The 62,596-nt window shown below is 43.8% G+C and overlaps 1 protein-coding gene and 1 pseudogene across 1 annotated transcript; both read left to right on the top strand.

Moving 5' to 3' along the window:
- Nucleotides 1-2,261: 2,261 nt before the first annotated feature.
- Nucleotides 2,262-37,497, top strand: TRIM36 (tripartite motif containing 36). The gene is made up of 10 exons (XM_045891028.2): nt 2,262-2,573; nt 4,857-5,091; nt 13,382-13,707; nt 16,774-16,920; nt 22,761-22,856; nt 25,742-25,995; nt 26,232-26,356; nt 30,167-30,457; nt 33,211-33,508; nt 36,139-37,497. The coding sequence occupies exons 1-10, from the start codon at nt 2,547-2,549 to the stop codon at nt 36,491-36,493; spliced, it is 2,154 nt and encodes a 717-aa protein (XP_045746984.1). The 5' UTR covers nt 2,262-2,546; the 3' UTR covers nt 36,494-37,497.
- Nucleotides 37,498-50,670: 13,173 nt separating this feature from the next.
- On the top strand, nt 50,671-51,162 carry LOC123852302 (adenosine 5'-monophosphoramidase HINT1-like; annotated as a pseudogene).
- The last annotated feature ends 11,434 nt before the right edge of the window (nt 51,163-62,596 follow it).

The following is a 62,596-nucleotide window of genomic DNA, read 5'->3' as shown; positions in this document are numbered from 1 at the left end:
GTTTCTATAAATAAGGTCCCAACAAGATCTTTGTACACGTTTTTGTGCACACATGCAAGTCTTTCAGTAGGAAAATTCTTTTAAGTGGAATTGCTTAGTCAAAGGTATACGCATTTAAAATTATTGATAGGATTTGCAAAAATTCCCTTCCAATAAGCTGTACCAATCTACAGTGTCACCTAAAAGCTTGAATGTGCCTAGTTCCCCACATTCTGGCCAAGTGAGTTAAGATAATTTTTGAACCTTGAGAATCAGGTGGAAAATGCTATCTCATTGAAGTCTGATTTGCATAATGGAAGGAGGGCTTTCAAATTTATTTTCAGCCAAATATTGTCTGTACAAGTTTAATCTTTAGCTCATGTTAATGAAACCTTCTAATCTCTCTTACTCAGATAACTAGTTTTGGACCAAAGTGCTATTCAGGTGGGCTGATGTGAAATTACAGCCAGAGGGGAATAATTTAACTCACAGGCCAGTATTAAAAACAAACATTGATATATAATGCTTATTTCATGGTTGAGTCTTTTTTTTTTTTTTAATATTTTATTTATTTGGCAGAGAGAGAGACAGCGAGAGAGGGAACACGAGCAGGGGGAGTGGGAGAGGGAGAAGCAGGCTTCCCGCCGAGCAGGGAGCCTGATGTGGGGCTTGATCCCAGGACCCTGGGATCATGACCTGAGTGGAAGGCAGAGGCTTAATGACTGAGCCACCCGGGTGCCCCTCATGGTTTGAGTCTTTTAAAAAAACTCTATGGGAACATGGTGCCCTATGCGATACAGGTAACCAAATTATGCAGGCATTTGTTATCTTCCTCATTTCCCTCCAGATTAGGATGTTTCACAACCTGTGGAAGGAAGCAGCCTCAGCTCCAGCACGTGGGGCCGCAGAACCGGCATTAATCCGGATTAGAATAGTCCAGTCACTGCTCCGCAAGGCGCTCACCCTCTCTCCACCTCATCTGTAAACTGAGGGCATGGCATTAAAGACAACTGCTACTCCCTTGCCGCTCTGAAGTCCACACTGCTACACCATTATTTAACCGCCGGCTTGGAGAAGAGGCCACCACTGCTGACCGTGCTGCAGGAAGACGGTGGGAACTTTTCACAGCGACAGACGTCCCCCCAGATGGAAAATAAAAGTGGGCAGCATTTCACAGCCTGAACGGGATTCCTGTGCTGCAGCTGAGGTCCCTTCACGCAGCTGTTTAGAGCTCCCGTTTTCTCTGTCTCTACGGAAGGATGGAGTCAGCCAGCCGGGAAGGCAGTGGCCTGATCCCCTAATAGAAATTCCAACCATCCCAGGTTATTTGTTTTCGGTTCGCGGTGAAGCGAGACACGAGAAAGGCGCTTGGGAGCCGTGGCAGGGGATGTGGCGCAGCCGGCCCCTGAGCCGGCCAAGCGCCGCGTGGCTGCGCGGGTGTCGCCGGAGCAGCCCAGGACCCGCGGCGCCCGTTTGCCCCGCGCCCTCCGTCCCCAAGGGGGCACCGCAGGGCGGCTGTCCGGGCTGGGGAGGGGGCGGCGCTCCCGCGTCGCCGGCTCGGGACCCCAAGCCCGCGCCACTTGGCGAGAACGTGTCGTGCGTGACAGCGCCGCGCCCTGGGGTGTCGAAGCAGAAGTCGAATACGAGTGGTTGGCGCCAGTCGGGGATGTGAAGTTCACCCGACGAACTGGGCTGGAGGAGAAGGAGGAAGAGCCGGGCGGAGACCGGGACCCACTAGGGGAACCCCCCGGCCCGGGAAGGGGTGGGGCGGGCGGCGTCTCGCAGCGGTCAGCGCCTCCCCTGCGCGCGCGGCTCTGCAGCGCTCGGTGCGACGGCTCCGGTAACGCGCCCGCCCCCGCCGGCCGTCTAGAGTCAGGACACGGGGCCTGGAGGTGACGATGCCTCGCCCCGCGCTTCACCAAAGCGCAGGGAAAGCAAACTGAAGGGCAGAGGGGCTGCGCCGGGCCGGCAGCCCGGGCTGCAGTCGGCCGCAGCCCCGCCCACCGCCCCGGCCCGGCCCCGCCCCTCGCTTCCGCCCCAACGAGGCTTCCTACCGCGGCGGGCGGCGACGGCGGCGGCCGCCCGGGAGGGGGCGAGCGGCCGGGACCCAGGCGGCGGCGGCGCCGGCGCCGAGAGCCCAGACCCCAGCGCGCGCTGCAGCCCCGCCCGGCCGCCGGCCGCCGCCCCGCCCCCTTTGTGCGGTGGGCGCTGTTGCCCGGGCGACGGCGCCGCCCCGCCCCGGCCCCGCCCCTGCGCGGCGTCTGCGCCCAGGTCTCCGCGCGGCCGCCCGCCCCGCCGCAGTCCGCAGGAGCCGCCGCCGCAGCTGGCCGCGGGGCGGGATCCCGGGGCCGTCGCAGGGAGCGCAGCTCGGCCCTCCGCGCCCGTGCTTTCGCCCGCCCCGCTCCTCGCGCGTCGGTCCGCTGGCCGGGTCCGGCTGACCAGCTCGCCCTCCGGCTCCGAACCCAGGCTCCCACGGCCGCCGCAGGGACCCGCCCACCAGACCCTGCCCGGGCCGCCCGGCTGCCTGTTTGGACCCTGCCGTTGATGACACCTGGCAGAAGGCTACCATGGAAGGGGATGGTTCCGACTCGCTGGTGAGTGGGCGACAGGGGCCGCCGCCTCACGCTTCCATGGCGGCTCCCCGGGGCTCCCCGCGGCTCTCTCTCCCCTCCTCCCTGAGCCGGAGGGAGCCTCTCCTCTCGAGGAGCGAGGGCTGACGTGGGGTGGCCCCGCTTCCTCTTCGCCTTCCGCGCCCCGGGTTCCGCAGTCCGGGGCGCCCCCTTTCTGCCCCTCGGGGGGTTGGACCCCGGGTCACCTGAGCCCGCGAGAGGGCGCCGATCGAGTGCGGCGATCGCCCACCTGAGCACCTTGAGGAGTCCGGGCGGGGCTCTTTCATGGGGTCCGGGCTGTAGCATTCATTCGCCTCGGGGAGTCGGGTGCCCGTCGCGGCTCGGGGCGCGCGTGCCCCGCGCGTGCCCGCCCGTCCCTTTGTCCCGGAGCGTCGTGGGCCGGCGCTCGGGCCCCGCTCGGACCCCCGCGGGCGCGGCCCAGCCCGGGCGAGGCTCCTCCCCGGCTTCGCCAGCTCGTGCGCGGGAGGCGGGCTGGCCCTGGCAGCTGTCGGGGTACAAGTGTTTTTGTTTGAAAGGGTCTGATCTGCAGTTCTTTCCGACTTGTTAGTTTCCCGTCGAACCCCATTGATTTTGAGACAGCTTAATTGTGGGAGCCGCCGCTTCACCTTTCTCTTAATCAGGTGGTTTCCCTCAGTGGCTCTAAAAGGAAAACTCCTTTTTCTTTTGGGTAAGAATTACTTTATATCTGCCGTGCTTAAAAAGCTTATGTCCTGCTTTTTATGTACCAGAAAGATGGAAATAATTTGAGATCTTCCGCTGGGAAGTAAACCTTCCATGAAATGGGAATCTATCTTGGACCTTCAGAACAGTATTTTTCTTTGAATCTATTTTGGACATTCGGAACAGTATTTTCCTTTGAATTAGGTGTCAAATTCTTTGTGAAATGAGATGGGATGTGAATATTCTGTTTTCTTTGCTGTGAGTTGTGAAGTGTGGTGATCTTCCAAATTTAATAAAATCCTGAGAGGACGTGGGCTTCCATGAAATATTTATTGAATGATGCAGCAAGAAACACATCAAAGACCATGGACAGTGATAAAGCCAGTTGGATGTAGTGCTATTGTCAGGGGTTATTAAAGCACTTAGTGTCACTGTAGGGGGAATAGAAGAGCATACATTTTTATTTAATTAAAATAAGTGAATTAATTCAGTTTTAATTTTCTATGGAGCTCCAGTAATTGAAATGATTGTACGAGGTTAGGAGGACTGTAAAGCTACAAGAAGGCTGAATATAGATTCATAGCACCTGCGGTTTGGGGGGGGAAACTACATATGGGAAGGATGGGAAAATGAGTATGAGGTCATCAAACCTTTTTGGTTGTGATAAGAGACTGAATGTTTCTCATGGAAAATAATGCAAGCCTGTAGTACTGAGAGCGCTTACAATGGTGCTTTCTAGTCCTCTCCACCCTTTCAATATTCATCAAGTGCTTTTAAGATAACCACTTTGCTAGGCAGCAAGAGAACCTCAAGCATTTTAGCTACATTACAGTTGCAGCATATGAAAATTGGTCACATTTAATGTAGAAAATTTCTGATGATTTAGCTTGTAAATAGATTTCAAGGAGGCTTCCACGAACATGCGGCTAACCCAGTTTTTGCCAGCTCTTTTCTGGCCGTAAGAGTTAGTGTGCTCAGGAGGAACATGGTCTTATTCTTAGTGTGCTGTCTTTCATTGAAGTCATCTACTTTTAGGATTTCTCAGATGTCCTAAATCAGTGAATTCATGATGATTTGAATAATTTCATAATTGATGGAATATTACGGTCCCCTCATATCTTGTGCTGATTTTTCTCCGACTTCAGTGTTTTCCATGTCTGTGTCCCTTCAGTTCTAGGCTGTGGGTGTTGGGGTGGGGGGCGATGGTATGGGAATTTCATTGCCAGAAAGGAATTTCAGATTATACACTGTTTCTTAATTCCTTTTGGCATGGTAAACACACGTACTCATCCATGAGGTATAAGGATGTTAATATATTTACCCACTAACCATGCGAGACTGTGGACTCCGAGAAACAAACTGAGGGTTCTAGAGGGGAGGGGGTGGGGGGATGGGTTAGCCCAGCGATGGGTATTAAAGAGGGCACGTATTGAATGGAGCATCGGGTGTTATATGCAAACAATGAATCATGGAACACTACATCAAAAACTAATGATGTAATGTATGGTAATTAACATAACATAAACTAAAATTAAAAAAATATATTTATCCACTAAGAGCTTTTGATTCTGATTTCTTTTCCTCAAGGTTACCATTAAGAATATCGAAAGAGAGCTCATTTGCCCAGCATGCAAGGAGCTGTTCACCCACCCGCTGATTCTCCCTTGTCAACACAGTATCTGTCATAAGTGTGTAAAAGAGCTCTTACTGACCCATGATGACTCATTCAATGACGTGGGATCGGACAACTCCAATCAGAGCAGTCCTCGACTTCGGCTCCCGTCCCCTAGCATGGACAAAATTGACAGAATTAGCAGACCAGGTATGTGGTGGAAGCTTGGGGCCTGGGAGTTTCAGCGATAATCTGTGGAGGGGAAATTATTTGTGCCCTTTTGTGGGTTGGTCTTTCTGGGTGAATAAATTAAAACTAGTTGTAAAGGAACCCTTCCCTCTTTTCAAATGTCAGAATGAACTGTTACGCACTTAAAGTTGGATATTGAACACCAGCTTTGTGTTAGACCCCTTAATAACCGTCTGTATCTTAGGGGGTGTTCTGACCCTGTGGGGTCCTTTATATGAGGGATGAAATAATGGACCACGGAAGTACTTACTAGGGAATCCTCTGTCTATGGTAGTATGTAAATAAATATGCCAAATTAAGGACAAGACTCCATAATGACTCTTCCTAGAAGGTTTTTTAGATGAATTATTTGCTGTCATTTTGTTCTTCCTGGGGATTTTATCTTCTCCAGCCATTTTAAACCCATTTTTTGAAATCAGGATTTTTGAATATCAGCCAACTAGGGGTAGAATTCTGTAGTAATGATAGAAGTAGATCCAGATGTTACAGGGCACATTATTATATGGCCATTGGTTCCCATGGGGATGGTGTCACTTAGTTTCTTCTGGACATCCACTGCAGGAGTAAGGTAGAGCAAAATTAATTTGAAATCCCAGGGAACAGGGCCACTGGGGATTTCAGGCCCAACATCAGCAGTGAGGACCAAGGGGAGGCAGAGGTTTGGGTAGAAATATCTCAATACCACGTTAGGCACATGCTTCGTTTGGAGGAGAGGACGTGAGTGGCTGGAAGCACCAGACTTCCAGGCCTTCAGTTCTGCCCAATTTGGTCCTTTAGGCCACTCTGTTTATTTCTCCCCCTTGGAGCATAGGAATAATTTTTTAATCTTATTAAAAAAACAGCAGAAGAGAATCTCCTTCCCCTCATTTGCATTTAGTGAATGCTGTCTTTTTTGGTCCGCACTGTGATATGGAATCTCATCTTTGTGCTCCATCAGACAGTGGGTAAGAGTGGATTTGATCTAAGAGCAGTATTATGCTATTTTAAAAACACGTATTTTTCTTTAAATGGTAATCACGAATTACTTGGAAGCTATTTTGCACATATAAAAAATTATAAGAATATATTAAAAAAGGGACATTAAGTGATTGGGTATGCAGGGAGTATGAGGTCAGAGAGGGTCATGCTTATTGTGAAGTCATCACTTGTATGTTTCCCTCCCTGCTAGGAACTAGCTGGCACGGCGGATGGGTGGGGGGGGGAGATGGGGTAGGGGGACAGATCTCAATAGCTTGAAATTACCTACCAGAGAAAACAGAGATTCTGTTGGTAGATCCTCATTAGCTAGTTAGGGACAGACCCCCTGATTGACCAAGGAAATTCACTTTTTGTATATTAATATTTAGCATAGACCATTCAAAGGAATTTTAGTTATGTACTAATATTTCTATAATTAGTTTGTGCTTCTATACATATTATATGAAATCCTGTATCTTAATGTGGGCTTCTAGTCTTAACATTTGGTTGGCATGTGATTCATATGGAGTTTGAGTGAAATACAGATGAATATTCTTAAAAAATATAAATTATATATAATTAAAAATATATAATTTAGGAGCTCACCTAGATGGTACTTGGTGGATGTTTAATAAATATTTGTGGAGTGGTTGTTGAATGACAAACCTCTGCTAAAAGATTTCTACAAAGCATGCCATGGTGGCTTTTATTCAATAATAGTGGCCTTTTTTTTTCCCCCCAGAACAAGAGATCCATTCCACCATACTTTACACCTTCTAGATCAGAAAAAGAATTACTGAGAAGTTCCTCCCTGTCCTTTTTAGGAAGACCCCTGTCAAATTGGATCATGTCCTGAGAGGGCGGGGAGTTAGAAAACTTCGAAAGGGCAGTTAGGGGAAATAAAAGAGTATTTAACTTGGAGAGGGAGACACTGCAGACCATGATGGTGTCTTGTGAAAGAGAAAGTAAACTGGGTATCTTCACAGCAGAGATTCCAGATCAGTGAGTGAACTAGGAATGCAGATTTCAGGCTCAGCGGGAAAGAAAACCAATAGGACAGGCTTTCCAAAGATGAGACTGTCATCTCCCTGTCCGTGGAAGTGTTCAAATGTGGGGTCAGATTAAGGTGCTGCACGGACCAGATACATTAGGGAAGCAGGTCCCAGGCATAGTAAATACAGGAACCTCTTTGCTTTTACTTCTTTGATACAGAGACAGTAAAGAGTTCATTTTCCCATCAACTCAGCTGCCGTAAGAAAACCAGCAGCCTAGGTATCAGCGGCCAGCTGACTCCAGGCCTCGCCTGTTAGGAGACAGCGGTGCATGGTTCTGTAGACTAGACTGGATGCCTTGTCTAAGGAGGCCACAGCCCCTGGGCACTTGGCACGCGTGCATTATCATATGGGTTTGGGGGTGCCAGATTGTCAGATTTACTGTCCCCCCCCCCCCCAACAAAAACCTGATAGTGGTTTTGATGTGTCATCTGTCTTTTGAACATTGTCAGTTAATTCAGATCATTTAAAAACTCCATGCCAGCTCAGCATAGGATAGGGTAGCCAAAACACATCTTGGACTATGACCCATCCAGCATTTGGGCCATCAGTATTTGAAGTCTTTGTTTTAAGCAATGGATGAGGGACCACCATTTGCAGACATTGTAGAGGGGATTTCTGCCTTGGGTGGTAGGTCGAGTCAGTTGTATGTCAACTGCTTTATCTTCAACACTGAAGTTCAATACCTTGCATTCATTTGCATTCATTCAGTCAACAAATATTTCATTTACCTGCTGGTTGCCAGACATGGCTAAATGCTTGAAGAGAGGTGAACAAGATAGATCCGTCCCTCCTTTTTAAGAAGCATATAGCCTGCACTGTACAGAGCTTCATAGTTAGAACCCAGTCATTCATTAAGAAGAGCATACAGAGCAAATTAATGAATACAAATAAAGCCCTCAGAGGGTGGGAAGGCCCCAAGTGTAGTAATCATTCCTGGAGGCTTTTATCAAATGAATGTGGATTTTAGGATTGCCCTCCTCCTCATGATGGGAGTTTTAAATTAGTAGAGGTGATTATATTACAAATATAATGCCACCCTCCATTTATGGGGCATTTGCCTCTAATTTTTCTTTGGAGAGATTCAAAGAGAAATTCATAGGGAAGTAACATTTCCCCCCTCCCTTTTTTTTTCTTGGCAGGTTTCTTTTTCTATTTTTCCTCATTTAGACATACTTGGGAAGGAAATCCTATTCTGAGCAATTGGTGTGGGAGGAGTAGAATTCTAAAAATTAGTTTCGCCACTGGCTTAATAAAGGGATTAATTAGACCAGGACTGCTCAGAACAGTAGCCCCTAGCCCCGTGTGGCTATTGAGCACTTGAAATGTGCTAGTCTGAGCTGAGATGTGCTGGAAGCATAAAATATAACTCCGAATTTTGAACACTCAGAATGAAAAAAATATGAAACACCTCTAGTAGTTTTTATCTCTTACATTTTTGAGGGAATGGTATTTTGGATATATTGGGTTAAATAAATAACAGGTGTTATTAAAATTAATTTCACTTGTTTCTTTTTCATCAATCTGGCTCCTGGAAAATTGAAAATGGCAGATGTGGCCGACGCTGTTGGCTCACTTGGCCCCTTTTGGATATCATTGCCTTGGAGACTTGACAGATTTTTACAATAAAAGGGTGCCTCGAAAGGCGGGTAGGGTTTGTGTGTACGATACTGTAACACATTCGATTAGGTAAAAATAGCCACATTACTGTACATTTTAGGTCACATGTGTGCAAGCTTTCCCCACATTTTGTATTTCTTTTTCTCCGGAAGATACAGTCCACTTTAGCAACGTTTATGTACAGGGTTGATACACATCAGTAAAAAAAAAAAAAAACCCAACAAAAATGCTTGCTATTACTGTGTCTTTTCAGCAGTTACCAGAAATACGATCCTTTACAAATGCGAACCTACAGGTCGGGTTTGGGCCTTTTGAGGGCTGTCCCAACAATGGGTAATTCTGAACTCCAAGGTCAGCTTGATGAACGCTCTTTTAGAGGCTGGTTCCATTAATACCACGTGTGCCAGGGGAAAAAGCACATTTTCTTACTGTTAACTCAAGAATTGTGTTGTATACGGGACACAGTTGCTGCTTTATCTTTTGTCAACAAGTTGTGAATCTGCTCTTTGAAATTAAATTCTAAACCCAGCTTTCTGTTCATTGTTCACAGCGGCGCAGCGGAGCTCTTTGGGGTGGAGAGGTAGAAAATGCTTTCTTGCTTGTGCGGCCTCAGGCAGTGTAGTGTGAGAGTTCAACTTAATGACCTTGTATATCATAAAGTTCTGAAACATCAGTGGTCAAGTGTTGTAAATTTTCTCGAAAGGGGACAAATTGGGCCGAATGACTTAAAGGTCAACAGGACTAAATTTCCACGGGAGGCATCTGGGGTTTTTAAAGGGAGCTCCAATCCCGCATGCTTCCTTTTTGCCCATCTGCGTGACAAGATGTTTTTGAAGAAAATGACATACCCGTGTAGTGAGCTTTTTTTTTAATAACCTTAAAAATCCTCTCCATTTACTTCGTGGACCAAAGCTCATATTCATGGCCATCTTGCTACCTTGGGGAGGTTAAATGAGCCAGTACTTTCTTCTGCATTTAAAAATTTGCTGAAAAAAAAAATTTGCTGAAAAGCACTGGCAATTTTTTTGTACTTAAGAATATAATCTTGTTTTGTGCATACGGTGTCTTTCCTCTGTTAATGGTCTAAAGTGTTTTGAGTTTTAACATTGAGCTCTCACCCATTTGTGGGTAAATAATGTACACACACTGCTTTTTTAGGCTTTCCGAAGTATTTGACTATGGGCTAGGCGAACGATGGGCCAACCCTATCTTATTAAAAGGAATTTTTTTTTTTTAAACTCCAGTTGACCTTTAAAGTAACATTGGCTACTTTTTTTTTGTAGAATGCTGGTGATACCTTATATTTTATTGGAGAAAATAAACACCTGAAATGTTATCCCTTTTCTGTCTTCCTTACCTTCCTCTCTGCGTGCCTCAATTTACAGATCTTTACAGTTCCAAAAGCCACATGTCATCCTTTCTCTTACAGGCTTTAGTGAGTCCCTGAGATTTTTTAGTGTTGAGATTTAGTAAATAGGAGGAAAGGTAGAAGTTTGCTTTAAAAAAGTTCATTGCTTGTTCCAATTTTTTTTATTCAGACAGTAGTTGAGAAAAAGGCTTTTGCAGGTTGAAAATGCTCACAGTACTCAAAAGGTAATTGTAACTCATAAGCATCAGATGGTCAGAATGTGCTGAAAGAGGCATCAGCCCATTGCCAAGCACCTGGAAGCCCAACCTGAATGTCCAGCATAGAGGGAGATACCCACTCCCTGCCTGGGAGGTAACAGAGGGGGGAAGTAGCTGGTAGTCAGAATATGGGAGAGGATGCAGCTAGCAGAGGTTTTGAACCTGTTCTGAATTGACTCGGTTTTGAAATACTTGATTTTCTCTTTGATATTTAAATGACAAAACTTAATGGCTGAAAGCTCATTTTGGGGGGAAATTTGCTACAAACCAATTTGAAGATTTTCTGGAGTCCTCATTTTAAAATTGTGTCATGTTAAACAAATTTGTTTAATCTGTCTTTGAGGTCAAGGGATATGGGGGAAAAGAATTGATTCCGCAAGGTGACAGTATTCAGATAATCTGCATATATTGGCCCTGTAAATGCAGTTTGACATATACAGTTGCATTGCTTGGCATGCATTGCTTCTTTACCTTTCAGAGTCATCATTACTTTCCTTTTCATTATGTCATGCTGTCGAGGAGTCTTACCCAATGGAACATTCTGTGGTCACGGGAATGTTTGTTTGACCCTGCACTATAGAGTGTGGGAGTCACTGGTCAAATGTGGCTCTTGAGAATTTGAAATGTGGCTAGTGCAACCAAGGAACCGAATCTTTGAATTAAATTTAGGTAGTGAAGTTTGGCTAATGTTTACTCTAGTAGACAGCACAGCTATAGCGAGTAAAAAGTTGACTCTATTACATTTCGTTTTTAGTTCCACTTTCTTGATTTTTTTTTTTTCCACTAGACTTACTTCCCAGAATATCCTTAGATCTGCTCTGTTTCCTTATTGCCCAGAGCATATATTCTGTCGTTTGTTTTTGAAAACAATGGTGGAAGTCCAAGGCAGATGAAATAAAACATAAATGCTTTGGAATTCATGGAAAAATGGGAGACTTTTTTAAAGATCTGTTTAGGAAAACAGCTGAGATATGTTGACTTAATATTTTGTCTGATTAGGCTAGTGTGATGCTTTACACCTTATTTTTGTTATAAAAATAAAAGAGGTTTACAGAAAAGGGACAAAACATCTCATTTGAAGTTTCTGAACATGAAGGCCATAATCTGGGTGTCACCAGTATATAGTTCAAAGCATGACATGACTTTGTTGTCATGATTTAATTTGGTTTGATCCTGTTCCTTAAACTGATCGCCACTTTCAATGAGTAAAACCAGTAATAACCCATTTTTTTTTCTTTTTAACAATCTCCATTTTGATTTCTATCTCCTGGGTCATGTGGGGAGGCATGCAGTTAAATGTGATTTTCCATTTGTTTCAACTTGACCACTGCACTCTTACCACTTCCAGAATTCTTTGGCTTGTCTTTTCACTGAATGAAATTTTCATTAGCATGTGCCTTAAAAGTGGCTTTGCTGCTTATTTCGTTATATGCATGCTGTGTTGTGAACTATCTTGGACTTGTGTTGCATGTTTTAAGAATTATTATAAGAATATATTTTATGTAGAGTTTTCTAATTTTTATGGGGCAAGCATTTTTGGTCATGCTTTTTTTCTTTTTTATAGGTTTAGAAATGTAAAGGTAAATGAAGATCTTAAAAATACTCTGCATGTTTTCGCATTAAGTAGTTTTGGGTACCCAGTACCACTTGGCATGCTGTAGAATCACTTCAAATGAATACTATTGTGGGCTGATTGCTAAATTTTACCTTTAGTGATACCATGGCCAGACCTATTTGAAGACAGTGTTTTCAGTGATGATGGTAATATGCCAAGGCAATATTAACATAGCTGTTGAAAGACCTTTGCTAAATGTGGTATACTAAGTTTAGCCATTCGTTTTTGGTACTGGATCCATGGCAGAATAAAGGAAGGCTTTAGGTTAAGAAGTTTGTGTTTATAATTAGGTAGTTACTTTGTGGCCAACCAAGACTGTGTCCTCTCGGGGTAGATTTCTAAATGAGAGCAGGGAATATGATATGCATGCGCTTAGGCTAAAGGGACAACCCCAGATTCTCGTGAACCTGTGGGTAAGGACGGTCATGCCTTGGTCTCTTGATCTGTTAAAATCAGGATACTATTGAACAAAAGTGGGCTACTTATGGTCATTCACTGTATATTATATATATATATATTAGAAAATTATAATACTTTTTGGGTTAACTTGTGGCTTACTGAATTAAGTAATTTTAATGATTCTTTTTTTCAGGTCATAAGAAGATACTAAATGGTTGGTCCCTCATAAAGTCACTAGATTCTAGGTCTATGGATGAGCTTTTCACTCTTTGATAGATTGCACTCAGTTAACTAATGATTTAGCCTACCCAGATAAAACAATACTACTGTGGGAAACTCTCTTTTGCAGTGGTTCTTAACCGTTTTGTGATCACATATTCTTTGAGAATCTGACCAAAGCTATGGATTGTTGAACCAGAAAATAAGCATCGGTATATAGATGCAAAATTTGCATACAGTTTCAAATAGTGTACAGAACTGTTTGGATCTTTCTGGAGCCTATCCATGGGGCACTGGGTAGGGACTCCTGTCATTCAATGAACTCATTTCCTATCCATCAGCCAAGGCTGTGTTCATTTAAATGGAAACCAAATTACTGAGGATATGATATATAGAAATAACAGTAAATGTTAATTATATAATTCAAAAAAATCCTGACCCTGTGTAGTATTGTATTCTGTGTTTTGTCCATATATCTGGTTTGATAAGGCTTTTGTATGGGGTTTACTGTGGATTTTCCTTTCCTCTTTATACCTATTTAATAAGTTGGGCTTGTCTTTCGTATACCAAGGAAAAACAAGCATTAAGCCTTTTCAGCATACAGACTGATTCAAGTGGAGCCACTTTGAGTATTATTTCGGGGGGTGGGCGGAGGGGGAGCTATATTATGTAGATCTGTCTCTTTCCAAAACATCACTCCTTCCTTCTTCATTCTGTTCGTTTTCCTACCGACATAACTAAACAAGGACTTCCAATTACACAGGCTGGAAGCGCGGTTCCCTGACCCCTAGGACAACCACTTTTCCTTGCCCTGGCTGTGAGCACGATGTGGATCTGGGAGAACGAGGAATCAGTGGTCTGTTCCGCAATTTCACTTTGGAAACTATTGTCGAGAGGTACCGGCAGGCCGCAAGGGCGGCCACGGCCATCATGTGTGACCTCTGTAAGCCGCCACCCCAGGAGTCCACCAAGAGTTGCATGGACTGTAGCGCGAGCTACTGCAATGAGTGCTTCAAAATTTACCACCCTTGGGGTACGGTGAAAGCTCAGCACGAGTACGTGGGTCCAACCACTAACTTTAGGCCCAAGGTAAGGCAAGTTTTGATTGAGTTAGAATAGTCATATTGCAAAAGGAATTATTACGTGTCCGGAGCTTGACAGCAAGAATGGAAAGAACTTGAAAAGCCTATATAAGAGGGCCTTCCCCCACGCCCCCCGCTGGCCCATTTGGTTGAGCGTGCGACCCGATCTCGGGGTTGTGAGTTCAAGCCCCACGTTGAGCATAGAGCTTACTTTTAATTAATTAATTAATTAACTGGATGGTGTTCATGAATGTAGAAACCTATGTTTTTAGTTCGTTAAAAGAAAATGAGAACATAAAAAAAAAAGTCCGTACAAGAAATTAAGGCCTGGTATCTGGAGTTATTTCGTATGTGGCTATATAGCCCCACACGGCCTAAAGGCGGTATTCAGGATCGCTGTGTAACACATACATCGTGTCGCACACGAACGTTCGTTGGGATTCCTCTGCAAACAGAGGACAGGCTGAGTTGTCTCAGAGGTACTCTCTAAGATCGAAACGGTTGTGAAGTTCAAACGCTTTGTGCTTTAATGTGATAAACCCGTAGTTGTCTAAAAGATTTGACTGGGAAACGTTTTTCTGACGTTTTTAGTTAGCTAACCTTGTGCTAGGGATAAATAAAAGTAAGTACAGCCTAAGGTTCTGAAGCTTGTGGTATAACGTTTATATAATATCTGAAGTGGAATTCGCATTTCTTAAATACTCTGGGTAATCTCTCTAATAATGCTCAGAAAACCTTTATGCACTATTGTTTGCTCTGCTTTGTGACCGAAAAGCAGAATGATGTTTGGATATCCTCATTTATACTGCTTTCTGATTTAGATAGATTTAAAAAGAAAAAAAACCCAGTAGATTCTTTTGATTAAAGTTCTTATTCCTTCCAGTTTAGTAACTTGTGTGAGTATGAAAATCTGTTTACATTCTTGAGCATAAAACTTTGCTCTCACTTTAACTTGTAGTAGAAAAATGGGGGGACACCTGGGTGACTCAGTTGGTTAAGTGTCTGACCATTTATCTCAGCTCAGGTCTTGATCTCAGGGTCTTGAGTTTGAGCCCTACGTTGGGCTCCATGGTGGGCGTAGAGCCTACTTAAAAAAAAAAAATAGGAGGGCGCCTGGGTGGCTCAGTTGGTTAAGCGACTGCCTTCGGCTCAGGTCATGATCCTGGAGTCCCAGGATCGAGTCCCGCATCGGGCTCCCTGCTCGGCAGGGAGCCTGCTTCTCCCTCTGACCCTCCCCCCTCTCATGTGCTCTCTGTCTCTCTCATTCTCTCTGTCTCAAATAAATAAAATCTTTAAAAAAAAAAAAAATAGGAAAAAAAAAAATCCCAAAAGTTATCTTGAAACTATGAGCTGAGTATTTCTTAAAGAAAATTTTTTTTTTTAAAGTAAGCTTTATGTTCATCATGGGGCTCGAACTCACCAACCATGAGATCACGCGTCACGTGCTTTACTGACTGAGCCAGCTGGGCTCCCCTCTGACATCATTCTCAGTAGTGCAGGACTGGTAGATTAAAACGAAAACAATCTGTGCTTCCAGTTTTGACTCTTCAAACTGGGTCAGTGTGGCCATAGATTTATCAAAGAGTTTTTAATCCCCTATTATGTTCCTTATCTCATTTTAAATGCGCCAGGTCACAGACTCTTAAAAATTTATGACTTCAACTTGGGGCTTTAATGTCTCTTTTAGAAGATTAATTAAGTTGATTAATACTATTCCATTATGAAAGAACCTATGATTATTAAATGAATTATATTAGACTTCGGTTTTTATAATTTAAAACACATAAAGTCTCGAGTAAAATTTTTTGCATATAAGTTGCAGACTTATTCTACTTACAAATACAATAAAAGATTGGTAAGCGAGAACTGAAGAGGTAGGGGTAGGTTATATTGAGGAAAATACTGTTTTCCTTAAATTACAGTGTTATGCCATATAGTAAAATTCTACAAACTTGTCCCTTATGGAATATTTGCGTCTAGCTTTGAGTTCTTACCATCCTTCCTTGTAGAAAGCCAGGTTTTATATTTTGTTAAAATGTAATGGCTTTGAAAACTAACGTAACATTGTGTGTTAACTATGCTGGAATTAAAATAATAACAAAGAAATAAATGTAGTGGTCTGAGAATGTAGGAACTTGGACATGCTGGAAATTTTGAATTTTTTTCCAGTTGTTTTTCTCCTGGTCCTGCACATTGGTATTAGGACTTTTCATATTGGACATTTTCTTTATGTCTTGATATTATCAAACCAGTTGTGACTGCTGGAAGTCGGAACTGTTGGAGCCAGAGACAACTTTTTGATTTCATTGACACACTAGTCTAGGCATCTCCTCTTTCTTGCAGATGTGAAGCCAGTTATTTCATGTACAATTTCAGACATACCTATGGTGATAGTTTATAGAGTAAATAAGAAGGTGGAAACTTAAATCAGAAAAACACAGTCCAAAAAAAAAAAAAAGAGAAAGAAACTCAGTTCTAAATTCGGTCAACGTGTACATGATTAATATGTAAAAGCAAACATCTGGAAGCTTGTATCAGAAAGTGTTTCAAGACTTCTTAGTTAGCAGATTGCTTTTGTTTTTTTTTTTTTAAGATTTTAAGTAATCTCTATACCCCATGTGCAGCTCAAGCTCACAGCCCCAGATCGAGGTGCATGCTCTACCAACTGAGCCAGCCACGCGCCCCTTTAGTAGCGCATTTCTTAAGAGGATGGGGAGAGGCCCTGGGTCCCATCAGTTATTTGTTCTGGTACCTTACAAAAATATTGGTCGTGTCATTCAGATTTGCCAGTCAGTGTGGCCAGAGGGCCTTTCTGGCTGGATTCAGAGAGTAATACTGTCTGATAGGAATGAAATTACCACCACCTTAACACCAAGTTTTAGTGGCAATAACATCTGCATATTTAATCGATCATTTGAACCCTCAATTTGAAAAAGAGTAGTTCTAATACACCAAATGCTTTTACACTTTTATTCATTTAAATGGCTTTATTTAGTGATTTTGTAAAGCACGTCTTTGTGTATCCTGCAAACTCTGAGGACCCTTAATTACACCTTTGTTCTGCACTCAATAGATTTTAATGTGCCCAGAACATGAAACGGAGAGAATAAACATGTACTGTGAGTTATGTCGGAGGCCAGTTTGTCATCTCTGTAAGTTGGGCGGTAATCATTCCAATCACCGGGTGACCACCATGAGCAGTGCCTACAAAACCTTAAAGGTAGGATTTGTGTGTTTGGGGAACTAACTTTTGAGTCTTTTATAACTTTGGTTTTACTTTATGCCTTTAACATTGTCTTTATAAAATCATGGCTTGCCGTGTGGTCTTGTTTTACTGAAACGAGTCAACAACGTAAAGGGTCCCTCAGTGATCCAGTACGAGGTGGTTACTGTGTTCGAGTCGGCAGTCCTTGGTCATACTGATGGGCTAGCTCTGAAGAAAGAGGGATGAAGGCCACTCCAGGATGATCCCCATGTGAGCCTGGTGCCTGCAGTTGAGTATGTGTGGAAATGACGGGCCTGTTGAGTGTGTGCGTGGAAATGACACGCCTGTTGAGTGTGTGCGTGGAAACGACGGGCCTGTTGAGTGTTGGGGGAATGGCACGCCTGTTGAGTGTGTGCGTGGAAATGACAGGCCTGTTGAGTGTGTTGGGGGAATGGCACGCCTGTTGAGTGTGCGTGGAAATGACGGGCCTGTTGAGTGTGTGCGTGGGAATGACACGCCTGTTGAGTGTGTGTGGAAATGACGGGCCTGTTGAGTGTGTGCGTGGAAATGACGGGCCTGTTGAGTGTGTGCGTGGGAATGGCACGCCTGTTGAGTGCGTGCGTGGGAATGACACGCCTGTTGAGTGTGTGCGTGGGAATGGCACACCTGTTGAGTGTGTGCGTGGGAATGGCACGCCTGTTGAGTGTGTGCGTGGAAATGACGGGCCTGTTGAGTGTGTGCGTGGGAATGGCACGCCTGTTGAGTGTGTGCGTGGGAATGGCACGCCTGTTGAGTGTGTGCGTGGAAATGGCATGCCTGTTGAGTGTGTGCGTGGGAATGGCACGCCTGTTGAGTGTTGGGGGAATGGCACGCCTGTTGAGTGTGTGCGGGGGAATGACATGCCTGTTGAGTGTGTGTGTGGAAATGACACGCCTGTTGAGTGTTGGGGGAATGACACGCCTGTTGAGTATATGTGTGGAAATGACGGGCCTGTTGAGTGTGTGTGTGGAAATGCCACACCTTGAAGGACGGTAGCCATGTTAAGACACTTCATTCCTGTTGCTTGTGTGTAGAAATAGTGGAAACTATTTACAATAAGGGTCTGGTGGGACCCTTACCAGTTAAAACTGAGTTACTTCCTGTCTCTGAACCTTATACATGGACCTTTGAAAACTTTCAGACTTGATTGATAATCCTCAGCAAGGTAGGCAATGGTATGATGCTATTTTTTGTTTTATTCTTTTTTCTTTCAAATGATATCTTCATTGGTAAATCCACCACCGATTTTAATTAGTTTCCTTTCTACCTTTAAAAATATGTACCTGCCTTTGGGGCCTAGATCTAATTCTTATTTATCCATACAGCTTTATCTTTTGCATTTGATTTGTCTATCACGTGAGCTCAGTCTTTCTTCTACTTTGAATACGTGGATTATGAGTATAATTGTTTTATTGTCCTGGTCTGCTAATTCTGTCATCTGTCATTGCTAGGTCAGTTTTGTAAGTTTTACCTTGTTGGGCACTGGATACTTCTGTGTCCTACAGATATTCTTGAGTTTTCTTCTAATGTGTGATTAAGTTACTTCAGAATAGTTTGTTGCTTTTGGGTCTTGCTTTAGGCTTAGTTAGGACAGAGTAGCATTTAATTCTCTTACCAGACTACTCTTCTCATTTACTCTTCTCAATGACTTTTGGATTTTGAGTTTTGTGAGGTTTTTTGAGAGGTTTTTATTTATTTTTTATTTTTTATTTTTATTTTTTAAAGATTTTATTTATTTATTTGACAGAGAGAGAGACAGCGAGAGAGGGAACACAAGCAGGGGGAGGGGGAGAGGGAGAAGCAGGCTTCCCCGCAGTGCAGGGAGCCCGATGCGGGGCTCGATCCCAGCACCCTGGGATCACGACCTGAGCCGAAGGCAGACGCTTAACGACTGAGCCACCCAGGCACCCCTTTTGAGAGGTTTTTAATTTGTTGTTTGTTTGGTTTGGTGTTTTTATTTATTTATTTATTTTTAATTTTTATTATTATTTTTTTAAAGATTTTATTTATTTATTTAACAGAGAGAGACACAGTGAGAGCAGGATCACAAGCAGGGGGAGAGGGAGAGGGAGAAACAGGCTTCCCGCGGAGCAGGGAGCCCGATGCGGGGCTCGATCCCAGGACCCTGGGATCATGACCTGAGCCGAAGGCAGATGCTTTTTACCTGACTGAGCCACCCAGGCACCCCTGTTATAGAGAACGTTGCAAGAACAGAAGAAAGATGAGCGTCACGGTGGTGTAACCTAGTCCACCTGACTGCTGCTGTTTGTTGAAAGGGCTGAAGCTGGGGCCAGGCTTCCCATCTGCCTCTGTTCGATCTGGCTTCTAATACCGGTCGACTGTGTGGTAGTGTCTGGCCTCTCCTTGGAATTTCTACCAAGCTATGTAATTGAGGGTGCCCTTCCAGTTGCGGAAAGTGCTGACGCTTTCTGGTGAACTGGCCTAAATAGTGAATAATGGAGATGGAATGGTCCTGTCCTGTTGGCTGGCAATCTTCTGTTCTTCTGTTGGGGTGAGACGTGTATTTTTTGTTTTGTTTTTGTTTTTGCTTCCACATAACCTCACTCCTGTTAATCCCCGGATAGAAAGACACCTGCCTACGTAGACATACGCTGCAGATGGCGTGGTTCCATTTCTTTTGTAGCTTGCCTTTGTTTATTGACCTCGCTCTTCCAGCGATATGGAGCCATTCCCACCTTCCAACACAGGAAACCATGTTTACGCTCTCCTCTGGCCAGTTTAGACTGCTAAGCCTTCGGAATCCTGCTTTGCCCTGAACAAGGCCCCGCCATTGGGTATTTATTGTCTCTTCCTTGCCTCATCTCAACACCCTGCTTCTCCCAACTTTGGGTGTTAGTGGGTTTTCTAGGACTGCTTCAACTTCTCACACAACTGTACCGTTTTTCATTAAGGAGGGTTGGTTGTAGGGCGCCTGGGTGGCTCAGTTGGTCAAGCGTCTGCCTTCAGCTCAGGTCATGATCCCAGGGTCCTGGGATTGAGCCCACATCCGGCTCCCTGCTCATCAGGGAGTCTGCTGCTCCCTCTCACTCTGCCTCTCCCCTGCTCCTGGTCTCTTGCGCATGTGCTCTCTCCCTCAAATAAATAAAAAATCTTTAAAAAAAAAAAAAAGGAGGGTTGGTTGTTAGCTCATCCTTCTTCAGTTGTGTACTTTCTGGTAGTTGGTGCACAGTTTACTGAGGACTATTTCCTGAGGAGTTTTTTCTACTTTTATTTTTTCTTTATTTCCATAAATTTCTAGGAGGGAGTTAATGGTCTTGTTCATGTGCGGTTATCTCTTCTGGAAGGGGTGGCTTTGTGATTTTAATCATAATTGAAAGATTGGAAACTAGGACTTAGAAAAGTAGAAAATGTACACATCCCAATACCAGTCCCCATTGAATGAGAAAGTAATACCGCTTCTGTATTTCTGGGGTATGTGAAATTTGTGGTGAATACAATATTACCCTATTTTCTGAAGTCATTTGGCACTTGACTAAGATGTATCATTCTATACTTTTTCTTCCCATCATTTTATCCTAACATTTTCAGACATGTAGCAAAGCTGATAACAACTTTAAGGTGATATGCCCTAAGGGGACAGGGACCATAATTGGTTATACGTTACTCTCCTAGCCTACTCCCATGAGAGATATTCAGTGTGATTGTTGAATGAATTTCTCTCCCTTCTTCTCTCCCTTCTCCCTTGTTTTGTGGATTAATGTTTCTCTGGGTACCTTTGACCCATGACCTGATTAAAAGCAGGAGAGAGTGGTTCTCAAACTTTGATGGGTGTTAGGATCACCTGGAACACTTGGTACACGCCACAGAGGCCAAGGCCTGCCCTCATCGAGGGGCTTTGTGGTCCCGATTAGCTCTCAGGAGACTGATGCACACCAGCTTTTGAGAACCACTGTTCTAGGGGAAGGCTCTGGAGCAAATTCGGCATCCTTGAGCAGTTAGCCTCTGGTCAGTTCCTAAAGAACTGGGGCCCTAATGTAGCTAAAGGATTTAAAACATTCCCCCATTAGATGTATTTCCTGAAGGTAGGAGCCATGTCTTTTACATTGTCCTTTTCAGTGTCTAGGATTGGTGTCTGGTGCTTATACTTTTTGGAGGCCTATGAATAAATGGACACACTGATTATTGGTTAACGCATGTCAACGTATCACAGACTGCCTCGTTTTGAGGGGCCAGAGAGGACTCGAGATAAAGTCTGTAGTTGGCCGGAGACTTTGGCTAAGCATTCCTGCTCCCTGCGAGTAAACCCTGGCGCTCTTTGACTTTCGACCATCCTTTCTTCTCCAGCCTGTCTTGCACTCCCAGTGTAAGCTGTCCTACCACTAAGTCCTACTTCAGGTGAAATGGCCCCCTTCTTCCCTTCGCTGCTGTAGTGACAAAGGAGTATGACCACCTGCACCCGTCACTGTGGTCCCAGCACAGGCCTGACGGGACGGTATGGGAGGAACTCCTCTCCCTTGCAGCCTGGTGCTGAGGAAGCACCTGTCAGCCTGTGGAATCGTGGTCAATGTGCTGAGCAGTGAGGAAGCTTCCAGCGCAGCTACTGACTGTGTGATATTTGCACTCAGTGAGCTTTGGTTTCCTCATCTGTAAAACATTGGATCAAGACACAAGATTTCATGTCTCTCCTTGACTCCCTGCAGGTTCTTTCTGGTCCCATCCTGTCCTTAGCCCTCAGAAATCTTACTCCTCTAGCTCATGGGTCCTTCTTCTGTCCCTCCAGTGAGCCCTCAAGCCATCAAGGAAACTCAGTGTGTCTGATTGCTGGGTGTTCCAAGGAATTAAAGACGGGTCCTGCCATAGGCCTGCCGTATTAATTTCAACATACGTTCTCTTGCCTTATTACGTGGTCTAAGTGAGCAAAGAGGAAAATGATAAAGGCAGGAGGCTGACTTCTTGAATTCCTAAAAGTTAGATCTCTGGTCCTCTTCTTTTCTTACCCACCCTTTCATTCGGGGCAGCCGCGATTGAGAAATGCTCAGATCCGCTTGTCACGGCTCCAGCTTGGGTGGAGTTTTCTGGATGACGTCCTTCTTCTTTAGACTGCATGCATTTGTCTCTTATAACTTTGTACCCCATGGTGCTTCAAGGGGTTTTTGGTTTGGTTTTTAATATACTTCAGTCATACGTACTATTTTTTCTGGGTTAAATTAGGGATCTCACCAAAACCTATGATGTTATCTCTATGGTAAGCAGAGAGTAACTACTTCATAAATACTTTAGTAAGCTCTGGGAGCTTAATGAGCTCTGTTTTTATAAATCTGTATTATGGTGTATGTGTAATTTAATGAATAGTCTTGGCTAGGCTGCGAAGGTCATTTTGGAAGGGTCTCTGTTGCTTTTTGGGTCTTTGTGTGTGTGTGTGTGTGTGTGTGAGAGAGAGAGAGAGAGAGAGGGAATGAATGATAAAATCTGATGGAAGACAATCCTATTTGAATTGCTGTTTTTCTATTTACTTAGAAACCTGGGGAGGAAGACCGGGGAACAATGAAGAGACAACAAAAATGTATTATTTATGTATTCTGGTTTTTTGACTAATCTGAGCATCACTGCCTTGTTCTTTTATTCAGCCTGCTTCTCATCTCTCATAGATCCGTGGGCCTCTGTGCTCAAGGCCAATAACTGTTTACCCTGGGTTAATAACGAGAATCCTCAGGGTTGGTTTTACTGCCTGTTCATCATAGGCTAAAGAATTGTGTGTAAAAATATAATAAGAGGACAGAAGGAAGGAAGGAAGATAGATCTGCAAGGCCTTTGTTAAACTTCTGCTTATTTGTGTTACTGATACATTCTAACAGGAAAAGCTTTCAAAGGATATTGATTACCTTATTGGCAAGGAGAGCCAGGTGAAGAGTCAAATTTCTGAACTAAACTTGCTAATGAAAGAAACAGAGGTAAGTGATAAATTAGTTTACATATTTTTATTTCTCCATCTAGAGAATTTATTCATTCATAAAATCTGGAAGGTAGTAAATGAGTTGGGAGTACAAAGTTGTGTTAGATTTCACCCCTGCTTTTATGGGACTAGGAAAACCAGTATAAAAAACAGGTTCTAATGTGTGATCAGTGCCCAGGAGAGGTGGTGATTAAATGCTACTGAAACACAGGGGGAAAGAATGACTGACCCTTTACATGGGCAGTTTTGATCTCAGAAGTAGTAACATACAGTAAATTTTGGAGTTTTTAACAATTATCTGCATTTTACGAAATTAACAGATTGCTTTTGAAGTATGTACTATATGTTGACTTAAAATGAACTGTTCCCAAGTACCTGAGACATGTTCACCAAAAGACATACATTGGAATGTTCATGGCTGCAATCAAACGGCTACAAAGTGGAAACTACCCAAGTATCCCTCAGCAGTGGAATATAATCAGCCTTAAGCATGAATATCTGCAACTAGATGCAACAGTGTAGCTAAATCTTGCAATAATATTGAAAGAAAGATGCCAGCAAAAGCGTACAAACTCTATGACCCCCTTATAAAAAGTACCAACAAAGGTGAAACTGTTAGAACCCAGGACAGGCATTGTTGAAAGGTGGGGGAGGGGAAGGATGGATGTCTGGAAAGATTGGCGTCTGGGGTCTGGGTAATGTTCCTTTGCTTAATCTGGATGTGGGTTACATGGGTGTATTTGCAAAGATTCGTCTGTCTCCACACTCATATATATTTTTCTGTGTGTATATTATACTTCAATAAAAAAATGGAGAAAATTGATAGCATTTAAAAAATACGATAGAAGAGGATAGGACTGGGTTGTTTTAAAATTCCAAATATTCTTCATTGATTTGGATGTGTTTCTCTTCTCTAGTTGAAATAAATTGAAGAGCCATTATTCCTGATCACTTTTAGAAGTTAGGATGAAATAGAAAAATACCCTGGCTAGTATGAGACTGTTAATTTCTTGAAATTTCATTTTCCAAAATGGGTAAAAAAAATTGAGACATTATGCAAATTAGCACCAGATAACCAGCACTGCTTTTGTTTTTAATACTCTTTTTCTGATACTCACTGATTGCATTCACCACCCTAAGTAAATTGTTCTTCCATGTACTTGAAAAGCGGGATTTTGTTTTTCTCCTTTTTGTCTGATGACCCACTCTCTCAGTGCTGGATCATCCCCTAGCCCTCTTGGCTGGTGATCACCTACATGGAGGAGTTTGCTCCAGAGATCGTATCTTGGGTCATTTTAGGTTTGTTTCACTCCTGGTCCTCAGTCATGCTGCCCTGACTTCTGAAATAAGGGAGCTCCAGCACCATTGCTGAGTTGTTGATTCACATCAAGTGTTCATGCAGACACTGAGTCCTTGGGATCCTGGAGAAATTACTTAGCTTCTCTGTGTCCCTTTGACCAAAGCTGCATTTGTGAGCTTATTAGCAGGAATCTCCTACACTGGAGAATTTGTCTGCATTCTTGACTTTTCCTCAGTGAGGACTGTGACACTGTTTTTTTTTTTTTTCTATAATTACACTTAGCTGGGGGGAAAAAAAAGCCCTTTTTACCTATGTGGAATGATCTTTTGAATTTAAGGTTGTGATTTTTATCACTGAAATACTACTGAAATGTCACCACCCTCTGTCCCCCTTTCTTCCTTCCCTCCTGCCCACCCTTTATAAAAATTTTTGCCTGTTGGGTTTAGGAAACAGAGAAAGGAATCTGGAAAAAATTTCCTTTCATCAGAAATGTTGGCCAGAAGCCATTGGGAAGTGCACAATGCACTTCTTCCATATGTTGTCAGCTTTTAAGAATGTGTTTGAAGACATTTTTTTTTCTGTTGGCTGTTGCTTATGGGTCTGTAATGATGATTGTGTATGTGTGCTCTGCTGGTCTTATTTTCAAAATCAAGTTGGTCCCTGATCTTATGGACATTCAGAATGTTTTGTAAGCACTACAGACAGGATCATTTTAGGACCAAGTAGAGGAAGAGCTGTGTATGCAGTGAGTATAATTCTGTGTACAGAGTATGTGCCGTTGTCGTGGGCATTTTATATACATAATATTTTTCAATTGTCAAAAAAACCCAAATCGACACCTGGGTGGCTCAGTCAGTTAAGTGTCTGCCCTCAGCTCAGGTCATGGAGCTCCTTGCTAGGCGGGGAGCCTGCTTATCCCTCTGCCGCTCCCCCTGCTTGTGCTCTGTCTCTTTCTCTCTCTCTCTCCCTCTCTGTCAAATAAATAAATACCAACAACAAAAAAAACTGTTAAAAAAAAAAACCCAAATGGTTTCTCTTATCCCCAGCTTTCAGAAGAGAAAAACTCAAAGACATACAGAAGTTAAATAATTTGCCTAAAGTCACACAGGATTTAATTCTAATTAAGTTATATTAATTTGAAGAGAAGAGTTACAGTTTTGGATCTTAGTAAAGGATGTCATCTTCCTGAGTTTCATGCTGTGATTTAAGTTTTCTTAAAAAAATTGGAAGAGCGTAGAAAGGGTCAAAAGTTGCCCGAATTAGAAACTCCAGAATTGTATTGTATAGTGTCTTCGGTTAAATCAGTTAATTTCTGCCTCAGATGCCCTTGCGTCCACGTTGAAGGTTGTTTCCTTATGGGATTATTTACTGTTGAACTCTGGAGATGAGAGTTTAAGGAGAATACAGTATCATACGATCACAAAATATGTCTAAGAGTTGGTGATCATTCCTCGCTAAGTGTACTCGATGCCAGATTATTGTTCTGAAAATGTCAGAGTCGGACAAAATTAAATTTTGGTTATTTTGAGAAAAGACATTTGGATTTAGCAGATGAGGTAACGCTTTCGCTCGTTTTATAATAGTGTAACGGAGAGAGAGCAAAAGAAGAAGCAATCACACATTTTGAGAAGCTCTTTGAAATCCTAGAAGAGAGGAAATCATCTGTTTTGAAAGCGATTGATGCTTCTAAGAAGCTAAGACTAGACAAATTTCAGACTCAAGTGGAGGAATATCAGGGGCTTCTAGAGAACAATGGGCTGGTGGGATATGCCCAAGAAGTGCTTAAGGAGACGGATCAGTCCTGTTTCGTACAGACAGCGAAACAGCTCCACCTCAGGTATGTTGCTTTGAATTTAGAATCTCCTTGGCAGCAACCTTCAGTCCCACTCTGTGTTTCACCTTGAGCTCTTGGGGTTCCTAATGCAGTGCTCTGCAGAGACACCCTTGCCGCACTCTTAACTGGAACCTTGAGCGACGTGGTGGTTTTTTTGGTTTTTTTTAATCACATTGCAGATGTTTAGTCTGATGGGCCTTTTACGGAGTTGTTTTTATATAAACTCTATCTGTCTGCAGAATACAGAAAGCTACAGAATCTTTGAAGAGCTTTAGACCCGCGGCTCAGACTTCTTTTGAAGACTATGTTGTTAATACATCTAAACAAACAGAACTTCTTGGAGAATTGTCCTTTTTCTCTAGTGGTAAGTTTCAGTGACGGGCAAAAGCTTCTTACTCTTGTAGTCGGAATTCACATTACGTGGGAAAAATGCACTCTTCAGTTTGACAGTATGAAAAACCATGTTTTTCTGCTGAAGAGTATATATTCTGTTGGTTTGTGTGGTTTTTAAATATTGTATGGGTGGCTCAGTCATTAAGCATCTGCCTTCGGCTCAGGTCATGTTCCCGGGGTCCTGGAATCGAGCCCCGCATCGGGCTCCTCACTCGGCAGGGAGCCTGCTTCTCCCTCTCCCTCTGTCCCTCCCTCTCCTGATGCGTGCGTGCACGATCACTCTCTAATAAATCAATAAAATCTTTAAAAAACGCATTGAATAAATGGCATCACATTGCATATGTATCCTTTCTGTGAATTGTTTTTCAAGAAAATGAAGTTTAAGATACTTGTTACTCACAAAGTTCTGGTTGAAAGCTATATTTTAGCTGTGTATAGTATTTCATTATATAAACCATTTCCCTACCGAGAGACAATTTGTTTCTGTTTTTTTTCTCCATTGCTGTGTTGAACACCTTCGTCAGTGTTCACTTGTGCACATGTATGTGGGTTTCTCTAGGGCAGAAACCTAGAAATGATTCCAAGAGGTTTTAAGTGTTTACCTGGCTGTATTAATTAGTTGGGCTGCCGAAACAAAATACCACAGACTGCCTGCCTTGAACAACAGAAATGTATTTTCTTCCAGTTCTGGAGGCTCAGAGTCTGAGATCAAGGTGTTGGCAGGGTTGGTTTCTTCTGAGGCTGTTCTCCTTGGCTTGCAGATGGCGGCCTTCCGGTGTCTTCACGTGGCCTTCCATCTACACGTCTGTCTAAATTTCTACTTATAAGGACACCAGTCATGCGAGTCATGGTGGATTAGTTCCCATCTTAATGAGTTCATTTTAACTTAATTACCTCTGTAAAGACTCTTTCTCCAAATAAAGTCACAGTCTGAGGTACCGGGGATTAGAACTTCAGCATGCGAATTTTGGGGCCATAACATGCGCTTACAATTGTGTTTTGCTGTTCCCCAGTGGGGAGGTCTTCCTTTCCTTTTTCCCTTCTTGCCTGGTTCATATCCCCCCCCGCCCCCCCGCCCCGGTTTCTCTTCTAGTGCTGGTGAACAGTTCAATCCTTAGAATGGAATACTTACGGATTGATGACTGTATAAGAATGTATGTGTGGATTTGTAATCATCTGGAAGAAATTTGTCTTCTTTGAAGTTACAAATTCTAGGGGTTCCTGGGTGGGTGGCTTAGTACAGCATCCGACTTGATCTTAGGTCTTGACCTCAGAGTTGTGAGTCCAAGCCTCACATTGAGCCTGGAGCCTACCTAAAAACAAGAAAAAAAAATTAAAGTTAAAAACTCTGAAGGATTATTACCACGACCTGCTTTCTTTCAAATCTATACCTGAATCTCCTTTCAGATATGTGCTTATCTTTTTTTTAAAAAAGATTTATTTATTTATTTATTTATTTTTAGAGCATTTATTTATTTATTTTTAGAGTGAGAGAGTGCACGCGAGTTGGGGGGGAAGGGGGAGAGGGAAAGAGGGAAAGAGAGTCCTCAAGCAGACTTTAAGCTTTGTGTAGAGCGTGACGTGGGGCTCAATCCCAGGACCCTGAGATCATGACCTGAGCCTAAATCAAGAGTCGGACGCTTAACTGACTGAGCCACCCAGGCACCTGAATATATGCTTATTTTATTATAACGATCTTCTTTTTCCAAATATGTATTTGTTACTCTCTCAAATGCTAATTCTATTTCAGGTACTATAGTCTCCCTTTTTCCAAAAGGTATACTTGAATTGTTTTTCATATACATGCTAGTTTACTTAGGAGAACAAGGTCCTCTCATCCCTGGGGGTCCCAAAACAGTCCTTGGAAAGATGATGTTGAAGGTTGGTAATCTTGGATTGGACCAGTGTCTAACAAAGAACCAAGTGTAGAGGATGGGTGACTATGGAAAGTTGTTACCCAGCTTCTGACTGATGGATGGTCTCATTGTTTCCTGCATGCACATTTTTTTTGTAAGCTATGTTTCAAAAAAAGAAAAGAAAGGGGTCTGGGGTGGAGTATGTACTACTCATGTAATTTTGCCCCCCAAAATGTATTTTGAATGACTTTCCAGATCTCGCACGGCTGTGTAACATTGGGTTGCATAAACGGACCATACACAGACATGCCTCTACATTGCTTATATATATCTGGGGGAGGCTAAGAGGGAGACTTTTATTTTCACTTCATATACTTCTCTGATTTGATGTAAATGTGTGTTATGTGCATGTGTGACTTTTATAGCTTATCCTAAGCACTTAAGCTTATTGGAATTTCTTCTGTGGAAGGGATTCTGCATATGCACAGAGGTTTAGCTGTGATACTTTTGTATCATAGTTTTTATGAAAAACTGGAAACCCGTTTCTGAAAATTGTTAAATGTTGTTACAGCCATGGAGTGAAATGCCAGTGGGAAAAAAATACTGGCAGGATCTGTACAAAATTATTGTAGTGATTATCTTTGAGTTACTTAAAGTGTCTTTTATGTAATTTCTGATTCTCTTACAAAAAATACTATGTATCATATTTATGCCAAGAAAAATTCATTTAAATTGCTTTGCAACTCTTTGGAAGAAAATCTGAAAGAAAATTGTGTAATATTTCATTGAACTTTGTTAGACTCACCCAATTTAGATTTAAAAGATTTAAAATTAAAATAATTCTAAGAGGACACAGATTAAAAATTTCAAGTCCAGTGTTGTTATTTTAGTAGGTGGAAATTGAAAGGCATAGGTTAAAAACTTTAATTTATGGTGTTTCAGAATGAATATAACATGTAAAGCTAAATTGAATTTTTTTTCCCTTATTTGTCATTTTCCTTCTTCCTTTCAGTTATAAACCTAAATATACCTTTAAAAATCTTTATTTCTTATTCTTTTTCTTTTTTTTTAAGATTTTTCATTTATGGGGCACCTGAGTGGCTCAGTCGTTAAGCGTCTGCCTTCGGCTCAGGTCATGATCTCAGGGTCCTGGGATCGAGCCCTGCATTGGGCTCCCTGCTCAGCGGGAAGCCTGCTTCTCCGTCTCCCAGTCCCCCTGCTTGTGTTCCCTCTCTTGCTGTGTCTCTCTCTGTCAAATAAATAAATAAAATCTTTTTAAAAAAAAAAAATTATTTATTTATTTGACAGAGAGCACAAGCAGGGGGGAGGGGCAGAGGGAGAGGGAGAAGCAGGACTCGATCCCAGGACCCTGAGGTCATGACCTGAGCCAAAGGCAGATGCTTAACAACTAAGCCACCCAGGCGCCCATGCTTAATTCTTTTTCATTTTCAATTTTGTGGTAGGAGCACTTACCTCGAGATCTGTTCTCTTAAATTCTAAGCGTGGAACACAGCAGCATTGATTCTGAGTATGATGTCCTGAGATCTCCTTCTTCGTCTTACTTGACTGATATTTCATGCCTCTTGATTAATAACTGCCCATTGCTCCCTCCCCCAGCCCCGGCAGCCAGCATTCCAGTGTCTGATTTTGTGAACTCGGCTCTTGGAGATTCCTCATAGAAGTGGGATCGCGTTGTCAGCCTATGTCTCTGGTGTCTGGCGTATTTCAGCTTGTGTGTCCACAGGCCCGTCCGTGTTGTACGTTGCCGGAATTCCTCTTTTCCTTATACGTAGCATTACAGACTTAGAAAATTCTTGGACCGGACAGAAATCATTGAAGTCTCGTTGGTACATCATTTTTATTGCGGAACATAGAGGTTCTGAAAGACCGATATTTTAACATCTTTTGTTTCTTGATGCTTTCAGGCATAGACGTGCCAGAGATCAATGAGGAACAGAGCAAAGTGTATAACAATGCTCTGATCAACTGGTACCATCCCGAGAAGGATAAAGCGGATAGCTATGTTCTTGAATATCGGAAGATTAACAGAGATGAAGAAATGCTGTCTTGGAACGAGATTGAAGTGTGTGGCACGAGCAAAGTCATCTCAGACCTGGAAAGCAATTGTAACTATGCTTTCCGAGTCAGAGCCTACAAGGGTTCGATCTGCAGCCCTTGCAGCAGGGAGCTGATCCTCCATACCCCTCCAGCTCCAGGTATTGTGAATACTGGGACTCATAAGGTCTTAGAGTCGGAAGAGACCTTGATAAAAAATAACCTAGCCAGCATCTCTGTCTAGATCCACGCTGAAACCAGCTCTCATTTGTTTAAAAAAAAAAAAAAATTCTAGAAAATAGGTTCCATCCCCAGCTAGGATTTAGAAATAGACTGAATACGTGAATTTCATCAGGTAGTCTGGGAACGGGATTAGAGTTTAGCCTGACATCAGATACAGAAAAACATGACATTTGAGTGAGCAGGGGCTATTAATTTGAGATTAAAATGGCATAGATGCTACCTTACAAGTTTTAAACAGTAGAGTTCTGTGTTTTTGATCAGTTTATAGGAATCTCTGTAACAGGGGTGCCTGGGTAGCTCAGTCAGTTAAAAAGCGTCTGCCTGGGGCGCCTGGGTGGCTCAGTCGTTGGGCGTCTGCCTTCAGCTCAGATCGTGATCCCCGGGTCCTGGGATCGAGTCCCACATCGGGCTCCCTGCTCTGCAGGAACCACCTTCTCCCCCTCCCCCTCCTCTCCTCCTGCTCTCTCTTTCGCTCTATCTCTATCTCAAATAAATAAATAAAATCTAAAAAAAAAAAAAAGCTCTACAACATAGTTCTAGGTAGATTTTTTAAAAAAAAAGTATTGTTATAATATGAAATATCATTGTGATTAACCTCCTTCTGACTTGTCCAGATTTTCTAACTCAGTGATTCCCGGTAGGTGGGGTTGGAGGGTGTATAGTAGAACCACATGGTAGCTGCCCCCTCCCCCAAAAGCTCCCCTTCCCAGCCCCCTCCCCCACCTTCCGAGGCAGAAACCACTGCTGCCCCTTACAGTAGAGCACCTGTAGATTTTTATAGAATGAGAATCACCAGGTTAGATGCTCCCTGCAGCGTCTCCGTGGACAACACGGTTTCAGAACCAAACTTGTGCTCCTTGTGCTTAGCAGAAAACCTTCTGGCCTGTTGGTCACTGCTTCAAGGTTCCTCCAGTTGGTTTCCAGACCCCACTGCCGCCACCAGATTTCAGTGGCTCATGTGCCTGGATTTCGTACACTATTGTCTTTCCTTCCTCTTTTGTCTGAAGTGTACTCGCCACTACTTTCAGGCCCATTGTGGCCAATTTAAAAAAAATTAGAGTACAAATACAAATCAGGGTTGGCTAGCATTGTTCTTCTTGAATTTGAATAAAATCCAACAGAGAGTGTGGGGATGGATTTGTAAGTATTAAGTGATATTTTACCGTTTATGTAGTTTCCCCTTTCTTTTCTTGTCTCTCTGACTGAAAGTGGAATTAAAAAGAAACCTGGAAGTAGCTGCAGTTTTTGGTGATGTGGTGGACGGGGAAGGAAGCAAGGACATGTTCCAAGTTGTCTTTTTTTTTTTAAGATTTTATTTGTAAGTAATCTCAACACCGGATGTGGGGCTTTAACTCACAGCCTCGAGATCAAGAGTCGCACGCTCCGCTGACTAAGCCTGCCAGGCACCCCCAAAATTGACTTGCTTTTTTCTGAGAGAAGCTGTGTGAATGGGGTGACCAATCAAATATATTTTGCAAACTGGGAGACTTTTGAGATCCACTGGAAGCAGGAATGATCACAACAGGATAGTAGACATTATCAGGAAGAGTGATCAGCCTATAAATGGAGAATGGCTTTAGCTTGCTACTAGACATTTTTTTTTTATTGTGGTATATGATATAGTAAAAAATGATCATTTTAAACATTTTTAAGGGTACAGGTCAGTGACATTAAGTACATCCACACTGTTGTGCGGCCACCACCACTTCCATCTCTGGAATATCTTCGTTTTTTCCACATGAAATTCTGTGCCCATTAAACACGAACTCCCATTCCTCCTTCCCACAGAGCCTGGGAACCTCTTTTCTACTTTCTGCCTTTGTGAATTGCCTGTACCTCATAGAAGGGGATTGATCTAGTCCTTCCATGCCTGGCGTATTTGGGGCTTCATCCTTGTTGTAGCATGTACCAGAATTGCCTTGCTTTTTTTAGGCTGAATACTGTTCCATTGTATGGATAGACCACATTTTCTGTATCCATTCATGTGTTGATGGACCTTTGAATTGTTTCCACTTTGGGGCTAACAGCCAATGCTCATGTATTTGAGTTGATAGAGACTTAGGAGAGTGGCATTATGTCCATCCTGTAGTTGAGGAAATTAAAGGTTCAGTTAAACTCCATTTAAATCCTTGAGCAGGGATTAAAACTCTCATCTCTCTAAAGCCAAAACCTTTGCCTTTTTTTTTTAAACATCATGCACTATGTCTCATGTCTGCCATACTGATTGATAAGGAAGAGCCCCTATTAAAATTGCTAATATTTTACACATTTATAAAATGTGGAATACATGTTTAGGAAAATGTACAGGTAATTATGAAAATGTACAGTCCCTTACTTTAAGGAGAAAAGGGACAGATCCAGTAGTGTAAAAACATTTAGAAGAGATCTGCTCTATCTGTTGCAAGGAACCCCATTCATAGGTTTTCTCATACACTTAAAATGCTTCCTTCTGCCTTTTGACTTTTCTGAAGATGTTCTGGTGTAGAGAATTTCCTGGAAGTGATTTCCCCATTGGGGAGTTGGTTTGTCCCAGTTTATCGAGGGTAGTGTGAACCATTCCTCTTCACGGCTCATTTCGGTCATTTCTGGTTCAAAACCCGATTGGATTTAACCGCCAATTACAGAAATGCTAACACGTAGTCATCAGACTAATTTCAAGCTCTCTTTGCAGTTTTCAGTTTCCTCTTTGATGAAAAATGTGGCTATAACAATGAACACCTCTTGCTGAACTTGAAGAGAGACCGCGTAGAGAGCAGAGCTGGGTTTAATCTCCTGCTTGCCGCGGAGCGCATCCAAGTAGGTTATTACACAAGCCTGGACTACATCATTGGAGATGTTGGAATTACCAAGGGGAAGCACTTCTGGGCCTTCCGTGTGGAGCCGTATTCATACCTGGTCAAAGCAGGAGTAGCTTCCAATGATAAACTACAGGAATGGCTCCGTTCTCCCCGTGATGCCGTTAGCCCAAGGTAGGTTCTTCTACTGATCTAGAACTCGAGAGTCCTTTTACAAGTAAACATCCTTGTTGAGCAAGGGAAGCCCGGAAATCCCCTTGGGTCTACTTAACACAGATGGAGTGCGTTCCTTAGACTCTGGGGCTTTGGCTAAGGAAAGGGGTCCAGTTGTCTTTTAGTTCCACGGTGAGTAATGAGACTTCGCAGTTCATTTCTGGTGCCATGAGGAAATAAGCCTGTTTTGGATACTTCTCGACTGTGCTTTGCAGTTGAAAATTTTGAAAGGTTTTCATATCCATCACCTTACTTCTGTGATGATAAGTATTACTCACATGTATGGTGAAACGCTTCTAATTGCCATACTTCCAAATTGATACGACGTTGTTCTTTTGTTACGAGACACAATTTTTTTATTTTTTATTTTTTTTAAGATTTTTTTATTTATTTGCGAGAGAGAGAATGAGAGACAGAGAGCATGAGAGGGAGGAGGGTCAGAGGGAGAAGCAGACTCCCTGCCGAGCAGGGAGCCTGATGCGGGACTCGATCCCGGGACTCCAGGACCATGACCTGAGCCGAAGGCAGTCGCTTAACCAACTGAGCCACCCAGGCGCCCTAGACACAATTTTTTTAAACTCCCTTGTAAGGACTTTACAAAATTGGGTCATGGGACACAGGTTTCCACATCCAAGAATTCTTTCTTTCTTTCTTTCTTTTTTTTTTTTAAAGATTTTATTTATTTATTTGGCAGAGAGATACACAGCGAGAGAGGGAATGCAAGCAGGGAGAGTGGGAGAGGGAGAAGCGGAGCCTGATGTGGAGCTCAATCCCAGGACCCTGGGATCGTGACCTGAGCCAAAGGCAGATGCCTAATCCACTGAGCCACCTAGGTGTCCCTCAATCGATCTCCTAAGAAACTGGAATTCTTGGGGTACCTGGGTGGCTCAGTCAGTTAAAAAGCGTCTGCCTGGGGCGCCTGGGTGGCTCAGTCTTTGGGCGTCTGCCTTTGGCTCGGGTCATGATCCCAGGGTCCTGGGATCGAGCCCCACATCGGGCTCCCTGCTCGGCAGGAAGCCTGCTTCTCCCTCTCCCACTCCCCCTGCTTGTGTTCCCTCTCTCGCTGTGTCTCTCTCTGACAAATAAACAAAATCTTTAAAAGAAAAAGAGATCGATCATTGAACCGAGATTGTATGGTTTCGTTGTATTAGATGGCATAAGGTCTACTAGTCCACACAGATCATTTTTGACCCCATCATTGTGTGAACAGAATCCCAAATGAATAATCTGAGTTAATAGGAAAAGCTTTTTGCACAAGGGTGAGAAACTGACAAAACGATAAAAATTGTAATTGGGACATGGTCAATTAAACACAGTACAATAGACCTAGAATATTGATAAGAGTGTTGGTATTAATGTGTAAAAAGCTTGTAACATAAAAAATATTAGAAGTGAGAAAACCCGGGATGCCTGGGTGGCTCAGTTGGTTAAGCGACTGCCTTCGGCTCAGGTCATGATCCCAGAGTCCCGGGATCAAGTCCCGCATCGGGCTCCCTGCTCGGTGGGGGGTCTGCTTCTCCCTCTGACCCTCCCCCCTCTCATGCTCTCTCTCTCAAATAAATAAATAAATAAAATCTTTAAAAAAAAAAAGGAAGTGAGAAAACCCGATTAAAAGCGTCCATGTAAGGGCGCCTGGGTGGCTCAGTTGGTTAAGCGACTGCCTTCGGCTCAGGTCATGATCCTGGAGTCCCAGGATCGAGTCCCGCATCGGGCTCCCTGCTCGGCAGGGAGTCTGCTTCTCCCTCTGACACTCCCCCCTCTCATGTACTCGCTCCCTCTCATTCTCTCTCTCTCAAATAAATAAAAATCTTTAAAAAAAAAAAAAAGAAAAAAGCGTCCATGTAATGTAATCACAAATATATAAAAAGTGAATTATGCATAGGAAGAAAATGGAAGGACAATTGTATCAAAAATGTATATAAACTGCTACTGTTTTATACTTATGGGAAAAAAAACCTTCTTGCTTGCTTACCTCATAGATCCATGTAGAAATCCCAATCCAGAAAGAGGGTTCTTAGGACCATGAAACGTGACTTTTTCTCCTGCATTGTTTTGCAGTGCCCATGTATTTTACTTTAGTTTGGTAATTCCTTGCATTAGGGCACACGTCTTGGTTTTATATATATTTTTTTTACATATGATTATGTGCTGTGAATATTTAATCTACTACAGTTCCCTTCAGTTTTCTTCCCCCACTTTATTATTATTTAAGTAATCTCTACACCCAATGTGGGGCTCGAACTCATGAGCCCGAAACCGAGTCTGAGCCAGCTAGGCACCCCTCCCCCACTTCAGTTTTGATAGGCCAAAGTCCTGAGTTATTTTACAGGTTTTTATTATTTTTTCATCTGCATGTATATATAGATGTTTTATGATATTTCGTGACACAGAATTTGGGGCTGAGGCTCTGGTACCATTCTAAATGGCAGTGTGTAGTCGTCATGTTTTTAATTGATCTGTGTTTTAATAGAAAGTTTTTGATGTATGGTTTAATTTTAAAGCAATGTATAGCATCTTGTGACAACGTTTTGAGGCCAGCCGGAGGCCTGTGGCTGGCGACCCAGCTCAGACTGTCGTGTGTTGTGTTCTAGATACGAGCAAGACAGCGGCCATGACAGTGGAAGCGAAGATGCGTGCTTTGATTCCTCACAGCCGTTCACATTGGTCACCATAGGCATGAAGAAGTTCTTCATCCCCAAGTCCGCCACTTCTGCCAACGAACCTGAGAACAGAGTTCTCCCCATGCCCACAAGCATCGGGGTTTTCCTTGACTGTGATAAAGGCAGAGTGGCTTTCTTTGACCTGGATCACATGAAATGTCTGTACGAGCGCCAGGTGGACTGCTCGCACACCATGTACCCAGCATTTGCATTAATGGGCAGTGGAGGAATTCAGCTTGAGGAACCCATCTCGGCCAAATACCTGGAATACCAAGAGCACATGTAGTTTAAGCATCAGTGACTTAAGGTGGAAAAGGGAAACGGAATAATGCCTTGGTGTTAACCTTCGTAACTAATTACATATCATCTAAGTAGTCCGTGGCCACACTTGTTTTTGTGTGTGTTTCTTCTTAAATCGGAAAACCCAAACAGTCCTGCCTCGTCCGTGTGGTCGTCCTGACTTGCACAAGCCAGGGGAGAGTAGAGACCCTCCCTCCTGGTTAACTCTGAAATGGTTAACTCTGTAACTGGATTGTGTTTCTTTTTTTACGAACAGGAAGTCTAATTTATTTATGTCAGCCCTGTTGCTGATACTTATATTTCTTTTGGGGGGGGGGATACAAAAGTATTTATTATGTTTCTTTTGTGTTTGGTTTTTCATTTTGTATCATGTTTGTTTTAAGAGATTTTTTAGATGCCTTATGGGTGGGAATTCGTACTTAGCCTTGTGTCTCGCATGTTTTTCATAGGAAAACAAAAATATGGATAGGTGAAAAGGCCATAGAAATGGTAGTATATTTAAATGGAAAATTATGTATTTTGAAGTGTATAATGGATATTCAGAGTATATTCCCTGGAAAATGAATACTGCTTTTTGTTTTCTTTTAAGACTACAAATTGTATTTTTAAGGATATTTTGAAGAGTTCCTTTAGCTGTAATGTCCACATCTGCATGTGTAGTTAAACATCATTTTTTGTTTTTGTTTTTTTGCAGGGAACACAGAGTTCTTGGCTAACACACGAAATTTTTCATGTAAAATTTGTCTTCAGTTTTTCTTACTCTATGAAAGTATCTGAGCTTATAGCAAATAATTTATTTTTCACAAATATTAGTGACGATTCACTGATATTTGGCGTATTTGTTCTTTTGCTCTCTTATCGTGTCCTATGATTTTATGATTTTCATTTTTTGGCATTGATACTATATATCAGATTGTCCTGGCTTATGTTTACATGTTTGGAAAGTTCATGATTTATTTTTAATGTCATTAAATTATTCTAAAATATGGAGTAACTGGTCGGTTGGACGTTATTATCTATGGCCCACTGTTTGGTAATAAGCATTTGTAAAGGTAAGTAAAAGACAAAATTAGTTGTTAGGAATAATAACGAAAATCATAGTGACTGTGTGTACCCTTTTAAAAGTTCTTTTGATTTGCAGAATTAATATTTTAGTTGAAATTTTACATTCCTTTTTGAAAGATGCCTTTTACTTAGATGTTTTTTATTTAAACTACTTATTTTTTAGAAGTTAAAATGTTCAGAAGCTAGACTGCTGTACATTGGAGCAACTCATGATCTTGAAAGGCTTTTGACCTATTTTGGTAGAACAACCACAATCCTAGGTCTTGTCGGGTTTCCTTGTCTGTTTGTTTTTAATATATATTTCTAAGTGGAAGTCTGTTCTTCAGGCTGGTGGCGTCAAATTAGCTTTTTTATCCCCAACCCAAGTAGGAGATACTGTGGCGAAATTCAGTGTTGAGTAGACTTCGTTACTTTCCCACCGATGAATAGCACTTTACGACACAGGCTGAACTAAACACATCCACAGTGTTATGTGGACCATTGTGCGTGAAGGCTGCTCACGTCACGTGTGTGGTAAGGTTTGACTCTCAAGCCTGTGTAAGCACATAATCCTGTAGACTTTTAAACATAAAGCTTTAACAGGAATAGGGAAGGCGCGTAAAACCTTGTATAGTTGTATAGAAATCGTTCTGGATTTCTTTCGTTTTTAATAAAAATTGAAATAAGTGTAATTATTGAACTGCATCCTGGGAATTCTCAGTGTATTTATGTGGAAAATGGAGACAAATTGTTGATAAGAGATGTTCAGCTGAATATATTGACTCAGACCTAAGGTTTTACATGAAGTTGTTTTGGGCATGTACTTAACTAGCTCTAATTCTTGTCGAAGTGATCGTTAGAAAAGCTTAACATGAAACTAGTTTACCTCAGCTAATTGATCAGATTGTCTCCTATTCCTTTTCTGCTCCATAATCAGATTTTGATTAGAAGACTGTTCTTTAGTTCACATTCATATTCTTGGGCCATCAGGCTCTAGGAGTTGTGTGTCACAATGAATGGTTACTCATGCTTGATGGGTCTTCATTTAAAAAAAAAAAAAACCAATTCCAGGCTATCCCCGTGATACTGTATAATAACTTAATTCTCACATTCGCAGTTGCTTTCGGGAAAGTGGTAGGACTCAGAGCTATCTCTGAGGCATTGAATACACTCTGAGTCGTCATCTGATTAGACCCTGGGAGTGCGTCCCACGTGGGAATATCATCAATCCTGGCCTTGCTACAGAAAGTGGAGAACCAAGCATTAAAGGCAAGAATCTGCGTAAGAAATTACGTTCGACCAGAAGGTGTGCATTCATTTTAGAGGATGTTTACCGTCTTGTTAATGGCGATTAACATCCTGAGAATTGATTCTTAGGACTCTCTTGCTTCGACAAATAAACTTGAAGGAATTTAGTTACGTTTTTGATTGGGAACCCAGTTCATTTATTTACAGAAAGTTTTTAACTCCGCTGTTTCTGAGACATTGAGGTGTTGTACTGGGTGTAAGGTGACCAAGACCGCCCAGCCAGGTTCCTGCTCTTAGGAGCTTCCTTTTGAGGAAATGGAAAGTGCTGGAGAGTGTTTGAGGAGGGGGCTCTGTTAGACTTGGCGACGGTCAGGGACGCCCCTCTGAGGAGGCACTAGAAGTTTGACAGCTCACCACGAAGGAGCTGGCCGTACAAAGAGCCAAGGGAAGTGCATGCTGGGTGGAGAGAACAAGGAGCTCAAGAAGGCTTTGAGATCACGAACTGGTGAGCGTGCTGGCAGGAAGTAGCCTTCACCCTAGAGGGTTCCCTTGAAACACTGATGAAAGGGTTACTGAGACGTGAGCCACCCTGAAGAAACGAGCAATGGTGAGGCCCTGGGAGGACGAGCCACCACCAGAAGCAATTACTGCCTCTGGAGCAGGGACAGCAAGGGGAAATCGTGTTCCAAGATGTTGGGGGGAGAGAGACATTAAGAAAGGGTTGCTTAGTGGGAGTTGGGTTCACCGTGAGAGGCAGCTAACCCCTGAGATGGGGCACCAGGACACGGAGTCAGAAATACCCTTCACTGGATCTGTTGGTGCTGCCTATTGACTAAACCCTATGGGTGGCCACCCAGCAAGGAAGGGCTCTCTCCAGATGCGGACAGCGGGGATCATCTTCCTGGGGTGGAGATGGGGAAGCAGGCATCGGGGGGGGGCTGGGGGGGGGCCTTAAATGGAGAACAGTTGGTGCAATTGGGAAGGAGCTTGGTGTACTTGAGGGGGAAAAGGCTATTGGCCATTGTGCCGACTGCTTAAATAAGGGTATTTATGATGTCCTGAAATAATAAAACACAAAAATGAAGACTTAGAAAACCATTACCTGGGAGATCTCCTGTGTCCTTAACTGTCCCTGAGTCATTTCTCCAGTTTTCTTCAGAAGCTCCACCTCCTGTCTTCTCTGGAAGGGATGAGTAGTGGTGGTGGGCCAGGTGGGCAGGAGAGCTGGGAGGGGCCTGGGAAGTGGGAGCCAGGGTTTGGGGAGGGGGGTTAGCTGTCCCCTACACTAACCTTCCAACAGTCCCTTGGCTCAACCTTGGGACCATCCAGAGTCCACTTCATCCCACCTCTCCGGTACTAACAACATTCTCACCTGATCACTGTAATAGCTTCCTGTCTGGTCTCCTTCCTTCAGCCGTGTATTAGTTGCATAACTAAATTCTCCTAAGAAACCCTGAGACCTCTGGACTTAACCGTATGGATTTTTGGCTCTCACAAAATCTCTTGTAGCCCAGCCCTGGCTTTCCTCCGCGGTCGATGCCAGGGTCAGGCTCCCTACGCTTTGCGATGCCATCTTAGCATGGGGTTTCTTTTTTTTTTTTAAGATTTTATTTATTTATTTGCGAGAGAGACAATGAGACAGAGAGCATGAGAGGGGGAAGGGTCAGAGGGAGAAGCAGACCCCCTGCCGAGCAGGGAGCCCGATGCGGGACTCGATCCCGGGACTCCAGGATCATGACCTGAGCCGAAGGCAGTCGCTTAACCGGCTGAGCCACCCAGGTGCCCCAGCATGGGGTTTCTAATGTTGCAAGTTTACATAGTTTCTAGAAAAAAAGGCTGGAAAGTCCCCAACAGCTACTAATGCCCCAGCACATCACTTGCATTCATGTTTCATTAGCTCGAACTAATCGCGTGGTGCTAAAACCGGCAGGCATGGCAGTGAGGAACTCCTCTGGTTTTCTCCAAGTGCCCAGGCGGAGACCACCAGATCCGGGGGAGCACTAGTAATGTCTATCTCAAGCCCTTGCACCATCACTTTTTCTCAATTACAGAAAAAAGCGTGAGACTTTTGCAAATTCCTGCTGCTCCAGGTCGCCACACAATCCTTCACCTTGATCTTTTCTCAGCGAGAACCCTAACTCCTCTTTAAATTTTTTTTTAAAGATTTTATTTATTTGATAGAGCACAAGCAGAGGGAGAAGCAGGCTACCTGCTGAGCAGGGAGCCCAACGTGGGACTCGATCCCAGGACCCTGAGATCATGACCTGAGCTGAAGGCAGACGCCTAACTGACTGAGCCACCCGGGCGTCCTTAACTCCTTTAAATTGTGTCCTTCCCCCCAACAGACCATACTCCCCATTCCCTGCTTTAGTTGTTTTCTTGAAGCACTTAGACATTTCACTTTTGTCTGCATCCTCTAAAATATTAGCTCCACCAAGACAAGAGTTGTATCCAGTTTTTTTTTTTTTTTAAAGATTTTACTCATTTATTTGAGAGAGAGAGAATGAGAGAGAGAGAGCACATGAGAGGGGTTAGGGTCAGAGGGAGAAGCAGACTCCCTGCCAAGCAGGGAGCCCGATGCGGGACTCGATCCCGGGACTCCAGGATCATGACCTGAGCCGAAGGCAGTCGCTTAACCAACTGAGCCACCCAGGCGCCCGAGTTGTATCCAGTTTTTATCACTGCGGGATCCCAGCACCTCGAATCTCTCCTGCTTTCAAGCCCTAGGACCCTCTGCTGCCTTCCTCTATGTGGTCCCTGCGGGTCCTGAGCCTGCCGGGGATCTGCGTGGGTAAATCAACTTGCAGCTCACAGGATCCTCCCTCTGCAAGCTTTCAGATTTGACTTTCCTCCACCAGGTCATTTGCCATTCGTCCATCTGCTCTCACATCCGCATCGTTAATGGTTACACAGGTCTTCTGGTTGCGGTGAAGTTGGAGTTGGCTTTTCAGTTCCCTGTGTATTTTTATTTTGGGGTGATTTTTTTGTGGGGGCGGGGGATGACTTTCAAGAGGAAGAGGCAGTTAGGATGTTGCCATCTTGGAACTAGAGCAAGTATTTTTGCAATGATGGATCCATAAAATTAGTATCTTTTTCAGATCTTCATTTTATAACACCTTGACTTAAGCAAAACAAGTTTTTGTGTTTTTTTTCATGATGGAGTTATAACGTGTACCTTGTGCTTGGCTGAAGACATGGTCTTGGAAGATCACTTATAAATTGAACTTTTATTGTATGTGGTGAGGTGAGTGGATTCAATATGTGATGAAGTTTGAGAGTTTTAAGGTACTTCGTCACTCCTTAATTTGTTTCGCCATTTTGATTCTTTTTGCCCTAACTGATCTCTCCACTTTCAGGCAAAGCACATCTGACAATAAGTATCTGTAGCCCAGAAATGATTTTCCTGGTAAAATTTGTTGAGTTGCCAGTTCTGCTCATAACTTTAACATGTGACATTTAAAAAAAACCCAAAATCTTATTTTTTTTTAAAGTAATCCCTCCCCCCAAGGTGGGGCTTGAACTCCGAACGCTGAGATCAAGAGTCGCATGCTCTTTCGACTGAGCCCGCCAGGTGCCCCTCATGTGTGACACTGGAATTCCTTCTTAAATGTACCTAATATGCCTTCACATTGTTGGGTGGTGAGGAAGCCTAAAGACAATTCTAAAATGCTGTAGACGTCCGTACATTGTAGTACGAGTCGAAGCAGTGATCTAGTGGGAGTTGATAGGTTTGCAGGAAAGTTGGTGTGCTGCCTGGTTAGGCAAAGTTAGATACTTGTTTTATATTTGGCAGCAGGAATTCTCATAGCATTGACTGCCTGTGTGATTCTTTGGAACTCGTGTCCAAAGTAGTGGTTGGTGTGGATTTTTGCTTTGGATTCATATGAGTTATGTCATTTAATATCTGTGTGATTGTATTTTTTATTTATTTTTAAAATTTTATTTATTTATTAGAGAGAGAGCACAAGCAGGGGGAGTGGGAGAGGGAGAAGCAGACTCCCCACTGAGCAGGGAGCCCCACCAGGACCCTGGGATCATGACCCGAGCCGAAGGCAGACGCTCAACCGACAGAGCCACCCAGGCGTCCCTCACAACGCTGCTTTTCAACAGCATTCCCCAAAAATGGTCTTTTCACGCCATAGATATCTTTTAGGAATGATCAGAATATCTTCAAATACACGATTGTACTGGGGAATCATAAATAGTATGTTCACCTGCTATTACTTGCCTCTAATGTCCAAAGCCAAACTGGAAGAGGTACATGAATCACTTGAGGTAGAATTCAGACAGATAAAAATTAACTCTAGATGCTGAGAGACCAAGATCATAGGGCCCAGGCGTCTTTCTTTGTTATCACATAACAAGGAGCCGGCGCTCATAACACGCAGAGGAAAAGGTCTCAGGTAGTCCGTGTGAGTCCGAGTCAAGCATCAGCTTCGCAGGGAAACTTAGTTCAGCATGGATTTCTCGGGCTGCTCCAGGAGCTGGGACGGACTGGCTAATGAAGAAGCCCCAGCACGTGTTAAAGGCGTGAGGCTCACCTGGGGATCTGGTTAACATGCAGGTTGTAATTGAGCAGGGCTGAGCGGGGACTGGAGCGCCTGCATGGCTAACCAGCTCCAGCTGAGGCCAGGGCGACTGACTGATCCCCGGCTCACCGCGTAGGCTTTAGCTGGGCTTTCAGATGCCTAAGGGACCTGGGATCGGAGGTACCAGAGCAGAATTCCTTTGCGGTGAAAATGGAGCCAGCTCGACTGGAATGGGAGCCGTACTCCAAGGTAGGCCTCCTGAGATTTACAGGTAAGGGCCACGTTTTTTTACTGCAGTTTTGAAAGCTTGGGCATTTAGGCAAACATTTAATTGAAACTCCCCACATTCTGTGTCGTATGGTATAAATGTTGAGGCTTCCAAAACAACGCAGAGGTTCTCGGGCTCTTCAGCTCTTTAAGGAAATCAGCCAATTTTCAGCATGTGTCTTTCGGAATGTGAATAGAATTTGCTTGATCCTGACCCGTGGTCCCCGAGGATACTAGAATGTGTTAGTTGCAAAATGTACCCACAGCTAAAAGACTTGCCTTGATAAAGGTCGATCATTTCAGAAGTTGGCCGTGTATTGACTGCTGTGTTCCAGAAACTAGGCTAACTGCGTATCAGAGACCTTATTTGAATTCTCCAACATTGCTAAGGAGAGTGTATCATTTGTTAAAAAACAAAATCCAGGGGCGCCTGGGTGGCTCAGTCGTTAAGCGTCTGCCTTCGGCTCGGGTCATGATCCCAGGGTCCTAGGATCGAGCCCCGCATCAGGCTCCCTGCTTCACGGGAAGCCTGCTTCTCCCTCTCCCACTCCCCCTGCTTGTGTTCCCTCTCACACTGTGTGTCTCTCTCTCTCAAATAAATAAAATAAAATAAAATAAACCCCAACAAAATCCATCCGACTAAGTTTGGGGATCATTGGCTTTATCAAACAGTTCATGGATTGGGCAACATCTCGTGGGACAAGCCAAGGGACAGGTACAAAGCAGAAGGCTTTTATAGAAGGAGGGTGGGATAAAGTTTTTAGCAGAAGAAAAGGATTCTTACCGGTAAGACCGCTTTCCCATCTGGGAGGAAAGCAAGGGGTCTTGTCATGTAGATGACCTTATCTTCTTTTGGGGGGATGGAGAGGGTCCCCCTGAATGGCTGACTCCCAGGCACTGATTGAAACATACCTGACTGACTGATGGGTTAAGACCTTTCTGGGAGAGGCTGAAATGCAGTTTCATTGGGTACTAAGCCCCTTAAAATGACAGTAATTGAAAATATCATTTCCATCATTAAATCTTAGTTTTTAATGACAGCACAGAATTTCACTGTTGGATAGTTTGATTTTCTAGTCTTTGCTCTTACACTTTTTTTTTTTTTTTAAGATTTTATTTATTCATTTGAGAGAGAGCACGAGCCAGAGGGGCTGGGTGGTGGGAGAGGGAGAAGCAGACTCCCCACTGAGCAGGGGCCGATGCAATGGGGGCTCAATCCAAGTGATGTAGGAAAGAGCGTTAGGATTCAAAGCCAACAGCCAAGAAAGAATTCTTGAGACATCTTTGGTGCACAAAGGTGGTTTTATTAAAGCACCGGGACAGGACCCGTGGGCAGAAAGAGCTACAATGGGGTTGTGAGGAGTGGCCCACATTCAAGTTGGGGGAGGGGGTTAGAGATAGTGTAAGTCTCTAAGGAATTTTGGAAGCAAGGTTTCCAGGACCCTGAGGGGGCTAGCCATTGTTGGGAAAAGGTCATTTATTATCGTCTAATAAAACCTTAGTCATGAGACCCTTCAGATGTATATCAGTGGGTCATGTGCTTGGGGGATGATTGCCAACGTGTATCTTGGGATTTAGAGACAAAGAAGTTTCCAAAGGCATTTTTATATGTTAAAGTAGACTTAGAGGATCTGGGAGGGGGGAGAGGGTTGGGCTAGGATTGTTTTTTTGCCCTTAGCAAAGTATCAACATCTAGGCAGCTGAGTCCCTAGAGGAATGTCACTCTTCCTGTTTCAAGGACTTGTCAATGGGCTGTAGGTAGTAAGGAGATTTAGTACTTTTCTTCTGCTTTTGTGTCCCACCTCACGGGGACCCTGAGATCATGACCTGAGCTGAAGGCAGACGCTTAGCACTGAGCCCCCCCGGCACCCCTCCTCTTATAATCTGACCAAGGTACAGGGTTTCAGAGTGGCCACTCCAAGGAGGAACGTGTCTGCATGTGTTCTGCTTCCTTGTCTGTAAAAATACCAATCTTGTACAAAACAACGAGAACTTGAATGCTTTCCTGCTCTTGGGCAGGGCATGCAATCTTCTTTCTCAGGGTCACCTTATACCATTGTTACTTGCTCTGCCTCTGAAAGCCTTTGAGTTTTTCAAGGCTCACAGGTTTGTTTTTTTAAGTAAGCTCTATACTCAGCGTGGGGCTCGAACTCACGACCCTGAGATCAGGAGTCGCATGCTCCACTGACTGAGCCAGCCAGGTGTCCCAGGGCTCAGAGGTTTGAAAGGGAGGCATAGTGAATTGGGAAGATGAGAAATTCTCAGTCTTTTTGAGATCTTTAGTGGGCTCAGCATGTAAGTATTTTCAAAGGAAACTAGGACTCTGAAGTTGGTAATGCCAAGTGATTTGTCGAGGATTTTGGTGGTAAGAAGTATTCATAGGCCATTTTCAGATATAGATGATCGATTCTAAAATGGATGGAGTTACTGGATTTTACCTAGGGGAAATTCCATAGTTATCTACAGAGTCTAGAATTACCGTCAGGTGGCGCCTTGTCCAGTCATGAGCAGAGACGTGTGTACTTTGGTGACGGTGCCCCCCAATCTGTCTTGATTCATATTCTATACTATCCTTCATGTTGTTCCTTTTCCCTAAAATATAAATTGCTTCCGAAAGTGTAGCCAGGGGGGCGCCTGGCTGGCTCAATAGGTAGAGCATGTGACTCTTGATCTCGGGTTGTGATTTTGAGTCCCATGTTGGGCGTAGAGCTTATTTTGCTGCTGAAAAAATTGAAAGGCAGAGAGGAGTGGTGGGGAAACAGGAAAGGACTTATTGCAGTGAGGCCAACACCAGGAAGGCAACGGACTGGCCTCTCAAGGACTGTGTCCAAAGCGCTGAAATACTTCCAGGTTTATATAAGGAAAACGCAGGACAAAGATCAGGTACATAAGGGACGCCTGGGTGGCTCATTCAGTTAAGTGTCTGCCTTCGGCTCAGGTCATGATCCCAGGGTCCTGGGATCGATCTCGGTGTTGGGCTCCCTGCTCAGTGGGGAGTCTGGTTTTTCCCTCTGCCTGCCCCTCCCCCTGCTTGTGCTCTCTTTCTGACAAATAAAAAAAGCTTAAAAAAAAAATCAGGTGCATGCAGGTGGGCAGTGAAGGTCACCTCGATCCTTGTCTTGGGGTCTGTCACATGGGGTCTTGCTGGCCCAGGGCAGCCCTTATTGCTTGCAGGGGTAGTTTTATTCCCATCAGGGGATGCCTCACCTGCAGGGTCTTTGGCCAGAGATAAGAGATAAGCTGGAAAGAAGAACTTAATCCATTTAGAAAGTCTGAGGTCTAAAAGGAGGTGGTTGAAGCCCTTTTTGAAAAAGATTTTTATTTTTTTATTTTTTTACAGATTTTATTTATTTGACAGAGAGACACATATCAAGAGAGGGAACACAAGCAGGGGGAGTGGGAGAGGGAGAAGCAGGCTTCCCGCTGAGCAGGGAGCCCGATGCGGGACTCGATCCCAGGACCCTGGGATCATGACCTGAGCTGAAGGCAGATGCTTAAAGACTGAGCCACCCAGGTGCCCCTGAAAAATTTTTTATGTGTGAATATGAGGCAGGCAGAATGGGGACCCAGGGGAGGGTCCCACAGGACCAGCCAAGAGCGTCCTTGGCTTCACCCAGGATAGAACTCCAATGTGAGCCAGAAAAGGGAAAACGGAGTTTATCCAGTGGCGTGAGTGACAGAGAATAGATGGAATGTCTGGGAGACTCGGGAACCAAGAGAAGAGTAAATGTTATCATTGCTTGGGGTTAGGGGTTTATATTAGAAAAGGGTCTAGGGAATGTATTCCTTCAGGAATTCAAGGTAAGGTCTGATCACAGGTGAGTGTCAGGTGAACAGTGGGTATTACTCCATAAATTACTGAAGGTAGGGGTCTTGATGCCAGTCAAGCCAACTTTTGTTTGAAGCGAGTGTTCTGGAACATATTTGGGATCTGGCTCTTCTGAGGTGTTATCAGGTGCTTGGGGTCTTGGACGAAACTCAGACCATCAATAACTTTCCTGATTCCCCCTTGAATTGGAACATAGCTTCTTTGGCTTATTCAGAGGCAAAATCTAGATCATGAGTAAATAGGTCTAGCAGAAAAACAGCGACATGGAGCCTTCCTAAAATGGAGTCCCTTCAGCTTGCCTATCTCAAATAGTCTCATCGAAGCTCTGTTGGAGAAAACTGCTGCTCCTCCTGCAAAATTTTTTGCTTCATCCATTTTAATTCAACCAAAAGACACAAAAATCTCTCTTCAGGTTTTCAACCTATCCACAGTTCATTTGTGTGTAGTTTGACCACTGATGTTACTTGATACTTGAAAAGGTTATTTATGGAAATGAGAAAGATTTTCAGTCTATATTAACCTCCATATGTGATTTGGGGCAAAGAAAAAATCATCACATTGAACATGGTTCAACAAATTTTTTTTTAAGATTTTATTTTTAAGTAATCTCTACACCCAATAGGGGGTTGGAACTCAGAACCCCAAGCTCAAGAGTGGCACGTTCTTCAAACTGAGCCAGCCAGGAGCCCCAGTCCAAAATGTTTTGGTGATGGAGATACATGAAATAAAGTTCAATTATTTGAGTCAATTATGTCAGTTCCCAATTAATCTAGGAACATAACTCACTGACCTAGACTTAATTTATGGGCTTTAATATTCTTAGATTATGGTTATCCATGATGTTGACCTTTTTTAAAAATTTTTTAATTTAAATTCTAATTAGTTAACATATCATGTAATGTTGGTTTCAGGAGCAAAATTTAGTGATTCATCACTTAAATAGAACACTCAGTCATCACAACAAGTGCCCTCCTTGGTACCCATCACCTGTTTCACCCATCCCCCACCCACCTCCCCAGTTTGTTCTCCAACTGGCCATTTTTCTAAGTCTTTCTAATCTAGGTTCCCTGTGATATAAGGACATTAGGCTACCTTTGGCATTCGGTGACTTCATTTGGATCTAGACACCTGGGGTATCTGCTCTTGCATTAATAGAAGAGGTGGGTGCAGGATGACTAGCTCAGACTAAAGCATTAGGTACTTACATGTGCTATAAAAATAGCGACCGAAATTAGGCAGGCCATCCTGGTCTTTACTAGGGAGCTTGGATTGCCAATGTGAGGGAATGTGTTACAGATTGGATCTCTTCTACACGGATGAGCTAAGTCTTTAGAGAAAGGTTAGAGAATCTAGATCATGGCATTTTTTCTCATGCTGACATTCTGGGAGAGAATTTTGAGTAATTTTAGACCATCTGTATTTGCTTTTAGGGTTTCAGGATTTTGCAATTCCAGGCTGTTAATTGACATTACCGACATAATGGAACTCTAACTCACATCATCCTCTCCCTTAGATCTTCTCATCTTTGCACTTGACTTCAGTAACCACCTCTTTGCCAATGGTTCCACAGTTTGTCTCCAGCCTAGACCCCTGAGACCCGACCCCATTTATATAACTGCCAATTTGCCATGGTGTGACTTTGTGGTTTATAATAAATACACATTTGGTCTTTGTCCCTGTTCCTGGCATGGAGCTCTTAAACCCTTGGAACTTCCTAAGGGAAGAGCTCACCAAAGATGCCCTCTGTTACGTTAATAAGGTGACTTTGGGATCGCACCTAAGGATGGGGGGGTGGTTGCTGGTGGACCCAGCCAGATAATTAGAGGGTTGGAACTTTCAGCCCCTCCCCACCCCACCTCTAGGGGCTGGAAATTGAGTTAAATCACCAGTGGCTGGTGATTTAATCAACCATGCTTATATAATGAAGATTTCATAAGAACCCAGAAGGAAGGGGTTTGGAGAGCTTCTGAGTTGGGAACCCATGGAAATTTGGGGAGAGTGGCATGCTCAGAGAGCTTGGAAGCTCTGTGCCCCTTTCCCAAAGGTATCCTTGTCCTATGCATCTCTTCCATCTGGCTGTTTCTGAGTTATATCTTTTTATAACAAACCGGTGATCCAGTAAGTAAAATGTTTCTCTGAGTTCTGTGAGCTGCTTTAGCAAATTCATCTGTCCCAAGGAGAGGGGTCATGGGAATCTGATTGATAGCCAGTGGCTCAGAACCACAGGTTACTACCTGGACTTGTGATTGGCCTCTGAAATGGGAAGAAGGCAGTCTTGTAGGACTGGGCCCTTTGTTAAATAACAAAATTCAACCAAGTACATTCGAAGATCTCATTGGCTTTATTGAATGATTCATGAATCGGGCAGCATCCCGTCTAGCAAGTAGAGGGGAGTTCTGAGGAGTTGTACAGAATGGGAAAGTTTTCATGAAAGGAGCATAAGGCAAGGAAATTATTAGCACAAGAAAAGGAAGGTTCTAGGTGAGGCTGCTTTCTAGGGGGGAATAGCAGATGATCTCTTTCTCTGGGGGCATGGAAAGGAACCGAGTGCGGACTCTGCGTGGATTAAAAAAAATTCCTGACTGACATGTTAAGACTACATTTCTGGGGGAGGTCAAAAATGCAATTATATTATGTATTAAGCACTGGTTTGGGAACTTGGGTCTAAGTGACACCATTTTGGGCCTCTGGGTTTTTTTGTTTTGTTTTTTTAGTCTTCGTTGTTGTTGTTTTGTTTTTAAAACCTTGAACTGTAGAATCTGATGCTTTGTCTGGGTAGGTAGTGTCAGAATTGAGTTAAATTGGAGACACCCAGCTATTTATCCAGAGAATCACTTGGATGTGTGAAGAACCCCGCCCCCCCACATTGGAATCGGGTGTAGACCCTTACACAGACATGTGTATGGCCCAGTGGTACCTCATAAATAAAGTGCAATTTCCCAGGACATTCTTTTTTTTTCTTTTTTTAAAGATTTTATTTATTTATTTGAGAGAGAGAATGAGAGAGAGAGAGAGCATGAGATGGGGGAGGGTCAGAGGGAGAAGCAGACTCCCCGCCGAGCAGGGAGCCCGATGCGGGACTCGATCCAGGGACTCCAGGATCATGACCTGAGCCGAAGGCAGTCGCTTAACCAACTGAGCCACCCAGGCGCCCCACAATTTCCCAGGACTTTCAACCCTTGCTCTGCCAACTCGGCAATTCTTATCAAAAGACAAGCTATTAAAAATCTTTTATTTAGCCCTCTCGAGCTTCTCCCCGGGGTGGCCGCGTGGGAGGGAGGCCGAGATGGCAGATGAGATCGCCAAGGCTCAGGCCAGGCGGCCTGGTGGCGACACGATCTTCGGGAAGATCATTCGCAAGGAAATCCCAGCCAAAATCGTTTTTGAGGATGACCAGTGTCTTGCTTTCCGTGACATTTCCCCTCAAGCACCAATTCATTTTCTGGTGATACCCAAGAAACCTCTATCTCAGATTTCTGTAGCAGAAGATGATGATGAAAATCTTCTTGGACATTTAATGATTGTTGGAAAGAAAGGTGCTGCTGATCTGGGCCTGAAAAGGGTTATCAAATGGTGGTGAATGAAGGTTTAGATGGGGGACAGTCTGTCTATCATGTTCATCTCCATGTTCTTGGAGGTCGGCAGATGAATTGGCCTCCTGGTTAAGCATGTTTTAAGGATAATTTTCCCTTCTCTAGGCAATGGTCAATATTTCCCAGTGCCAGTATGTTAAACAGTATACTTACTTTTGCCTGTGTATGGAGAGATTGAGGAAATAATTTTTAAAACCCATACATAATAAAAGACAGTGTTGCATGGTTTACAGTAAAAAAAAAAATCTTTTATTTATTACTATTTTTAAGTAATGCGGCGCCCAATGCAGGGTGCAATGCGGGGCTTGACCTCACAACCCTGAGATCAAGACCTGAGCTGAGATCAAGAGTTGGATGCTTGGCTGACTGAGACACCCAGGTGCCCCTATTACAAATCTTTTACAAGATAGAATAGTGCAAAAGTACAGCATCCTTTCTTGATCAAAACTCTTCAGAGTATAGGGATAGAGGGTACATACCTCAATATCATAAAAGCCATCTATGAAAAACCTACAGCGAATATCATTCTCAATGGGGAAAAACTGAGAGCTTTCCCCCTAAGGTCAGGAATGCGGCAGGGATGTCCACTATCACCACTGCTATTCAACATAGTATTGGAAGTCCTAGCCACAGCAATCAGACAACAAAAAGAAATAAAAGGCATCCAAATCGGCAAAGAAGTCAAACTCTCACTCTTTGCAGATGATATGATACTTTATGTGGAAAACCCCAAAGACTCCACCCCAAAACTGCTAGAACTCATACAGGAATTCAGTAAAGCGGCAGGATATAAAATCAATGCACATAAGTCAGTGGCATTCCTATACACCAACAACAAGACAGAAGAAAGAGAAATTAAGGAGTTGATCCCATTTACAATTGCACCCAAAACCATCAGATACCTAGGCATAAATCTAACCAAAGAGGCAAAGGATCTGTACTCAGAAAACTATAAAATACTCATGAAAGAAATTGAGGAAGACACAAAGAAATGGAAAAACGTGCCATGCTCATGGATTGGAAGAACAAATACTGTGAAGATGTCAATGCTACCTAGAGCAATCTACACATTCAATGCAATCCCCATCAAAATACCATCCAAATACCATTTTTCAAAGAAATGGAACAAATAATCCTAAAATTTGTATGGAACCAGAAAAGACCCTGAATAGCCAGAGGAATGTTGAAAAAGAAAAGCAAAGCTGGTGGCATCACAATTCTGGACTTCCAGCTCTATTACAAAGCTGTCATCATCAAGACAGTATGGTACTGGCACAAAAACAGACACATAGATCAATGGAACAGAATAGAGAGCCCAGAAATGGACCCTCAACTCTATGGTCAACTAATCTTCGACAAAGCAGGAAAGAATGTCCAATGGAAAAAAGTCTCTTCAACAAATGGTGTTGGGAAAATTGGATAGCCACATGCAGAAGAATGAAACTGGACCATTTCCTTACACCACACACAAAAATAGACTCCAAATGGTTGAAAGACCTCAATGTGAGACAGGAGTCCATCAAAATCCTAAAGGAGAACACAGGCAGCAACCTCTTCGACCTCAGCCGCAGCAACTTCTTCCTAGAAACATCGCCAAAGGCAAGGGAAGCAAGGGCAAAAATGAACTATTGGGACTTCATCAAGATAAAAAGCTTTTGCAAAGCAAAGGAAACAGTCAACAAAACCAAAAGACAACCGACAGAATGGGAGAAGATATTTGCAAATGACATATCAGATAAAGGGCTAGATCCAAAATCTATAAAGAACTCATCAAACTCAACACCCAAAGAACAAAGAATCCAATCAAGAAATGGGCAGAAGACATGAACAGACATTTTTCCAAAGAAGACATCCAAATGGCCAACAGACACATGAAAAAGTGCTCAATATCGCTCGGCATCAGGGAAATCCAAATCAAAACCTCAATGAGATACCACCTCACACCAGTCAGAATGGCTAAAATTAACAAGTCAGGAAATGACAAATGTTGGCGAGGATGCGGAGAAAGGGGAACCCTCCTACACTGTTGGTGGGAATGCAAGTTGGTGCAGCCACTCTGGAAAACAGTATGGAGGTTCCTCAAAAAGTTGAAAATAGAGCTACCATATGATCCAGCAATTGCACTACTGGGTATTTACCTCAAAGATACAAAAGTAGGGATCCTAAAGGGTACGTGCACCCCGATGTTTATAGCAGCAATTCCACAATAGCGAAACTGTGGAAAGAGCCAAGATATCCATCGACAGATGAATGGATAAAGAAGATGTGGTATAGGGCACCTGGGTGGCTCAGATGGTTAAGCGTCTGCCTTTGGCTCAGGTCATGATCCCAGCATCCTGGGATTGAGTCCCGCATCGGGCTCCCTGCTCCTTGGGAGCCTGCTTCTCCCTCTGCCTCTCTCTCTCTCTCTCTGTCTCTCATGAATAAATAAATAAAATCTTAAAAAAAAAAAAGATGTATATATATACAATGGAATATTTATGCAGGCATCAAAAGGAATGAGATCTTGCCATTTACAACAACGTGGATGGAACTGGAGGGTATTATACTGAGCGAAATAAGTCAAACAGAGAAAGACATGTATCATATGACCTCACTGATATGAGGACTTCTTAATCTCAGGAAACAAACTGAGGGTTGCTGGAGTGGGGGGTGGGGTGGGAAGGATGGGGTGCGTGGGTGATAGACACTGGGGAGGGTATGTGCTCTGGTAAGCGCTGTGAATTGTGCAAGACTGTTGAATCTCAGATCTGTACCTCTGAAACAAATAATGCAATATATGTTAAGGAAAAAAAAAAAAAGAAGAAGAAGATAGCAGGAGGGGAGGAATGAAGGGGGGGAAATCCGAGGGGTAGACGAACTATGAGAGATTATGGACTCTGAAAAACAAACTGAGGGTTCTAGAGGGGAGGGGGGTGGGAGGATGGGTTAGCCTGGTGATGGGTATTGAGGAGGGCACATTCTGCATGGAGCACTGGGTGTTATGCACATACAATGAATCATGGAACACTACATCTAAAACTAATGATGTAATGTATGGGGATTAACATAACAATAATAAAAAAAAAGATAGAATAGTGCAGGGACGCCTGGGTGGCTCCTTTGGTTAAGCGTCTGCCTTTGGCTCAGGTCATGGTCCTGGGTCCTGGGATCGAGCCCCACATCGGGCTCTCTGCTCAGCGGGGAGCTTGCTTCTCTCTCTCCGTCTGCCGTTCCCTCTGCTTGTGCTCTGTCTCTCTCTGTCAAGTGAATTAATAAAATATTAAAAAAAAAAAAAAAAGAATAGTGCATCAGAGAGATAATCTAGAAGATTCATTTGGTGTCTTCAATCACTCATCAAAGTGCACTAGAAAATTTTGTCATCAAATCTCTATACCACTTCTGGAAGCCTAATAAGTTATAGATAAAGGCTGATGGCTTCTCTGGTAAATACTCCCCACCTCCCTAACTCAGTGCCACTTAAATCCTGGTTCAGTTGCTCTCCTGGATTTTTGCCAACAATGTTTTCATTTGGCACGCTTTTTGGATCCACCACCTGGGGATCCTGGTGCCGTGTAAGGAGCTCTGCCTGGAGCGAGGGAGGCTTGAGTTCAAACAGCAGACCTGCTCCTCCTAGGGGGTGACCTTGGCACAGTTTCATGACCCCTCAAAGCCAGTTTCCTCATCCCAAAATGGGTAGGGTTTTGAAGTAATGTATGCCTAGTGTATAAGTACTCAGTGAGTGTTACCTTCACAAAACCCCAGTTTCTCTAGAAGATTCTTTACAGTTCTGTCATCTGGAATTTATGTCTTAGCTCTATTCAGTAACATGAGCATTCCTTTGATCTTGGTAGGTTGGAGAAATAAGATTTTTTTCTTCCTTCTGTTTTGCTTCTTGTCTGGTGGTGAGTGTTGTGTTAATACAGAATATGTTTGAAGGAAAAGGAGATTTTTTTCCTGGTATTTGAATCATTTTATTTTTTGAGCTAGACCAGTCTGTGGGATGAGGTGGTGGAAAGTTGCTCTTAGATTGCTGTATTGCTTCTCGAGCAGTGACCTTGGAAGGACGTGTTGAGATGATTTCCCTCCGTAGTTTGCTTGGCATGGCATTTGGCATATAGTAGGTGCTCCACCAAGTCCAGACATAGTCACATCACGACGTCCACATTAACATCTGCATGGCAGTCTTGACTTGTAGACTGGCAGCCCCGGAGGTATCAGACATAGACTCCGGATCAGGTTTGCTTGCTTGCCCTCTTACCCCCTAACCCCCTCTTCTGTCAGTGAGTAAAAGACTTGAATAGACATGTTATGAGAGAGGAAATCTAAAAGACCAGTACATGTTCAGGGATAGGGAAAAACAGCATCACATTGAGATATCACAGATCAGATTGACTAAAAATTTGAAGTCTGATAATAGGGTCACCTGGTGGCTCAGTAGGTTAAGTATCTGTCTTTGGCTCAGGTCATGATCCCGGGGTCCTGGGATTGAGACCCGCATTGGGCTCCCTGCTCTGAGGGAAGCCTGCTTCTCCCTCTGCCCCTCCCCTGCTTTTACACTCTCTTTCTCAGTCAAATAAATAAATAAAATCTTTAAAAAACATAAAGTCTGATAATAAAAAATATTTGCAAGGCTATGGATCAGTAGGAGCTTGTACATTGTTAGTGGGGGGTAAATTGGTACAACTGTTTTTGGATAATAATTTGAAGATTTGCCTACCCAACAACCTAGCAGTTCTCCTCATAGGTATATGTCCTAGAGATTTCGTGCTCATGTCCATCTGGATACAGGTACTAGAAAGCTCATCGTGAGGCTCCTGGGTGGCTCAGTCAATTAAACGTCCAACTCTTGGTTTCTGCTCAGGTTATGATCTTCATGTCCTGGGATTGATCCCTGAATTGGGCTCCGAGCTCAGTGTGGAGTCAGCTTGCAATCCTCTCTCTCCCTCTCCCTCTTCCCCTCCTCCACACGTACACCCTCTCTCTCTATCTCATATAAGTAAATCTTTAAAAAAAAAAAAAGAGCATCATCCAACCTGGAAATGAACCCAGATGTTCATCAGGAGTAGAATAAAGTAAATAATGAAACATTTGTACAATGGAATACTACAGAGAGCCGTGAAAATTAACTTCAACTGCATACAACAAAGTAAATGAATCTTACAGTGTTGTGCAAAGGAAATACAGTTCTCTATGCCTGTATGACATTTATATCAAGTTCAGAACCAGATTCAACCTGAATTTATTAGAACATAACCCCATGAGGGGAAGGATCTTTATTACTATTAATTTCAAGTGCTTAGAACTGAGACAGACTAGCACATATTAGATGCTCAGTGAAGATTGAATAACCTTAACCGTGTTGTTTAGGGATATATATGTGGGTGCCGAAATATAAAGAGAAACCATTACCATAAAAGTCAGGATAGGGTTACTGGTAGGGATGAGGGAGGAAGTTAGGAGTGGGAAGGAATGGCCAGGGAGGTGTCTTCCGAAGTGCTGGTAATTTCTTGACCTGGGTGGTGATTTTAGGAGCGTTCACTTTAATTTACTCCTTAAACTATACATTTGTTTTATGTGTGTCTTATATGTAATATTTCACAGTGAAAGAACTAACGCAACAGTCTTCTAGTTTATTTGGTTTCATTTTTATATCCTTGTTTTGGAGCATAGGCGAGAGAAAGGTACAAGTGGGGACTTTGGGAAGATCACATGGCAACCATTCTCGCTGGGTCTGTAGGGGAATATGGTGGACCCTTTATTAGACACCAGCAACCACAGAGGTTTTCATTTGTTTGCACCAGGGCATCTTGGGGGTGGCTTGGGTACCACAGACCTGGGTTCAATTCCTTCTTCTTTTTTTTCTTTTTTTAAAAGATTTTATTTATTTATTTGAGACAGAGAGAGAGAGAGAGAGAGAGAGCGAGCATGAGTAGGGGGAGGGGCAGAGGGAGAAGCAGGCTTCCCGCTGAGCAAGGAGCCTGATGCAGGGCTCCATCCCAGGACCCTGGGATCACGACCTGAGCCGAAGGCAGATGCTCAACTGACTGAGCCACCCAGGCACCCTCAGCTCGATTCCTTCTTTACCACCTACTGGCTGTGTAATCCAGGTGATCTAGAAGTAGACTGTTTCTTCCGCAGTGAAATGCATACGACCAGAGCCACCGAATAGGGTTGGAGAGATTAAGTGAGGATTGAACAAGATAAGCCACGTATAATGCATGTTCACTTCCAGGGCCTCAGCTAGCCCCTGGGGTGCTTTTGTGTGAGTCAGAAAAGGCATCTTCCTCACAGACACTGCCTCGGGGGGTACCCAGCCTGGTGAGCAAATGGCCATATTGTGTGGATTTAGGAAGAGGCACCCGGGGGAGTGGGGATGGATGAAACAGGGGAAGGGGATTAGAAGGTACAAACTTTTAGTTATAAAATAAATAAGACATCGGGAATGCACTGGACAGCATAGGGGATATAGTTAATAATACTGTAACAACTTTATGTGGTGATGGTTGGTAATGGTGATGGATGGCTGGTAATCACTGAGGTGATCACTTCGTAGTGTATAGAAATGTTGAATCCCTATGCCATATGCCCCAAAACTAGCGTCACATTGTGTGTCATGTACACGTCAATAGCTGAGTTCTGGCCCCACCTCACCCCCTTGCCCTGAATACTGCTCTTCCGGCAATAAATTGCGGAACTCTGCAGCCACCTGGTGGGCTTGGCATAGAGCAAGTGTTTCCTGTAACTGCCACGATACAGACCCAAATTCCTGTCCACTGAAAACACAAGCTAGGCATCTGCTGAGCATCCTTGGCGGAAATAGAGCTCAGTTCTTTGTGTTTGAGTTTTTATTTTATTATTTATTTATATTTTTTTAGAAAAGATTTTATTTATTATTTGAGAGAGAGCACAGACAAGCAGGGGCAGGAGGGGTAGAGGAAGAGGAACAGGGAGACTCCTCGCTGAGCAGGGAGCCTGACATGGGGCTCGATCCCAGGACCCCGAGATCATGACCTGACCCGAAAGCAGACGCTTAACCGACTAGGCCCCCCAGGAGCCCCCGGAGTTTTTTTAAACCACTCACAGGAATCATCGTTGGTTGACCCTATTGTGGTGGTATTTAAAAAAAATTATTTATCTAAAAATTTTTTTAAATCTCTAAACCCAACGTGGGGCTCGAACTTAGAACCCCGAGATCAAGAGTCACGTGTTCTATTGACTGAGTCAGCCTGGCACCCCTCCTATTGTGTTTTAAAATACAGTTTTACTGGAAAGAGTGGTGACTGGGAAACCTTCAGATCCCTGGCTCTGGTCTTGGAGCTGGACCTGGAAGATGTGAATAGTAAATCTGTTTTTCAGGGGCGCCTGGGTGGCTCAGTTGGTTAAGCGACTGCCTTTGGCTCAGGTCATGATCCTGGAGTCCCGGGATCGAGTCCCGTATCGGGCTCCCTGCTCGGCGGGGAGTCTGCCTCTCCCTCTGACCCTCCTCCCTCTCATTCTCTCTCTCTCAAATAAATAAATAAAATCTTTAAACAAAAAAAAAAACAAATCTGTTTTTCAGTTTCCTCCTCTTTTTTTTTTTTTTTTTAAAGATTGATTGATTTGGAGAGTGTGCAGAGGGGTAGGGGCAGAGGCAGAGGGAGAAAGAATCTCAAGCAGACTCCCTGCTGAGAGCAGAGCCCACGTGGGGCTCCCATCTCATGACCCCAAGATCATGACCAGAGCTGAAACCAAGAGTTGGATGCTTAACAGAGCCACCCAGGCGCCCCACAGTTTCCTCATCTTTAAAATGGGAGTTGAACTGGAACTATGTGCATGTACCTTGCTGGGTGGGAGCAGGGGTGCTTCTGTTAGCTGGATGGGACATGATGCGGGTGGGGCTGTGCCGAATGGGTGAGGCCAGGAGGCCCCCCCAACTTCACCCCACAAAAGACATTACCTTCTAACTTTTTTCTAAAATACAAAATTCTGGGGGCACCTCAGTGGCTCAGTCATTTAAGCGTCTGCCTTTGGCCTGGGTCACGATCCCAGGGTCTTGGGATAGAGCCCTGCGTCCGGCTCCTTGCTCTTCGGGGAGCCTGGTTCTCCCTCTCCCTCTGCCCCTCCCCCTACTTGTGCTCCTTCTCTCTTGCTCACTCTCTCTGTCAAATAAATAAATAAATAAAATCTTTAAAAAATATATATAAAATCCTGTATGAGTGTACTGGGTGATGCTCTTAAGCCCTTCTTCGAACATTCTCTGATTCTTAAGATGTCTGGATGGGAGCCTAATACAGAGATTAACATGTGAGTTTGGGTGTCAGACTCGGTTCTACTCCCTTCCTTCAAATGGACCTTGAGCAAGTTACTACCTCCAGGAATTTCGGGTTGCTTTGAAGGTAAAATGGGTAATATGTTTTGCAGAAACATAAATGCTGAAAAAAATGTTAATCATTTTATTTTATTTTAATTTTTAAAAATTTATTTATTTATTTGAGAGAGAGAGAATGAGAGACAGAGAGCATGAGAGGGAGGAGGGCCAGAGGGAGAAGCAGACCCCCCGCCGAGCAGGGAGCCCGACATGGGACTCGATCCCGGGACTCCAGGATCATGACCTGAGCCGAAGGCAGTTGCTTAACCAACTGAGCCACCCAGGCGCCCAAATGTTAATCATTTTAGTTGAGAATTGCATAGGGCCTGGTATCATAAATTTTGCCTTTTCCATAAACCTCATAACCAGTCTTCCAAGATAAGAGGTTTCCTCAAAATTGACCTTGCCTTGTCAGTAGTGTGTCGAGTAACCCTGTATTTTTTGCAGTTTCAGACCCTGAGGAGGGCGTGCTGCCCCAGAGAAAGGGGAATGTGTTCCCCAAGCAGTGAGGGAAAGTAGGTTGACTTGTTTTCTGCGGTTCCGGTGATGAAGCTTAATTAAGTAATAAATTCCCTGACCTCCCTCCTTCTCTGCTGCGGAGTGATTCCGTTTAACGACGTCTGGGAGAAATTTCACTTCACTCTACCTCCCTGATTTTGAATTCTCAGTGCCTGGGTGAAATTCTCTCTTGGAAAACAAACAAACGAACCCCCCCCCCCGCCAAAAACAACAGTTTGAGAGCAGAGGCAGTGAGAGCAGAGGCTGATAGGGACTTTGGGTTTTGCTTACAGAGTACTTCACCTGAGAAATCCCAAGTTTTAACAGCGCAAGTAAAAAATCAGAATTAAGTGACTGGGCGCCTGGGTGGCTCAGTTGGTTAAGCGTCTGCCTTCAGCTCAGGTCGTGATCCTGGAGTCCCGGGATCGAGTCCCGCATCGGGCTCCCTGCTCGGCGGGGAACCTGCTTCTCCCTCTGACCCTCCCCCATCTCGTGCTCTCTCTCTCTGTCTCATTCTCTCTCTCAAATAAAAAAAAAAAAAAAAAAAAAGAATTAAGTGACTATTCTTGGGGTTTTCAGAACAGTTGGAGAGCAGGTCCTTTGCAGTGCCCAGGTGAATTCCGGATGGCACTTCGTTTTCTTTCATGTACTCTTTGGATTCTTTTCTTTAATTGGGCAAATGTAACTGGGAGGACATAGCAACAGTTGGTTATGAGTAAGTGGCAAGTAGATTCTCCCTGAGGACGTTGTCCCCAGTGCTGGAATGCAGCCCAGCCAGGAGCACGCCCCCAGCTCAAACCTCAGTTGAACATTTTGACCAGAAGGGCCAGAATATTGCCCTGATGTGTGATCTATTTGTGGGTTCGTAAAAGAATTAATGGTAATTACACAGTGTCATAGAAACCTACAGTTAACAGTAACTGTTGCCCTTTTGGGTACTGGTTGGAAAGTGAACATGAACATTTCCAGGGACTGTAATTTTCCATAAGTATAAGGTAGAGATGGGGGCACCTTTAGAAGGAGCAGCTCATTTCCTTGACAAGTTTTGACTCAGAAATTTTTTTTTTAAATTCCACATTTGTGGTAAGTGGTTGATGGCTATGTGAATCTTGCCTCTAGAATATAGAACCTTTTGTCCTTCATGGAGGATAATCTTAAAACTCTTTATGTACCTTGTATTAAATATTGTTTGTGTTCTTTTCTGTATACAACCTCAGGCTATTGGATTCAATGTTTTTAAGTTGGCAAACAAGGCAGACAAAAGGCTTATCTGGGTTTTGTTAACGGGAAGATTCAGTGTGTTGAAATGGCTCCTGTCTTATCAGTCAGGGTCCAACCAGGAGACCAAAACCACACAGTAATTTGAAAAGGAAAAAAGCATAACTAGGAACTCTTACAGGCACCGAGGTAACAGGGAACTTGGCTAGTCAGGACTAAAGAAAACGTTATAGCAGCCCTAGGGGCCAGCTGCCACCCCTAGGGAGTGAGGGAGCTCACTCAAGGGGAGAGCGGATCTAAGAGACCCTCCCACTCCCCCCCAGCCCCTCCCAACCCCCCTTTGTCAGGTCTCTGGGCCGAGTTCCAGACCTTTGTGGACCCCCTCCACGGTGGAGACCCCCCGTGTAGCTGTGACCGACTCCCCGGTGGAGACATCACTGAAGGGCCACATGGGTGGAACTTGCTAGAAATAGGTCTTCTGGGGATGCTCGGGGAAGCTGTTCAAAGGGAGGTGCCATGCTCGGGGACCAGAGGGGGTGTCGGAGGAAGCTGACAGGGAGCTGCTGCTGGCTGCCAGCCCCCTGCCCCCTACATCGCCTGAGCCGGGAACTCCAGCAGCTAGCAGTTAGGCCCTACTTGAGGAGATGGCTGAGGAGCCCCGAGGAGCCAGGAAGAAAACTCATCCCCCGCCAGTGTTCCTCCCACGCCCTCTACTGACGAAGCATAACACTGTGCCAGTTGGCAAAGGCCAGACACAGCTCCCTCTCTTCGGGGCGCAGGCGGACTGGGACCCGCGCGGCCATAAGTTGGCTACAGTCCCACTGCGTTTTCTACACCTTTCAATAGTACAGGGCATTCAGAGCGATCTGCTATCCTGACAGTATAACCACCGTCTACATTGTCCCTGCTGTGCCGGGGGGGGGGCTGGGGGCTGAGGACATACCGTGAATTAAGCATTCGGTGACGTCTACCCCCTTGATGAATAAGCAACCTTGGCCATGGGAGTCCACTGGCCGAGACTGGGGTCTGGGAAATTCTTTGGGAAGCAGGGAAGGCATAGGAGGTGTAGGAGATTATTAGGGGAATGATGACTTTACTAAGGCTGGAGGGTGTGATGCAGGAAAGGGATTGCTCTAGACTGAATCTGTGGTCTCCCCCCTCCCCCCACCAAGATTCATAGTGAATGATGGTATTAGCAGATGAGCAGGCAGGGCCTTTGGGAGGTGACTAGGTCATGAGGGCAGAAGCTTTATGAATGATCAGAGTGTCTTTATTGAAGAGACCCCACCCGGAGCTCCCTCTCTCCTTCATGGGAAGACACAGCTGGGCTGTTTAGGAACCAGGAAGCTAGCCCTCCCTAGACACCAAATCTGGCAGTTCCTGATCTGTTTGCTTTCATCTGTGATACACACTGGGTAGGCCGATCAGGTTTTGATTGAATAGCCTCTTCTACTTAAAAGACAAATGTCATGTAAGGGTGGTTGAAAAACCATTAAAAAGCATATAGGTGAATAGGTAATTAAAATGCAAACCT

This window comes from Mirounga angustirostris, unplaced genomic scaffold, assembly GCF_029215605.1.
Source record: "Mirounga angustirostris isolate CCGP_5_RB_7025 unplaced genomic scaffold, mMirAng1.0.hap1 SCAF_7, whole genome shotgun sequence".
Classification (NCBI taxonomy): Eukaryota; Metazoa; Chordata; class Mammalia; order Carnivora; family Phocidae; genus Mirounga; species Mirounga angustirostris.
The sequence above is the reverse complement of the archived record's forward strand: the minus strand, read 5'-3'. Positions and strand labels throughout refer to the sequence as shown.

Excerpts from the sequence above, each read along its gene's own strand:
- TRIM36 (XM_045891028.2), top strand. The coding sequence starts at position 2,547 with ATGGAAGGGGATGGTTCCGACTCGCTG. Across the intron at positions 2,574-4,856 it reads GGGATGGTTCCGACTCGCTG|GTTACCATTAAGAATATCGA; the intron begins GTGAGTGGGCGA and ends CTTTTCCTCAAG. Across the intron at positions 26,357-30,166 it reads ATTGTCCTTTTTCTCTAGTG|GCATAGACGTGCCAGAGATC; the intron begins GTAAGTTTCAGT and ends TGATGCTTTCAG.